We start from the raw sequence: 54,981 nt of genomic DNA on the forward strand, positions 1-54,981 counted from the left end.
ACAGGTGAATTCCTGTATTCATGGGATTTGTTTATATTTAAATGTGGAGTTAAATTTTGATTGAAATATTTTGCAATGATTATTATATTTTATACCCTCACAGTTTACTAATACACAAGCACATATTATACCATTGGGCTGTGGTTCAGCTGTCAGTCACTAATCGCAGGGTTGGCGGTTTGATTCCTGGCCAACATGACTCCACATGCCGAAGTGTCCTTGGGCAAGACACTGAACCCCAAGTTGCTCCCAATGGCAGGCTAGCGCCTTGCATGGCAGCTCTGCCGTCCCTGTTGTGTGTGTGTGTGTGTGGGTGGGTGAATGGGACACAGTGTAAAGTGCTTGGGTAACCACTAAGGTCAAATAACACAAATGTATATATGAAAATTATGTAGTGACCAAAAAGGTTTTTAACAAATCAGAATGATCATATATTTTAGATTCATTACAGTAGTCACCGTTTCTCTAGATTACATTCTACACAATCTCTCATTCTCTCAACCATCTTCATGACGAGCCACCTGAGATTTTATTTATGGATTTCTCATGTATGCTGGCCACATGTTGGCTGTTTTTCCTACACTATCTGGTCCGGCTTATTCCTTAAAAATAATTATATTCATAAATAAAATAATAAATTGGTAAAGAATCTGATTCATACAGTAGGCACAATTTATATGTGTCTGCAAAACGAATTACATGTATTTAAGCTTTTTTAATCAAAGGTTTTTAAGATAATGAGAAACATCTATTCAGTCAAGTGTGTCCAAATGTTGGACTGGTAGTGTGTTTGTGTTGTGGTCCCATTAACAGCAGTGAATTATACAGTTGAATTATACATAAACTTGTGTCAAAAATAATTGTTACAAATGTATGTTTTTTAAACACATTTTTAATCCATAAAGTGTTTATATAAATGCCAGATACATGATGTTTCAGTCGATTGATGAGTCATACTTTGCTTTTGCAATTTTAGCAAGTGTGTGAATGACTAAAGCTGTGTGTCAGATGTTACAATGCTGAGGCTTTACTTTGGCTGAGCTGCAGTTCTGGAAATGTGCAGCCATTTAGCACACCGGTAAAACGAGATGTGTCTTTTAAAACTGTGACAGGATGTGGCATGTTCACTGAGTCAGAAGAAAACGCCACAGGCCCCCCATTGCACTGTTGGTTATGAAGAAGCAGAGCCCATCTATCTCTGTATGTGAGCACTGCCTGAATCAACAACAACAACATGCAAAACATTTTGTTCTCTGTGTGGCACCAAGGCTCCACAGGATTATCTGTTATTCTGAAGTCTATCATTGAATGTGAATGAAAAAATCATGGGGCACAGCATGCAATGTGGACATGAACAGATGAACAAAAACTCACAGCGCTATCTACTGCATGTTGTCTTACTACTGTATTAAGTAGTCAACAAGGGATTTGATGTTCAAATGCCCTTCCCTTTCTCCCAACAACTTAATGACGACAAGAAACAGCATTCACAAGCATGTAACATCCATAGTGTGACATATTTCTGAGTAAAACCGAACATTGGATTTTGAAGTAAAGAGATATCATTGATTAATAATATTTATTTACTGGCCTGTGTAATCAGAATAAATAAGTTGGAAGCAGAGAAAGATTGATGGTTTTGGGTTTGAGAGTTTGTTTTCTTAGAAACCCTCATCCACCCCAGTCCCATATATTAAAAAAGTAGTTGGGGTCATTATTGATATCATGTTGTCTTTAGATCCTGCATTGGAACTTCTAAAGTGTTTACATGAGCACACAAGTTAAGGCTTCAAGTGCTGGTATAAACCCAATAAATTGAGCAATAGAGCATCATTCCTTTGTCTTTATTAGGAACAGATGGACATTCTGGAGGTAAAACTGTGAAAAAAAGAGGTATTTTTTCTTGGCAATGTTTTTCATCTTCAGGCTGGATGGAATAGGAGCAGCCTGCCATCAGTGTAGGGTCAAAGAAGTCATCCCTTGTGGCTCTCGGTGGTTGTGGGAAAAACTTTTCTCTCCATCATCAAATGAAAGAAGCTTAAAATAGTCTGTTGACTTACCCAGGCAAACCAATATCACAGCCACATGAACATGAGCCAGCAAGTGAAACAGTGGGGGGTATCAGAATAGTGCTTTCACTCTTATTACCCATTGCTAGCAGTTGTGTAGGTGTCATTACCCTGGATTTGATATTCTTGTGATTACATGATGTTTGCATTGTTTCTATTCAATGAGTGAACACTAGAGACCTTCATAGCCAGAATACATATTTATTTTATTTAGGCAGAGAAAATACATGTTCAGAGAAAAGGAAAAATACACCAAAAATAAACTGTTTTCGTACAATTGGCCCTCACAAGGCACAGAAATAAATATGGTCATCAGAGGAGAACCAATACTGGGAAAGTATATGGATATGTTCTGCTTAAAGTTCATCCATAATGCTAACAGGCTAGATGATTAGGATGATTGAGTGTGTAATTATTCCCAAGGTCATAGACAACCTTTTGGACATTGCTGAGACAAGCGCTTTTCTTGGAGCTATAAAGACTGTCATAGCTGTGCTTGTGACTGAACAAAATAAAATGAACAAAAAAACAACAATGAGCAAGGCATGGATGGTGGAGAAAAGCCTCCAGTTATAAAGACAAATTCAATCCAAGAGTAGAAAAAGAACATGGTTTGCACCTGGAAGTCTATGCTGCTAAGAATGATTTTCTTAATCAGTATTTTTGTCTCATTTTCTAGTAAAAACATCTAAAAACATCCTTAAAACAAGATTCATTAACTTGAGAACTGTGCAGTTATCTTAAATACTGTTTTTCTTGTTCTCGTTGATTTTATGCTTCAAACAAGAAAATAAATAACTTGTTCAAAAACTGTCTGACTTGCTTTCTTCAATGCAACACAAAAGGAGAATGTTAGGGAGTGACATACTCAATCACCATTCTCTTTCATTGCGGTAACGTATGTTATTTATTTAAAATGTTTAATGCGTACATTTTTCTTAATCACGATTATGACATGTACCGATTTGACATTAGATTCTGACATTCAACTCTTGCATTACACTTATATACATACTACAAACAAATACACAACAGAGAGTCTGTGCTTGAGAAGGACCTCTTATAAAACAAACGCTGATGGGACTTGTTACAAAAATTACGTTTGCATCTTTTGTAAGTCAACATTTTACCACATTAGCGTGTCAATTATTGCTAGCCTTCTACACAGCTTGTTCTCCCGCGGAGGGTCTGTTGACGCACCACTCAAAAATAACATAATTTCAACTTTGTACCTGTTGCTGCCGAGCTTCTGAAGTGTCAGCTGATGATTACCTGACAATTCGGATTATTTATATTTCTATTAGGAAGACTCGCAGACTTGAGTGAAATTTAAGATGACATTTATTTGATGAATATAAAACAGAAAAGTAATGTCTCTCTTTGGCGTAAACCTCATCTGGCGGTCCAAAGAAGTTGTACTCGGAACGTCATATCCTGCCGGAGATAGGAGGCTGGGGCGAGAGCCTACCCCCGTGCAGGACAGGACTCAACTGGTGGTGGTGGAGTGGTGGAGGTTGCCGTGTTAGCACACTGAAACCGCAATGTGACAGACTTATAAAGCAATGGCTTACATGTGATTGGCTGGGAATTGCCCAGCTTATGGTGCGATGATGTACAGCTGCTAGTCTTCCCGCTAGAACTATGCTGCGCTTACATTTCCATTGGCAGTGCCAGCACTAAAAGCAGAACAAGATATCAGAACATATGGAGTTCAATGCAGCGCTTGCTGCCCTTAAACAAATCATGTGCATTCCATTTTTAAAGGGAAAAGACAGCCTGATGACAATAAATATTGTGGAGGATGAGGGTTTAAGGATTTAATGTGCATTGCAATGAATAGTAGTTCTATCAATCAGCATCATCCCACTTAGACTTTGGCAAATGTTTAATGTTACTTGAATTGGCGCTATTTTAGTGAATTTCTGCCTTTGCACTGTGGAGATTGGAAAATGGTAATAAAGCATTATTGTTACATATTGCTTTGTTCTATTGTGTTGTTCTTTACAAATAAATAAATAAATAAATGCATTTAGACAGGAAATAAGTATATATAGAGTCAAATTTCAGCACTTTTAAAATATTAATTGCAATTAACTATGAAAAATCATGAGATTAATCGCAATTACAATTTTTAATCTAATGACAGCTCTCATTTTGTTTCCATACAGTGAATAGTGGCTGAGGATGTCAGACCCTAACCTTCTGCCTAACATCTCCTTTTGTGTTCCTCAGAAAAAATAAAGACATACAGGTTTGAAACAATGTGAGGGTGAGTAAATAATAACATAATTCTCATTTTTCGGAAACGGTCACTTTAATATCTTAATATCTTACCATTTTAGTTCAAATTCAATTAATTTTGCTTTACTGGATATAAGACATGCTGATTAAGAAAAATATGCTCTGCAGAATTGCTCTAGAAGAGGAGGAACTGATCGTTTATCTATTCTATTCATTCTTTCTAACAGCAATCACATGCAGGTGAACAACAGAAAAGCATTTCAGCTCATCTTACACACACTCTCATACTGATTTATGCAAAACACAGGAAAATACAAAGGGGAAAGTCTATAAAATCATGCAGATAGAATGTTTTGGTTGGTTTATGGGCTTTTCAGAACAGAAGCAGTGGGTCAATACCAGGGGCTCAATTAACATTTGATTGGACTGGCTGATTCGCCACTCTAAAGGGAAAAGAGGGCAGAAAACACAGTCTTTGTTAAGTGAAAGGCAGTTATGGAGTCCAGCTAAATTTGCAGTTTTGAGAAAGAATTTTAAAAGTTTAAAATTGAAATTCTGTGATTGTTTAGAAGCTCACGTGATCTTTTAAGTTTGCAGCCTTGGCAAACAAAGCAATTCTGTTCGAATCTTCCCATTAATTCTCAAGTGCATTAATGTACAAGGGAAATTACTAGTTTTGTAATTCAAATCACCAGTTAGGGAATATTATCAAATTGCAAACATTAACTCAATTCTTCACTGATTAACTTTACCCTTGTTTTAATTTCGATGAAGGCAATTTAATATGCCAGAACACAATCTTCCTCCTCATGAGCTTTATTACACTTAATCAAAACTAATTTAGCACTGCAGGAAAAAATAAATCATAGTTGGCAAAGATTAAAGAAGCAAAGATGATAGGGAAGGAAAGTAGAGGCCTGTCTATGTTGATCTGGCACGAGGGTAAACTACAGTCCAGGCACAGGCTCTTCCTTCCATGAACTTCCTCTCTGGTTACATGGGTATAGTCATGGCAGTTGTTGGGCACAGAGGTCTGAGGTCACATGTTTTTGTTGTTGTCATGGTGATGGCACTGGCTGCAAACTGGTGGATCCAGGAAGGGAAGCTCTTCCTTTGTGCTATAAAGATGGAGCACTCTGGAATTGAGATCCACACAGCACTGGGGATGGAGAATAGTTTATTGTGTCACATCAAGTTTAGACTTCCATTGAAATTTCGCTTTGAAGCTCCATCCACTACACTCGGCACAGTCCTTCAGGCTGTTCTGACTTAGTATACTTTTTGCTCCTGACTGATTGGACAAACTGAATGTTCAGAGTCTCACTTTGTAACATCCATCCATCCATCCATCCATCCATCCATCCATCCATCCATCCATCCATCCATCCATCCATCAACTTCCCTTTTCTATTTGCTTTGTGATATTGTAAGAAAAGTGAGCGCATTGCTTCATATGTGTTTTAGTGGCAATAACAGTCTTGGACTTTTTAAAATCATCTCTTCAGGTGAACAGAGAGGCTGAAAACATATACATCTCATTCAACTGTTTATTGCCTGCTCAGAAGCTCACGTTGGCTTCTGGGATCCTTTTTCCTGCATGCATTATAATCTTTTTCTCCTGACAAGAATGATAATTTACATATACTTATACGGCTACTGTCCTCTGCACTTTCCTTCTCTTGCTTTCTCTCCCCTTTTCTCACTCTCTCTATAGTACTTTAAAATGATTTTCTCTTTTAATGCAATCATGTAAACCATAAAAGGGGAACTGTTCACCTGGCACTTGAAATAATCTCAAACCATATTCACACTGTAAAAAAGTTCTATAATTTTAATGGTAAAAGACTAAAAATTTACAGAATTTTTTTTTAAATTGGTTATTAACTCAAAAATATAGTCATTTTTTATATATAGATATTTTTTAAAGACAATACAGTAGTTTTAAAATAAATATTGTAAAGATAAAATAATTTAGAGGTAAAAACCAAGGTATGATTTTCCTTTATAATTAATGGTAAAAATGTACATTATGTTTAAAAAGAGAGTAAATGTACTTTTTACAGTAAATAAATATAATTTAATGCGTTCCCACAATTCCATTATTTAAATGTCACATGTGTTACCCTAATGGTGTTTATTGTTTGTGTGCGTGAGACTGAGCACTGTCTCTACATGCTTATTGGTCATTGCTCCTAGCCGGTATTGATTAACTTCATGTCATCATGTGCCCTCTTGCAATTACTACGGTGATTAAAAATGCCTTTATAAAGTAAAAAGTGTTTTTACAGTTTCAGAAGGTTAATATAAAGTTTATAATGTTTTTTTTGTTTGTTTGTTTTTTCTTTTGCTGTAAATTAAACAGATTTTTTTACAGTGCTCTTGTGGTCATGGCAACAGAGTTGTTCTGAAAGTTGTTTCAATTATTACTGTATTTTTTACATAATTATTCTGGCAACCACAGCAGTTTTTTCACAGTACAGCTCTGATTCAATATTTAGATATATGCTGATAAGCTAACTCCCCCATCTTCATCATAGCCACTCAGTGTGAGAACTCATGTAATATGGCCTCAAACACAGTCATCTTGCTTCTTGGCTGTTTTAGATCAGTTTTGAAAGCAAATATTTGGAGTTCAGAGGTACTTCTTTTTACCAAGAAAGCCTTCTTGTTTTCCACAGTAAACATTTTTTATTATTATTTTATTTATTTATTTTAATCAGAATAAGATACATAGAATTGTTCAGTGACAAAAACACTTCCAAAGGTATTCCTTTTTTACTTTTTCTTCCCATCCCAACACAGCAATCCCAGATACCGGAAAAGAAGAAAAAGTGTAACTTGAAGTGTTACTTCAAGTTACCTCAATGAGGGAGGAGTACATTTTTCTCAGAATAAATTATTAAAGTATCTCCTATTCAATATAATTTTCTGGTTGACCCTCTAAGAAAATATATATTTTTTCTCCCATTTTTAGAAACATCATTAGGTCACTAAGCCATGATGATCATTTAGGTGGGTTGGGTGACATCCATTCTAGAAGAATTCTCCTTCTAGCTATTAAGGTAGCAAAAGCCATAGCATGCTCTTTATCTTTAGTTTTCATCATCTTCACTGGCACTAAACAAAGCCATTATTAGGATGAATACTTAATTTAAAAGCTGAATTTAAAATATCAAAAACTGAGAACCAAAATTGTCTCAGTTTGGAGCATAACCAGAACATATGGGTTATATCTGCTTTAAAAGCATTGCAACGATCAGATGTTTCATCTACATTTGGATACAGTTTAGCCAACGTGGTTTTACTATAATGAAAACGGTATAGCACTTTCATCTGAATCAGATTGAGTCGTGCACAAGATGAAGTCCCATTCACTCTTTCAATGGCTTTGTCCCAAGTGTCTTTGGATATATCAGTGCCTAGCTCTACTAGCCATGCTGCTTTGATATTTTCTATTGATGTATTTCAAAATTACAATTAAGTTGATTCAAGAGGTCTTTGATGGAACTCCGAGCACTGAGCTTGGATGAAGTGACAAACTTGATGCTAACAAAAAAAAAACAGGATTTTTCAACTTTACATTTTTCAACTATCAAAGCCTCTTTGAATTTCACAGCCTCTAACCCACACAGAAATTAAAATGAACAAGACTATACTGTGATGGAAAGGCAAAACACAGTAACTGTACACTTTTAAATTGAGTTTTGAGCACACTTAAGTCTCTTAGAATATGGGTTGTCCTGGGGCAGATGGGTTTGGCCAAAATATGCTACATTTCAGAGAAAACATATAGTATGAAAATTATAGTTAAAAGAAATCCACACCACATCCAAGTAACTTTAAAGCCATTTTCTCAGTTTCACTTTTGCATTTGAAGGAAAATATTAGATTGTTATTTCAAAAGTGTATAATATACTTTATTATATATATATATATATATATATATATATATATATATATATATATATATATATTTTACATGGATTTAATTTGGATATATGGACATTGTAAGATGTGATCGAAAAGACCAGCACAATTTGCAGTAGCAAGGTGAAGTAGTCGTAAGGCGAAGAGACTTGCAGATTATCCTTGAACACATACTGATGATACAAGACTCTGAAGAAACTTACTTTGATTTCCAGCAAAGTCTGTAGGCCCAGACACACCTCAAACGTGTCGTCCTCTGTGAACAGAGAACAAATGAGGCTCAACATGTGGGAGAAAGGGACAGAGAGAAAGAGATATCTATTGCCTGTAGGTGTCATATTGTTATTCCTCTAATTAGAAAAGCACATTATGGCATTTGATAAAACTGTCCTCATTAGTAGCTCTGTATTACATCTATATGCAAAGCATGCTTAAAACACCATGCCCAGGTCATGTACCCCTCTGTTATGGGACATATTGTAAATTATCCTGTGCTGCCTATAGTTCCCAGTCCGAGCTTTCCAGTAATGATGTCATGACCCTGCTACTTTAGTCTTGGCAGGATCATGACAGTCTCCTCCGCACACTGGTTATGTTTGTCCATGTCTTGTGTGTTGTGAGTGCACATGGCTGTGTTTGATTCTTCATCGCCATGTGCACTTGTGTCTATTTGGTCTTGTATGTTTGTACACGGCTGTGTGTTTGTCTTGCCATGTACATCCCCAACTCTGCCTCCTCATTTAGTCCTTGTTATATTAATTAGTTTAACCAGTTCCTCGTGTGGTTCCTTCTACATATTGTGCCCTCTTTCCTCATGACTCTGCCAGATTTTGTGATGTTTATGAATCTCGTGAAGTCAAGTCTGTTTTCCACTCAGTTCTTGAACCTCAGTCAGTCATGTACTTGTGCATCTTTTGTTGATCTTTGTTCTGATTTATCTTCTCTGTCCCTTGTGAGAGTTTTTGTTTGTGTTTTATTTTCAATAAATGCCCTTAAACTTGTCTCTGAGCATTTGGGTCCTTCCTCAAAATTCGTGACATGGTGTCTGAATTAGAAAAGGTCAATGGCTCACTCCGAAAGATGCATGAACAAAATGAAGAGTATTATATTTTCTCGCATCAATGCTAACTAACATTCCTCTGATTATATATGAGTGTTTTATGAAAGATTTGGATACTGATGGACTTATTTATCCTTCCTCTCTCTCTAGGAAGACGTTTATGTTTGCATAATCCACTTCTCTTAAGTAATCACTGGTTGAAACTGGTTCTGTGAGAGCTCAACTTAACAGTTTATATATGTTTACAAAGCTAATTTCAAGCATTTAAGCCTACACTGTAGATAAAAAGGTATTGCGATCATGAGATATATACATTCATTTACAGTAGGTGTATTCAAACATTTGACTGGTCGGCCTAACACTGTAAAACTGTCAAATATACAGCAAAACTCTGGTGTGTGCATGCACATTAATAACAGATATAGCTCAGTCTGGGAAGTATTAATGTGAAAGGCAGTGAAAAACCTAGAAACTGAACAAATTTGAGGTCTGACCTACGACCTGGGCAGTGCACTGCACTCTTTCTCTGCCCAGCTGCAGGTGCAGCGACTGCACTGTCTTCACTGTGGAATCAATGACAGGCAGCTTCCCACTGGACTTGTCTTCTTCGATAGTTTTCAATCTGCAAAAGACACACGCGAGAACATTTCTCTTTATGATGTTTAGATATATTAATGTGTGATTTTTATTTTCCATTAAAGTTTTTGGTTAAGGTTCATGCTTTTGATTCAAGTATTTGTATGTGTAGGATAGACTTACCCCAGTCTTCTGCAGCATGTTTTGGAGATGTGGTTGTGTTGGCACCCTGTGTTTATGGATAACATCACCTCTGATTCTCCGCACTGCAAAATAAACATTTGCCGATCACACAATTGAATTCCAAGTTGCATTCCTGCAATTATTCCCCTACTTTCCCTCTTGATACCCTTTACACATTTTATGTGGGAGGAATTTTAAATAGGACACATTATCATCCTGCCAAGAAGTTTCACATAGATGCCAAGCTGAGACGCACGCTGAAGAAAATAAATCAACTTCCTGGACTTTAAAAATGCTTTAGTTCTCCATTACATTGATTTATTTTGCTGTGTTTAACAGGTTTTTTTTTTTTTTCTGGCAGTATTGTTAATATTGAGAACTCAGTAAGCTTAATAATCTGCATATAATAGCTGTGGTTAATAATGTACCATGCTGTGGAAGCTCCTGTTGTCTCACTTCACTGAGCTGGTTTATTTTCAGTCTGTCCTTTAACCTGAGATTCCATCAGTGCTTGCAGAAATTCAGAGCCCGTCATATAAATTATGACCCTACTCTTTTGCAGTGCGTGCTCTTTGAAAGCCTTAGTGCCTGTTCATGATGTTTATTTGACATTTATGTGTAAATTATTTGTTCGATATTAGTTGACTCAGTGGATTGTTTTTTAACAGATTGGTCATCCATTAATTTCCTGATGGATCTTGTCATGTGTATTAATTGTCAAATTAGACACACACACACACAATAGAGACTGCTTATAATGTGTCATCATAATGATATTGACCTCTCCTTTTCATGCACTCTATTCCTTTGTGCAGTCAAATGCATAATAGCTTGTAATCATGCATTCATGAAGCTTCCTTTCCTGTCTTACTTTCTTCTCACTGCCAGCACCAAATCTGCAACACTTTACAATAAGGTTCCATTCGTTAACTGTAACTAACTAATTAACTTATGTTAATGGATGAAATAACAATGAACAATATATATTTTTACATCATTTATTCATCTTTGTTAATGTTAGTTGATAAAAAATGTACATAGTTAGTTTGATAGTTATGGGATTCCAATTGTATTGTGTATATTGTATTGTATTGTGTATATGGTACTGTAATTGGCATATTGTGAAGTCACTGTGTCTTCTGTTTGCATGTAGAACAGATGTCACCAAATCTTCTATTGTGAAAGATGAGCAGAGAGCTTCTTAAAGGAATAATTCACCCAAAAACAAAATGACATTTTGGCATCATATACTCACCCTCATGCTGTTCGAACCCCTATTGCTGTCTTTCTTCCATGGGACAGAAAAGGAAAAGAGTAACACTTTACAATTACATCAGTTAATACATTAGGTATCATGAACTAACCATAACAGTAGCTTTTTTACAGCATTTATTAATCTCGGTTAATGTTAATTTATGAAAATACAATTATGTATGTTAATTCATAATGCATTAACTAATGTTATATACTATACTCTTCATTAAAAAAATATTGATCTATTGAAATTAACAGTAACCATCATTAATAAGTTCTGTAAAAGTATTGTTTATTGTAACTAATGTAGTTACCTAATGTAAATGAATACAACCTTACTGTAAAGTGTTACCAGGAAAAGTTTTAATGGATGTCCTGGTTGCTCTTTTCCATACAATAAAAGTAAATGGGAACTGGTGTGTTAAAAAAGTAGAGTAATATGAAAGTAGTCCACACAACTATTGTGAGCTGTGGCATGGCCAAGGGTGGGCTGTGATGGGACACCCAGAATATTAGAGAATATTGAATGAGCAGCTTCTCTGCTGGAAAATTTTGGGAAAAAATGTTAGATGGCTAAAACTAGGCCCATCTGTCAGAGTTCATAGAGAAGGCTCAGGACCCAAAAGCAGAGTAAAAATAAATTGAATTTATTTTAATTACAAAAAATATTAAAAAAAACAACGTAAACTACCCCATAGGGGAAAAACACAAAGTAAAATCCAGGCTGGGGCAGAAGGCAGCGGGGAACAGGACAGACCAGACCAGACCAGGTAGGGATAAATAGGATAGGAAACTAGACCGACCGACAGACTGATTGGAATAAACAAACACACAAGATGGATTGGCACTGACCAGCAAACACGAGGAGACTAATAAATAGAGAAATCAACAGGTTAACAAGACAAGGCAGGTGTGACTAATAAACTTATAATGGGCAAACAAGGAGGCGGGGTTTGACATCAGCCGAGATGCACACGGCGATACAGAAACAAAACAAACCACGTGCTCTCACAAGACAACAAAACACCCGAATGGCATGAGCGAACATCGCCAATACAATAAGGCAATATACGCTCATGCCAACTGACAAAGAAGACGAGAGAATGCGTAGCAACGCCAAACAAAGCGAAGCCTCGCATTCTCACACTAAACAAAACCTGAGCATACATGCACGCAACAGCCAACAAAAACAAGACAGGACAACTGCGTGAGAGTTCGGCCACACACAAACCCAAAATCTCAGACCAAAGTGACTGAACCTCAGCACAACGTGAAGACAGCTCGTGACCCAGGCGTGCAGAGCAAAGTGACTGAAACTCACGTGCGCAGTCGCGAGAGACAATAGAGATATTTCGTAGGATTTGAAACCTGTTTGTGGCATATGGTCTCTCAGCATGCATAAGGACTTAAAGACAATATGGCTCAACCTACACATAGGCCCACACAGCTCAAAAATTGTGAGTTTGCGTTTTGCCTCTTTGCTATTTGCACATTTAATCAGTGAGATGAGGCTGCGTCAACTGTTCCATCGTTTAAGATAATAAGTGGATGAGAGCTTTTTTTGCAACCTCCTTGAGTTTCCTGTCACTCAAGTGAAAAGCCTGTGAGAGCAATCACCCCCACAAATTTCCTACCACATAAAGGATAGAGCATGAACCTATCTATGCTCACACAGAGGGGGCCGTTAAGCCTCTCACCTATTGTTCCATCACTACTAGTATGTTGCATATATACACAAACAGTGTTGCCAGATCTTGCAAGAGAAAGCAGCAGTCTGGTCTGACAAAACCCCTAATAAGTTGAATTTACGCAATTAATTAATTACCTTAAAATGTAATCTATATGTTTTACATTTCAGAAGTAATCTTCCTTGCCCTCTGTTTCAATTTACAGTATAATTATATAATGATCCATATATTCTATCTATAATTAATATAAATTAGGCCTATATCTAATTTAAAATGTTAGAAACCCAATAAAAAATTATGAATTCACTTTCAATGGCATTTTTGTCCTCAGCCTTACATTTCTGACATTAATAGACATGTAAAGTTTCATAAATTGTTTCACACTTCCGAGGCAAACATTTTTTTTGTCCTGCTTCCTCTAATGCACATGAGTGTATTTAAATTGAGTGTGCACAGACGAGAGACTGTGTGCAACCTGCCATATGGGGCAAACCGTGATTCTCAGTATAATATGTGTCAAGATCATTCATGCTGTGACTGTGTAAATCTTAATTTATTTATCTGTGTGTTTCCCTGCACCCTGTGGTGATGATATAATCCATGAAGTGAATGAATTTGTTTCTTTGATGTTTTTTTATTATTATTATTTGAATCACACAATCAAAAGGAAATAAGAATCATGAAAAGGAACAATACAGAGCTCGTAGGATGCTATAAAACATCTGAACTCAGTGAAATTGATTCCTCTGTGAGGTCTGTTATTGCTTTATTTGATTCCCTATACTACAAATGTGCATGTATTGAGTGGGGTTTAAAAGTCTTCTTTGAAAATCTGGGTTTCAAAATCCAATTTAAAGATGAAAATAAAAATATGAAAAAATAATGAAACAAATTAAGATTCAGAACCATTTCAAGGTCACTAATCAAAGAAGCAAATTTGTGACATTGACTATGTTAATTCATTTGTACAAAAAGTTTTTTCATTAAAGCAAAAGGGAGCCATAGCCTACAGAATAATAAGAAAATACAAAATAATTTATTTCAAATAAAGTACTTTTTTTAATGAAATTCATTGGAAAACTTTAAAAAGGATGCATTTTTTCACTAGTGGGCTTGGACTTTTGGGCCTCACTCTATATGCGTGCACTAAAACATGCAGTGTATTGATGACTTTCATAATAATGATATCTCTACATCAAACACAATCGTGCTTGACTTCCCTGCCTCAAAGTGAAATTAGATTTCCAGAAGAGGCTGCAGTGCCATAGAGTTACTATGTAAAACCCTGCCCCACTTAACTGGCCCTTCATTACTGAAGCTTTAATTAGATGCAGAGTGATTCACTGCGTGTATTCAGTTCATTCAAAATGCACATGCCATATGGAACATTAAGCACTGAAGAGAATTTTAATTCATATACTGTAACTTCAATACCATTATTATTAGAACATTACACATTGAGACCCCTAATAATTTGACGTTGCGCAATTGCTTGAGTAAACTTGGTCCCTCTATTGAACTGAGTAATGGCATCACCAAAACGTGTGTATATACATTTACTTAACTTGGTGTTTGTATAGAATTAACTTAACTATTTATGTAATTTAACTAGATGCAAGTAGACGTTACTCAGATTTGTTACTTAAATATTGTTGTTTCTAGTTAACAATTTTAGTTGAATTGACTCAAATTTAGATCATACAATAAAACAGCTGAAATAAACAAAATTAAAACTGATTTTTGGTCTGTCATTACATAAACTTTATTTTCTACAGAAATTAAAATATGCCTGTACTTTAGTTACACATGCACAAGGTGAACTGAAATATAGTTAACAGAGTCCAACACAGGTCACCCTAATGGTGTCATCACACAAAACAACTATTTACAACAAAACAATATAAATAATGCTACAAATCAGCTTAAACCTCTATAAATTCTTAATAACAACTATTTAAATGTCCCCCATAAGTTCCTTTTGACCAAGGAAACTTTGTACTCAATCGTTAGCATTATTAACACTTAAAATCTTAAACGATATATTTTTAAGATAAACTAGATATTTGAATTATGAGCCAATAACTTGACATTTTAATATTTTTATATATATATATAATTATATATTTTTTTAATAATTCTTTTTTATTTTTTATAAATGTTTAATAATTACAACTTGATTTATACAGTAATGACATCATTAGGGTTTACAGTGTAACAAAGCTCTCTTGGATACTTGTTTCTAATTGGTCAATCTCTGCATTCTGCTGTCGAATAGAATTGTATAGTGGCCGCTAAACTGTATAATTGACTGTTGTCCTTGGCAACTGATTTCCTAGTTGTGCAAGATTCATGTCTCTCTTATCACTTTGCAGTCTTTCTTGTCACATTATAAAATCATTTTTAACTCAAACCAATATTTCATGTACATTTATTAATTTATTTGTGAAGTAGCCATGCAATAAGTGAAATAAAGTACTTATTGTGCATTATCACTTACATGTGTTTTTAAACTTTCAGAACTGAAGCAAACTTTTATTAATATTTTACAAGGTAGCCTACAAGGTAACATCACCATGCTTTGATCACCTGATTTGACTAGATGCAGAATGTTTTTGTTGCCCTTGAACTCTTGAATCGCCAGTTGACTGTCAATCACTGGCTTGTAAACTCTCAGAAAATTAGCTGCTCTTGTGTAACACAGGCTCAGGTAAGTTGGGATCCATCAGCAGTTTCTTTATTGAACTCACAGAGATAAACAGGCAATGGTCAAGCAGTGGGTAAGCAGGGTAATCGTAGACAGGCTGAGTGCGTAGTGAGGCAGGCAGAACGTCAGGGCAGGCAGCAAGTGGCAATATGAAGAGGCAGGCAAGAGTTTCAGGTAGGTAGGTAGCAGTCAATCGTAGTCAGAGGGGTAAGCAAGGTCGGTAGGCAGAGAATGAATCAGGTTTAGTAGTTAGAACGCTCAGTAGTGTAGCTGGAACAAACAAGACTTTGCAATGTGAATGCCACTGCGCGTTGCTTATGTAGAGGGAGTTGGATGAGGAACAGCTGTACCTTAATCAGGCCCCGGTATGTGGGTAAGGAGGAGATTAGAACTCAGGTGAACCCGATCTCCGGTGGCCAATCGTGACATCTTGGTTCACTCTCAACACTGTGGTTTAATCTGCTTTAATTTAGGGTCTATTTTTACTGCGCTCAATCACTGCATTAATGCAGACTGATGGAGAGCGGGCCCTGCTAGATGTGATTTTGATGAGTTTCAGTCTGTTTTATGGTAAAACAGAACAATTTAATATAACGTAGCTGAATACAAATATTGGCATTGTTCCTAATGTGCAACGGTAACATTGATTTCAAGATCACATCTTTATTTCAGCTATTGTTCAGTCCCTTGTGTCTTGTCTTAACTAAAGATCTCTAGAGTTTTTGAAACTCTGAAAATTACAGGTCAAACAGATTTTATATCATACGCCGACTCACTTGCACTCCAGTTACATCATCTCAATTGTAAACTTGGCAAAATGTTGTATCGCAGATTTGGGCTTTGTAGACACATACTGGCCCTTACAAAAAGCTCTCAAACCCAACCGACCAGACTGTGAGGAAAATAAAACCATGAGTCTTAGAGAGCCAGAGCTCATGCTTTGTCATTACAGCAAGCTGTTATCACTTCTACTGTGGTCACATAAGAGATGAACTGACACATTGGCCCCCATAAAATATATGGACACCCAGATAATTTTTGGGGCCACCATAACCTTCTACCATCATGTGTTTTGTAGCATTACCTTACACTGGACCACGATAGCTGAGAGTGTGGATGCCTTCCCACCCTCTTTAAGGCCTTTCTTCCTCTCCACTTCCATTAGATCTCTTCCTCCCTTCTGTTTGGACTCTGTCTTTCCTCCAGCATCACTGCTGTCCCCATCTTCATCGTCCTCATCCTCATCAGACCTGAAGCTTTTTTCGCTCTCTTCTGGAGACTCCCTCTCTTCTGTGGAGTCATCAACCGTACTCTCACTCCTCTCCTCCGGCTCTCCGCCCTCTTTACTGTCTGCCAGGGGTGAGCGAACATGAGCGAGAGCATCTCGGGCTTCTCCACGCAGACGTGGAATGTTGCCCTCCAGGAGGCGTCGCTGTACAATGTTATGGGGCTGCTGCAGAGGCACACAGGGAGAGGAAGTGATGTTAGCAACACAGTCATTCCCATTGCCATGTTCCTAATGGCATACTACCATACTACACTTAATATTCACTTAGTATGCAATATGTGCTACTGTGCACTGCATGCCAGTTTTTTGTGTGCATGATATATGCATGATGTCCTACAATACAATGCGCTTGACGTCCATTTACAGTGTGGCATTATTTACAGCATTGATATAGTGTTAATATGGGTTCATAGCTGCATAATTCATACAGTTTCATTTTTTATTTTTTTTATTTTAGGAAGTATACAGTGGATAATGCTCTATATGCAGTAAGCAGCACACTAGTATTAAATAGGTCATGTCATTTCAGTTCAACTAAACTGCTGGGGAAAGTAAAACAGACAGTTTTCAACAGAACATCTGCATTTAAAAGCAATGTATAATGCAGCCCGCCTTACCAGTAGAATACTTAGATTATATCAGGTGAATTTAGAGTCAGGCACAGATTGTGAGCACCAGTGGAACTATTTTGCAGAATATTACATTAATGAGCACTTAAATGTAAATAAATGCAAAATGTGTTTCTCTTGTACTTTGCGGCAGTTTGGAAGCCTGTGGGGAATCAAGCAGTTTAAGCCAAACCAGGTTTAATCAGTGGATGTTTTTCTGTATCAGTCAGACAGTAAACAGGTGTGAAATAAACAGAGGCATTGAGTGCCGAAGATAACTCCAATAACACAGCTGACTGAGCCATTGTCATCAGAATGGCTCCCATCACTCTAATCACTGCTGAAATCTCTGCTTCTGTTTTGGCCATGAACACGTCTCTCTGCTCTCTTTCTGCTTCCCTAAAGACATCATTAACTTCCAGCATGTTTCTTGAAGTAAGAACTAATAAAATCGCTCCCGTCAACTTTTTGGAATGTGTAATTCAGTGTGTAATTTTAACAAATTGTTGCCATCCAAATCTCCTTAGGGGGCGGTTCACACCAAACATGTTTTTGTGTCCATCTGCAATGATTTTAAATTGTTTTTGTTTAGTTGTTTCTGTGTAAACAGACATCTTAACCGTTTTACCATCTCTCACTGTTTTTTCAGTGTCTCGCATTGGATCATTAGGGGCTGTTTAGTCCAAATGCGTTCTAGCACTGAAACAAGCTGGTGCAGTACAACAAAATTAACAGAATGCTGACATGGCATCAAAATATGCATTGCTCCTGTACGATACGCCAAAAAACTAAAAACTGTAAGACGTGGCACAACATTCAAAGACATCCGTCTAACGCATGTTTACAGAGGAATACAATTGAAAAACCACGCAGATGGACTTAAAAACACATTGGGTGTGAAGGACACTTAAGGCCTACACAAATATGTTTTCATTTTCATCAACACATTTACTTCGATTCGTTTACACCTTTTCATCCACACTAGAACACATGGAATGGAGTAAATGTGGCCTTAGACACAGTGTCAGGTTAAATAGAATGTAAACTTTTTATGTTCGTGGCATAGCTTCTTGCTTTTTGTATTTTTTGCACCAGAATGAGTGCAAGTACTTTACTTGTAAGAATTAAACTCAATTTTATGATGATACTCTGATACTAATGATACTCTGAGACTGTCTTAGAGTATCAAAATAAATACATATATTTGGGGAATTATACTCTAAGTAGGGCTCTTCAACTTCTTTCTTGCAGGGGCCAGATTATCCAGATGAAAACTCAATGGGTGCCAAACTTTTTTTCAATATTTATCTATGCTAACACTTTCATTGTAACATGTTAACATAAAAAAAAAAAAAAAAAAAAAATACTCTTTTAATAATATGTGTGTATTAACTTTAAAATAGTGGTATTTCATTTAACAAATTTAAGGTCTGGCCATACATTCCTTCTAAAGATCTGAAGAACAAACTTGACCTCACAATCTCAACTAACAAATAGGTTTTGATTAACTTTACTTTGAAAATAAAAACATACAATGTAGGGTTATTGTTTATGAAAACTGAAGAAGAACATTTAGATCTGCTCAAGTCTGTATCTTTGACAGTATCAACCCACATAAGAAAATAAAGGCAATCTAATGTAGTACATAAAATAAATGTAAAACTGAAAAAGAGTAATGTCTGTCCTTCATTTTTCTCTATCATCCTCACATTCAATGAGGGCAAAATTAGCCTTTCCTTGTCCTGCACATACCGGTATGTTGAATTTGTAAAGATAATGATTAGTTAATGGAGAATAAACTGATTTGATGATGTTGAGAACATTGACGCACATCCGTAACACAATTAGTATACATGCATGTATGCAGGTTCAGTGACACTTCACAATAGTCTTTCACTTACGAGAACAACAGACTCAAAACAGATGAGACGCTCGTTTAACACTTGAAGAAATGAGAATAAAAGCCAACCTTTCTGAGTATTTTCTTTTAAGGTACTGTTTTCATCATCGATTTATTCTTTGTTAAAAAAGTTTCTGCATATGAGCTGACAACACTTCTGTAACAGCTGTGACATATTTTTTTAGAGATATTTAGACTGTGACTCTGTATCAAAATCAGTCATAGGGTCAGAAGTGATTGGCAAAATGACATTGTACCGGCAGACTCTGAGAAGTCTTCAAGCACTGATAACATGATAACAATGAATACAGGTTTCAAATACATTTTTTAAATAAAATAATTTTCATTTCAAGTTTCTTGATCTCTTGATTTTAACAGTTTTGCTGGAACACATGGTGTTCTCTTACTCATAGCTAGAGATCGAAATATCCTTTAGAGTCCCGCAGGTTGTTGATTAACAAGGGCTTTATGTCCAGATTTGCTCTGATTAGATACAGAAGGTAGTCTGTGTGGTCTCTGTGTCCATTCTGGACATCAATACAAACAGAGAGTAGCATGCAGGTGTAACTTTAAGAACAGCTGTTATTTCCTCGACATGGAAAAGACCAGACAGCCTTCCATCTGCATTTAAACTTCCTCCACCACTCCAATAATGCAATTATCTGGACCACTTGAAAGTACCTCTCAAATATTCTCAAAGGGGGTGCTGAAAATACACAGCGAAAACCTAGATCTGAAAGGTCATATCTTTCCTTTCCCTTCCATCACTTTCATCTGCTATATGAAGCTTGTTTTTCAATAGTAACTCAATACATACATTCAATGCAGAACTAGAAAGGTAGTTCAGATGCTGTTATAGTACAACTCAAGCCAGCTGTATCCCATTGGCATGAACATCAAATCAAACTCTCAAATTACTCATCCTGAGCCTGTGTCAATATTTTTTCATCACTGTGCTTTAATTGTGTCATCTCACCAAAACATTATTACAAGGAATGTCCTCCAGCTATGCAACAGCACTATTGATCGGCAGCTGTGGATTAGAGGGTGTGTAATAGACTTTTGTATATTGACTGAAAAAGAGTGCACTGTTAATGTGTCCGACAGCTCAGTGAGAATTCTGTACCTGTTGAAAAGATCAGCACAAAATTTAAAGCATGTAGTGGCAGTTCATTTTCTCTATTGAACGTGTATTCAAGGTTTACAAATCAATAGATTTTAATCTGTCTCGCGTTCTCATTTTATACCAAAAAAAAAAAAAATACAAAATAACTCAGAGGTGCGAACTGTTTTCTGAATCTGCACTTTAAAATGGCAAAAACGTGCTTGTCTATTCCACCTATCAGGATTAATGTCCTGTTTGTATGCTCTTCTTTAAGATTTGAAATTCTGTTTACTGCCTACTTCCCGTGGGTATTAATAGCATTGCAACAGGCAAACAGAACAGCATTTTGTAAAAGCTCAATATATAATTAGACTAATTCAGGTTTTTGTGCAAAAGTGGCACAACTGTTTTGTACTGGTTTGACTTTGTGCTTTGAGCACAAATTCACAGCATGTAGTGGCAGTTATTTTTTCAATGAGAGTTAAAGGCAAACAAATTAATAGACTTTTGTCTGTGCTGGCTTCTCATTCATTGGGATTCATTCTAAAGAATACCCATTGTTATGATCAGATCCACTGTGATTTCTCCCATCATTTTGAGCCACATAAAACTGTCCTGACTTAGAAGTCATAGGCTGAGAAGCTAATTTTACCCCGACATAATGAGATGACCTTCACAAGAGCCCTTGTATTCCTGTTTACACTCGCTTAGGGAATTAGTTCATGCCTTGATAAATTTGAAAAGACATCCAGCTGTGACTTGACTTTTGACAGCGCAACAGATCAGGTTGAATTCTCTTTTCTGCAGTTATACTGTAGATCAAAAGGCAGGTATAGGATTTTTATAATAGATTTTTGTATATTGGGGTTTTTGATGCATGTCTATGGTCTTATTTTTAAATCAACATCAAGATTTTCAGATTAACAATTTTTATTGATTCATATATATGAACAAAGTAAAACAAAACATATATACACAGAATCAATCTAAAACCCCACTATTACCCCTCCCCCTCCCAATCCCACCCTGACCCATCAACATCACAGTGGTCTCAAATGATAGACACACACACACGCAAAACAAATCAAATAGATATATAAACAAACAAAAAATATTATAATAATAATCACATATCCATAAAAGACAAATACCCACCCCATTTCTCCACAAACATGTTGTACCTCCCCATTCTTCTAAATGCTCCTTCCTCAAAGGGAAGCTCCCTCTTCACCCTTCCCATCTCCAAGCACCACTCCTGAAAGAGGGTGCTCCAGCTAACCTCCAGCCCCTTAAAATAATCTGCCTGGCTATCATGACATTGATTTAGACACAACTTGTTATGTGTCTGCTTTCAATGTCGATGACAGCCCCATCACCCAAGATACAGAGTCTGGGACATTGAGACATAGACACTGATTTCAATCTTTACCATTTGTTGGAAATCAGAATTTTGCAAAAGAGATACATTAAAGCCCCAGCTGTATGATTTATTTTTCTCCATATGTGGCAACACCTCTAAACTCACCGGGGCATGATCTGAGAATAAAATGTTTCCAATTGAGCAGTCGACAACAGATGAAATGAGGGACTTAGATATAAAAAATAAAAATAATCTATTCTTGAAAAAATCTTATGAACTGATGACTGATGTCTCTACCAGATGGGTTCAAAAGTAGCCAAATATCTGCAGGACCAAAATTTCTACACATCCTGTGAAGCTTCAATGTTGCTCTTGGGGGCTTGCACACAAGTGCTTCTCTATGACACGTCAAGATTATAGATTTAAATGTATATGAATTCATAAAGGGATGTTGTATTCAATTTCCACTGGTGAGCATTTCTTATTCATTTTTCACCATTTTAAACACATTCTTGCCTTCTCTTCTCATTTTAAATGGTCTTTTGGTATGAAAAATTACTTTTAAAAGGACAAATGTTCTTTATAGTCTCTCTAATATAAGGTCATAAAAGTGACATTCAAAATAATTGTATATATACTATATATAAAATGAGAAGAGTAGGCAAGAATGTGTTTAAAATAGTGAAAAATGAATAAGAAATTGTCATATATGTATATATATACTGTATATAAAGCAAAATTTTGTTTAAAATTGTTTTACATGGAGCAGTTTACTGTAGTAGTTGCACTACTGGACATTTCAACCTCCCAACGTATTTCATATCAACTATCTATTTATTGCAAATAAATGCATTGCTCTTGTGTCTAACAGCTAGGCATCACATAGTCAGTTTGAGCTCTGTTTGACTTTTTGCTAAAATTGGCATGGGTACACAGGGTGGTTGGGTGTAAACAGAGAGAGTTAAAGGTAAATGCCACCGCTGGTATTTTTGCTTCCGCTGTTATCATTTAGCTATACTGCACTGTGCTTTGCTATTGGCTGGTTTCAGAACGGCATTGATTCTCTGCCAGTTAAACCTGCATTGAACAATAACATAGAATGAGAATGAGAAGGGGTATGAGATAGAGAGAGATTACACAGTGTATTATTGTACATGTAAGGCCATTACCATATAATAATGACTGGCTGACGATTCTGTGTTTGTTTGCTAGATAGATAGATGGCAACGCTCTCATTTTGAATGCATTATTTCTCTCCAAAGCTCAACATAGATATGCGGCTTAGGTATGACGCAAGCCCTATTGCTTGACCTACAAAAATATCCAACCTGTATATCACCCTCATCTGAATTGTGTCACAACAGCCATCACACACAGAATTCAATCTAAAAGAGTGAATGTCACAAAACCTGAAGAACATGTCCTAGTGATATTCCACCTCCAAAAGCAATTTTCATAACAATTAAGCACATTTTACCCTACAATTCTCATTATCATAATGTATAATAAAATCCTGTACTTATTCTTGTAATGTCCAAAAATTATGATCAGTTATTTAAATTTCCTTTCATTTATGCTGATTTAAATAAAAATAAAAAATGAATACCATAATAATGGAGAAATATGGGAATTGCCAAAAAATAAAGAATAGATCCGGCATATGGTCTTTTTGTGAATCAGAAGGTTAATGGAGAAGTGTGGATGGATGGAGCTCCACAAGTGCTTCTGGCCCCCAGGGCACCTATGACTCAACTTTACATCTGAGCATGAGGTACTGACACAAGGGGGCTAAGAGAAGAGCATTATGGAGAGGACACCTGTGACAGCTCTCTTTAGCTATTTATTTTAACAGCCTATGCTGGTTTGGTTGCCTCTTTGGGGTTTATCCCTGATGGACAAGCAAATACATCCAAAAACTATATATACAGTATAAATATGTATATACATGACTCAAATGTTTGTCTGTTCCTCAGACAAAGCTATTTTGTGACTTAAAAAGACTTGAAATATAATATCATATTGACCATTTATTGTGCTTTTATGGTGGGTTTATAGTATCTTTTTTGGAGCTCAGCAGACGTGGTCACCATGAACTTCCCTTTTAATTTGTTAAGACCGTCAAGAAGATTTGTCAAAAAGAAAAAGAAAAAAAAATAGCTTACAGAATTTTTTTAGGTGAACTCTGCCTTCAATTTACTGTAGATCTTGAAGTGAACAATCACAGGATGCTGGCTACTTATCTTTGATACAAAAGAGATCTCTCTCTCAGTGTGATTACAGACTAATAGCTAATTATCAGAGAGCGACAGGCTACTCTTTCTCATTCAGAGAGTCATGTGACCTGTTTAAAGGCTGATTGCCCCTCCTAATCTCCCACCCCAGCGCCAGACATCTTCTTACACAACATGCACATCCAGCTGTTAACCCTTTCCTTTGCCTTTCCTTTACTTAGCCCTTATTGCACAACCCCCCTCCTGTCAATCCCCCGTTGACAGAGAGAAAAGGATAGAGGTGAGACAAAGTGCTCAGTCATTCTTCAATTTACCTTGGTAATTAGCGGTGATGTTTCTCATTGGCTTTTTTTTTTTTTATAGCAAAACAAGATCAACGAGTATTGCTCATCTGCTCATTAGAATATGATGCTATATTGTTCTTGTGCTGATGGCAAGTAAGGGATAATGCTTCGTGTTGGGGTCCATCATGTAGTACATTTTAATTCCCTGACATTTGGAATATCCAGTCGAAAATTAATAGACCAGGTTTAGCAAACAAAATATTCAACCTCCTGTTGCCAGTTTTTTTTTGTGTTTGTGATCAGTCTGTTTATTTTGCCTCACGAACCATACATACAGTATGTCACGATTCAACATATCATAACACATCATGATATCAAAATTGGAATGCAGCTGCAACTGCATTAAATGCACAAGATAGACCCATTATGTCTGCAAGAGAATGGTGAATCATGAAGTTCTTTCGCCATCTGATTACACTGAGAAACGCTTCTCTGAGTTTGCGTTTATTCAGCTCACCTGGTTGTTATTTTTTGTATCATTGGACATGATATAAGTACACAAACAGATGAATAAAGATATTGATAAAGGATTGTATTTATACAAAATCGTAAGAAAACATATGACAGAGTGATATGTGCCATGTGCAGTCCCAGGCTATAAATCTTGTGCACACACACACACACACACACACACACACACACACACACACACACACACATAGTCACTGTCTGCCTACATCATCCCTTTAAATGATGAGAAATGCATGGCCTTCAATGAATTCATTGGAGGCTCCAACATAAACAGCACACATGTGTGTGCCGCATTGAGAAGCACAGTGTAAGAGATGTAAAACTATGTGCATTTCACTACTTTCACCCCATACACATCTCTTGTTTAGGAGTGCTGATCTGAATTCACCCTTATCTTGCTCACTGCTTTAGTCTGTGCATTCTAGCTCAGGGTAAAAAAGAGTGAAGCGAATGAGAGCGAGAGACAGCGAGAGGGATAGATCACAGAGGGCCTAGGGGCCAGAGAGAGATGCAAAACAAACCTAATGTTACATAACGAAAATAATTTCACATGACATTTGTAAGTTAATGAGAGCAGTAAACCAGGAAGCCTTGATAACACTTCCACTTACTACGGAAGTGAATGGGGCCAGTTGATAAACATTAAAATACACACTTTTTCAAAAGTATAGCCACAAAACGAAAACATAGTATGTGTTAGTATGGTTTTAGTGTGATAAAATTGTTTATAAAAAAATTTTGTGCAAAGTTTTATCCAATTGTAACCAGTACTTGGATGTTGTTTCACAGAGAGCCAGGCTGCACCACCTAAGAGATAAGACAACCCAGGAAAAATATTACATAACTCCAAAGTATGAGAATGAGTGATGGTGACGTGACTTCACATGGTTTGTAACTATTTTGGGGTTATCTAATATTTTTCCTGGGTTGTGATATCTCCCATGTGGTGTAGTCTGGCTCTCTAATGAAAAAAATGCCCAAGTACTGGTTACAATCTTGGCATAGTCGACAGGATTATTTGGATGTGTAGAGCGGAAAGTTAAACTGAACAATTTTTTGGGGAGAACAACTGGCATGAGTCTGTTAATTATTATTTCTTGAAACAGCAGTTAGCGTGCTAGTAATAGGGTGGCATATTTCAAGTTCTCTTGTACTCTCCCTTTGTTTTTGTTAAGGCCATCATTATGGAGGAAGAGATGCAGCCGTTGCAATCTATATTCTAAGAGATCTAATGTACTCCTGAATTATGTCGAAGGGAGTTTTTAGAGGCCACAATGGCATTCCTTTGGCAGAATGGTTAGAGGAGGTTAAGTGCAGTATGCATATTCTCCATTTATCTATTACTGAAAAAGCGCACTTCTATGATCATTTAGAAGGGGAAGCCAGGAACGAGATAAAATATAGGCAAAGGGAGGACAGGGTAGACCCAGAGAAAGTAATTTCGATACTTAACGAATTGTACGGTTGTCCTGACTCGTACACTGTCTTGATGGAAAAACATTTTTCTAGATGCCAGCAAGAGGTGGAGCGATTGCAGGAGTTTTCACATGCTCTTCTTCGTTTAATGAAAAAGTGGTCAGAAGTGCACAAAATGGAATGCCTAACTCAGGTTCTTTTATGTGACCAATTTTTGAGTATGTGCAGGATCTGTCCCTACGCAGGGAATTAAAACAGCTGGTATGCAGAAAACCTAATGCAACTTTACTGGATGTTAGAGGGGAAGCAATTATATAAGATTGGAAGGGCATGTTAAGGGGTAGTCGGGACCGTAGTTATTCCACTTCCTCTACCCATGGGATGCAGTATGTGATTTATGGGTCTGCCATTATTTGAGCTAAAAGAATTGCTCAAGAAGCAACAAGAGCAGCTTGATCAATTAACTCGTAATGTCACTTTGCTTTAGAATGCCCCTAAAAGGTTTCATTCCACTACAAGTTACTAATAGGAGTCCAGTTGTTTGTAGGAGGTGCCAACAACCTGGCCATTTTGCCCATGAATGTAATAGCCAGTGTGTGTTATCCAGGATACATCCATGCTCACATTCCCCTCAGTCTTCTATTTCAAGGCCCCAGCCCTCTGTCACCTTTCAGGAAAACCACAGTTCAGAAGGGTATGTATTTGGCTCAGATGCTGTTCTTCAGAGTGTAGAAAATATGCCCCACGTTATCTCCCTGCCCCCATGTGAATGTCAGTGTAGGGAGTGTGTTAGTTCCTTGCCTTATATACATTGCTTCAATGGTGTCTACCATAACTGAAAGTTTCTTCCTGCAGAACTTTGAGTCTTGGGGTCTAGAAAAACATAACTTGTGTTGTTGGTTGCAGCTTAAGGCTGCCAATGGCCTAGATATCATGTACATAGAGTATCTAGAGCTGGATGTAGAGGTTTTTGGTAAAGTGATACCTAAACAAGGAGTGCTTATAGTTAAAGATCCCCCAGGGACATCCTCTCAGGTTTCAGGTGTTTTGGGCATAAACGTTATTCAAGAATGTTTCAACAAACTGTTTGAGCAGAATCACCCAGACTTCTTTGAAGCAGCTTTAGTTCAGCACACCCCTAAACTTTGGCAACAAGCTCTACAGAAATGCCATTGAGTTCAAGATCAAGCCCAGGTGAAAAAGAACTTCCATCAATCCTTCAATCTTTCAATCTCTGTGCAGGACAAGGTAAATTCAGTTGACTTGTCCTCATTGTCCCCTGAGGAGTAAGGTGAGGGCTTTGCTTTGTATTCAGAAGTATTCTTCTGTTTTCTCAGCACATGAAGGTGACCTGGGCTGTACCAGTCTGATTTCACATGATATTCCTTAGATTGATTAGGTTCCAGTCAGGCAGCATTACAGGCACATCCCTACCTCATAAAATTAGGCAGGTAAGGCTCATATTAATCAGCTGTTAGAAACTCAGTTCATACGAGAAAGTAGCAGTCCTTATGCTTCTCCAATTGTCCAGGTGAAGAAATGGATTGTAGCCTGTGTATTTATGTTGATTAACTTCAATTAAACAGTAAGATTAAAAGGTGCATTCCCCTTGCCAAGAATTTAGGTGTCCTTGGATGCTCTCTCTGGTGCTAAGTGGTTTACAACGATGGACCTTGCTAGAGGCTAAAATCAATTGCAAGTAACTGAGAAAGACAAGATAAAGACTGCCTTCTGCTTTTGGGTTATTTGAGTGGAATAGGATGGCCTTTGGTTTGTGAAATGCCCCTATCACGTTTCAGAAATTGATGGAGCGTATATTTGGCTCTCAGCACTGTCAATCATTGTTGCTTTATCTGGATAATGTTATAGTGTTCTCGTCTACAATGACTGAGCACCTGGAGAGACTGGAGGTGGTCCTGAAGCAATTACAGCAGGAAGGCTTAAAGGCCAAATTGGAAAAGTGTTCATTCTTACAGCCTGAGTTGAGCTATTTGGGGCACATCATTTCTAACTAGGGTGTGGCTACTGATCTGAATAAGATTGATGCAGTTAATAATTGTCAGCCCCCTCAGCAGGTCTCAGAACTTAGGTCCTTTTTGGGATTTGCTAGTTATTACAGGCAATTTGTGGAGGGGTTTACCAAGCTGGCTGCCCCTGTGCACCACTTGGTGGCTGACTTGACTGGTGTAAATAGGAAGAGTGCAGCAAGATCATATAAGGAGGCCTGGACAGAGGAGTGCCAGCAGAGTTTGCATCTCTGCGTTTTGCATCTCAGTTTGTTTTAAGCCTTGAAGCATCAGTTGGTGAGTGCCCCCTTTTTGGCCTGTACTAATTTCTCTTTGCACTTCATCTTAGAAGTTGATCCCAGCTATAACGGGTTGGGGCAATTCTCTCGTGGAGCAGGAGGGCAAGGTGAGACCTATAGCCTATGCTAGTCATGGTGTGAGGCCTTCGGAGAGAAACATGTCAAACTACAGTTCCGTGAAATTTGAGTTTTTGGCCCTTAAATGGGCCATGACAGAGAAATTTAATGAATATCTAATAGAATAGTGTGTGGTGTACACTGTTTACAACCCATAAGCTACCTCAACACAGCTTAACTTGGTGCTTTAGAACAGCGATGGGCTGCCAAACTTGCTGCTTTTCATTTCAGCTTAAAGAATCATTCTGGCTGCAGTAATAGGAATGTTGATGCACTCTCACTACAGTGAGTCGGATCCCTGGAAGCTCCCTGCCAGAGCCTCTTCACCAAGTTGCCCTTACAAGACCACAGTGTGAAGTTATGCAAGTATCCATTACTGCCCTCCCTGGTCATACTTCTGCAGATTTAAATGTGTTGCAGGAAGCTGATGCTGTGTTGGGAACACAGTGTTTAGGCCTAATTAGATTTTGGGCATTGATTTCACCTTGCTGGAGCCATCTCAGAATGGAATGGAGAATGTTCTGAATTTGCCAGATGTGTTCTCCAAGTACACCCAAGAAGTGCCTACCCATGACCAGAGAGCTTCTACAGTAGCAAAGGTGCTAGTTAATGAGTGGTTTTACAAGTTTGGTGTTCCAGGTTGGATCCGCTCAGACCAGTGGAGAAACCTTGAGAGTACCCTCATCCAGCAATTGTGCTAGTTGTATGGTATTGCAAGTAGTCGGACCACCCCAGCCCACCCTAGAGGAAATTGTCAATGTGTAAGCGATTTAACCACACATTGCACAATTTGCTGCACACTCTACCTTCTCATAAGAAGAGGGATTGGACCACATACCTTCCTCCAGTTGTCTTCTCTTACAATACCATTCTGCATCAGACTACAGATGAATCTCCATATTTTTGCATGTTTGGCCAAGAACCCAAAATTGCCAGTTGACATTCTCTTGGGCAGGATTGAGAACCCACCGAGGGTAGTGTCCATGACTGGGTCCGTGATCATCAAGCCAGGCTTCAAGTGGCATTGATGGAGCCCAAAGTCATTTGAAAGCTGCTGCTGAGTGCAGGAAAGAGCCGCATGACCAGTGGGTACAGGATGATCCTTTGCTGGAAGCTCAGTTGGTGTACTTACAGGACCTTGGTCCACAAGGCATGGCAAAGATTCAAGATTGCTGGAGCTCAGTTGTTTACAAAGTTCTGTGAGCACTTAAGGGCGGTGGGTCAGTATATACCATTGCTCATGTTGAACATTTGGAGAGAGTCAAACATGAGTATGGAACTTCGTTAAGAGCCCAGCCACCTAAGCAGAATTCTGTGAATCCGTCCAGCTCTTCTCTTTCTGAATCTGACCAAGCATCTCTAGAATCTGGAGAGGATTATCCATCAGACGATGAAATGTGGTTGTTGGTGCTGTCGGAGCAAGAGGTTCATCCTCAGGGGATGTCGTATGTTGGTGTTCAATTGGTGCCTCCAAGCCTTGATCAGCCCAAAGTCCTGAAGATGCATCCATGTCACTCTGTAGACCTCATATTCCTGATTGCCTTTCTGTCCAGACTTGTTCTCTACCCATTGTTCCATCTGAGGCACAGGAGAGCACTGTTACTACTGTAGAAGTACCCCTGTGTCGAACCACCCAAGCCACTGCAGGCTACCATTCCAATGTCCATCATCTGCCAGAGACAGTGGGAGGTAGGGTGAGGGGTCTTGTTTATTCTGAAATACCTGTAACTAACAATTTTTCTGCTCTTTTCAGACCCTGGAAATAATTACATCGTTGGGTTGACAAATTCAAAACAGGGTGAAGATTGTGACTGGTAGGATGGTTTTAATATTTTCTTTGGATTGTGACCAGTAGGATGGTTTTAATGTTTTCTTGTTATTATTGTGGCCTGTCAGGGTCTAAGCACTTTCCTTATTGAGTGCGCTGGGTGTGTGCACCTGTTAGTAAATGTGCTCTTTAGTATTAAGTCTAGGTCCTCGTTATTGAGCGTTCGTGCGCCTCTTCTTCTTGATTGAGGCGCGTTAAGAATTTGATCGGCTGTGGGGGCTTTATAAGAGAATGTTCGACACTATTGTGTGTTTTGTATTTTCCCTGTAAGCTGTTCAGTGCTTTTCTTAAAGTTAATCTGTCTTTGTAAAGGGAAGCAGGGTCAGCACAGCAGCTTTGCTTTCTCTTTCTACCCTGGTGAGTTGCGAATTTTATATTTTTGTTCTCACATTTGTAACCAACAGTTCAGATAATAATTTTGTGTATATTATTAGGGAAGTGCTTTGACGTGGCGAGTTCAATAGCATAGGGAACAGCCTGTTTCATAGAAGGTAAGGGATTTTATTATTAGCTGGCATAGTGGGGTGGTTTTTAAGGGATTTCCCAAATTTTATACTTCAAGTGTTCTCATAATAAATTTGCATTTCAGGTGCGTTGCGGCCTGACATAACGCTAGCTGCTGTTTTGTACAGTTGTTTCATGCATATGAAATTGGTTGTTTTGTACACTCCTCTGTAGTGTTGTTCACCTCCATTTCAGCTTTCTGTTAGATCAGGTGTGTCATTGTATCTATTCCACTACATTGGTTGCACCATATTTGCCTTGATCCTGGCTGTGACCACTTAGTGCTTTTGTAGGTACTGTTCTTTTCTATTTTTGTTGAATACAATTATTTACTTGTGTGTTTTGAAATAATGGCTTAGTTTCATTTTTTTCCTAGTTTGCCAATGGGTCCCTTTTTATATTTTACTGTGGATGTCTGCATTATATGAATGATTCCAGTTTCCACAATAACAAGCTATTGTGCTGTAGAATTGACAAGTAATAGAAGAGAATTTGCCTCATAATTTTGTTTGCATGCTTTGAATCACTTTGTTTGTCTGAAAAATTGACCACATAGATGGTGTGAAGTGGTGTTCATACTGGAGTTTAAAGCCCACTATACACGGTAGGATTTTTACAGTCCTTAAAGATTGTTGCTTGTCAGACTGTACAGTATGAACGCATTGATATTGCCATGGGATACTGGTGAAACATTATGTCAGACTGTACAATACACATCGTAGCCTACTGTGGTCCCAATCGTTTCAATCAGTGAACGTGACTCACGTTACAGGAGCATTGTGGAATAGAAGCATTTTTTTTTTTTACTGAAAGTCAGGACATCAGCATTTCCTTTACTATAATACCACTCCATCAGGAGCACAGGCTAAAATATATAAAAAGAAAGATGGATTTTGTCAAATAGGCCAATAATAAGCCTGATCCCTATTACAAAAAATTACAGATGTTGAGAAGGATTGCGAGTGCAGGAGGTAGCCTGTAGTAATAATTAGCTACCAGAAGCAAATATTCATTGTGGAAATAAAAAGACTTATGGCCCAAAAAATGACAGTCTTCTCCATTCAAATAGGGAAAAACAAAAATGGTGTGTTATAGTAGGTCTTTCTCCTCTTTTATATTATTAACCTATCGGCCACCGAAAATTCATATAGGCTGATATAGGCAAATTCCCGATGGATAATACACAAACTTGACATAGATTTCTATAATTGTATTAAATTGTATCTGCTGATGTGGATTCAAACGTTCCATAAATACTTACCAATATAAATTGTTCAAACTTCTGCTTATTTATTTATTTATTTGTTTTTATTTAAAATGAAAAGAAGAAAAAACTTCGAAAGAGCTTGAGTAGAGTGATAACTGGTCACAAATGTTGCATTGGTTGTGCAAACATGTAGTAGGTTTCTTTCCAAGTGAATTGGGGTGCGAGAGAGGAGCGGACTTTCTCATCTGGCCATCGTAAAAGCAGTCGCACTATACGGCTGCGATGCTACATTTCTGACACCTTTCTGACAACTTCGTCAGAGGCTAAAGATCATGCGAAGTCTATTAATCCCAACAATCAAAACAAGTAAGAACACCCTTAATTAATGGAAACATATGCTTCACACTGCAACCCCCCACCCCAATGTTCAAGCCAAATCTATGGCCTTGCCTCTGTTCAATTAACTGAGATATTGTGATTAAATAAAACAAAAATTTTCATCATAATAAATGTAACATATTAAGAAATACAGTATATGGATGACATAAAAATTACTGCATGTTAGGAATGACCAGGACATTCTAATTTACCTTTTGCCCTTAAGAAGAAAAAAAATTCCTACTAAACCCACTGTAGAGGTTGAGAGTACAGACACACAGTTTCATCTGTCTGACTGTCAGTATATCTGCCTGTCCCTCTCTGAATTGCCATGCTGGGACAAGCATGACATATCTGTGCTATCTGTGAGTGTCAAGTCCGAATCCAGTGAAAAATTGGTTATGACAGCCTTCCCAAATCAGGCAGGAGAGAGAGAAAGAGAGAGAGAGAGAGAAAAAAGACTTTCTTCAAGCCAGATGGTGATTTTCAAAATAGCTGCACAAACAAAACACCATTTGGCATTCCTTGAGACACACTGAAGGTGGAAATTGGGAAGTTAGAGAAACAACTTCACTGCCTTTGACAACCAGTTATCTTTAGCCTCCATGTTTTTTCTGCCAGTGTCTGTTTCAGAGTGGCTGTTTTCACAGAGCCTGTCATAAGCTGCACAAACCAGCTCTGGCTCTTCCCTGCTGAGCACAGAGATCATTTAAATGCACTCTATAATAAGCACAAACATGCATTAATGCATGCAAGCCTGCACACACTCACTCTCGAATGTTCTGAGGGTTTCTTGGAGTGTGCACTGGGAGTTTGGGCATGTGCCATCTAATCAAAGTAGTGTCAAGAGATGACAACAGGACAGTTAGTATGCAATTACTACTGAAAGACTTATAGCCCCAGAGATAGAGAGACAGAAAAAGATAGAGAAAGACACAGAAATTATTATAATTGAATGACAGGAAAGAACAGGCTCTTGGTTTATTGGCCGATTGCTGTGTTTGGGGTCTTGTTGGTTTCTTTATGGGGACCAAAGGTCCACACAATGCTAGTAAAACTGTATATATTATATGGACCTAACTCATAGTCTATTCAAGCAAGAGAGTTCTTGCCCTTATATATGCCCTTGCTTGTATGTTACAAATGCGCATAAAGATTAGGATTAGGAGTCAGGCTATGGCTAGGTTATATCAACATACAACTGTAGTCCCATACCTACTTGTAATAATTCACATGAGATGGCAAGATTGTAAGGTATTGTACAAATTTGCTTATATGAAAAGGTACGGTTTTTATTCCCACATAGACTAACCGATCAACAAGACGAATTTCAAACCGAGTACATTACATGCATCAAATTATTTTAAGAAAGGAAATGTCTGTAAACAAATTTGATTACTCATTCCATATTTATTTAAATAATACAAATGACTGATGTATGTCAATAACCAGCAATTAAATGCTTCCCTCATCTCATTCCAAACTCCAATGTTTTTGGTGTTTGGAGGCGTTAAACTTAAAAAAAAAGTTGTAACAACACTCATTCAAAACCCCAATGTTCTCTTTATTCAGTGGTACGAAACTGTGATTTACCGAAATGTAATTTAACTAAATGAATTAGTAAAATTGAAATGACATCTTTCATTATTTTGTTTATTTTACTGTATAGCCAGGGGTTCAACAGACAAAAAAGTTTGTGAACCCCAGATATTAAATATGACATGTAAGTGTCTCCTCACAATGACAGTTAAACCTGAGAAATATACAGTACATTGTGTGGATGTTATATGACAAGCAGCCTCAAAAAGGGACTAATTAATCCCTTATTTCATATTATAGTACCAAAAGGTGTTTCAAAGGAGTAGGGTTAGGATGTGTTACTAATTATTAGCTTAATTGAAGAACAATAGAAGTCAATAGGAAGTCCCTACCGTAATAAACATAACATGTGTGTGCATGGGTGTGTGTGTGTGTGTGTGTGTGTCATCTGCCAGCATGGAGGGGATTCTGAATACCGGATCTACTGATGTGTCAGAAATATTCACTGCTGCGCTAAATAATGCATTGTGTCAGCATTGCTTGATGGGATGGAGACACATCTGAAACTGCATGTACCTGTGCGTATATGAAATGCAGCATATAAGGATATGAATTCATAAATTCACACATCGTATTTACATATACAGAAATCCATAGCTGTCAGGATCATCACACGGAAGACAAAAATAGCCACTCACCAGGTCTTTGGAGGTTCCCATCCTCTTCAGCCCATCCAGTGGCAGCAGATCCGCAGAGTCCTTGTGGCTGAACTGGGTGGCCTGTTTCAGCCTCCTCTGCTGGTGCATGATGGCTTTGTCTCTCATCTCTAACTCTTTCTTGCCCTCACTCATGATCTTTATAGACAGGAGGTCTAAATAAACACTAACTTAACCCTGGCACGGGTTCTACTGAAGCTTATTATGCCGGCAAGACCGTGAACCTGATACAGAGCAAGTCAACCTTGCACACGCTCCCCCTAAAGCACACACATGTGCAAGCCTTCAGACGTGCAGCTCAAAATCTTTCCTTTTCTCCTCGAAATTGAAAGATAAAAATCGCCAATTTACCCTATGGATAATGACGTCTTTGAAAGTTTGGAATTATTCCCCTTTAGTCACCCAGGATGTAATCTCTCTTGTGGCAGGTGATCCTGATAATCTAGTCCTGTTGATTGACAGCCGTCAGTCCAGTGCAGTGACTGACAGGTTTGTCATTGTGAAGAAAGTGTGATTGTAGAGAGCTTCAGTGTGTCTGTGTCCTTGCAGTGAAGTGACTGTGTCCTCCCCTCTTTCTCTCTGGTTCTCCTCTCTTTTGCTCCACCTCCCTCTTTCTTTCTCCACCTACCTCATATCTCAAACCTCTCTTCTCTCTCCCTTCCATGTGTCACCCTCCTTTCTACTAATTGTTAATTTGCTTGGAATGATGAACTCTCATTTGCAATACTGTGCATTCATATACTTCCTCTCACATCTACTCACCTGCACATGTAGACAATATATCAATAACAATCCAACATATAATATCATCAACTGTATACTGATGTGTGGCTAATCTATAATAGGCTTTCTTATGTTGTTGTGTAGACTGATTAATCCAGGACACTGTGCCAGTGGTCACTGACATCTTGCCATTCCTAGCGTGTAAAAGAGATACAGAAGTGAGCCCTGACGTAAAACAGATCTAATCTGAAACTTTTCTCATCTTTGGCTTCACTGTCTTTTTAAACTGTTGTTCAAATAGTATGAAAATAATAATAAAATAAATAGTTCACCCAGAAATGAAAATTATTTCTTAATTTAGTCTCAGTCACATTTAGGTTCAAGCTTTTTGTATTCCGTGGAGCACAAAAGGAGATGTTTAGCAGAATATCTGAGCTGTTCTTTTCCAAACAACATAGGTGGATAGTGACTGGTGTTATCGCAATCCAAAATTACAAAAATAAACAAACAATAAAAAACACAACAAAAAGCTTAATACAATAATTGAAATATAGCTTCAATTTTAGTCCCACAAAGCAGTTGTATGAGTTTGGAAGACTTTTGCACATGTGTCATATGAACTAGCTTTGGAGCATCACAGCTCCATTCAGCATCCACTTTTATAGCATGGATCAGCTTTTATTGAGCATTTGGAACAAGATGAGAGTAAGTAAATAATGACCGATTTTTCATTTTGGGGTGAACTATCCCTTTAAGATCTTCCAGCTACTGTGTTAAAAGGATGTACCACTTTCTATGATTAACTGGTGGTGGTATAAGTGCATTCAAAACAGCTACATGATTTTGAAAACTGCATTGAGAGTTATGAGGGCCACAATATTAAAATCAAACAGATGTGAGATGTTAAATCCATGCAGCTGAGGTATAATAAGCTGAGTTTATTTCTGCTTCTTTAAACCTGAGACCTCTTTCAGCTGGATCCATCAGAGAGTCAACTTACTACAGCAGCAGTGAGACATTAAACAGACATCCAAGGGCTTGTTTCATCCCAGCTCTGATTTGCTAGAGATGTTATCATCAGGCCACATGGTGCACAAGAGAAAATCAGTAAAAGCGACACTCCCCTACTGCTCAACCCCCAATTCCCAACCAGTACAAATCATGCTTCTGGCTATTTTAAAAGAGGTCACCATAATACAGATGAATCACTGCACTTTGCTGCTTGTTCTATGTCATTGAAATGCTTCATGTCTTGGCTTTTGTTGGGTTGTAATTAGTATTTATAATGTTATTTTTTGTTTCAATGATGAAATAATCTATTAAATTGCATTTACATTCTATGCCATTCCAGTGATAGGCAGAACTGAGTGTGTGTGGAGGGGACATTATAATTACATTCTGAAGTTCTAGCACCACCAAGTGCCTATTTTATTACAACAAGGCAAACCAGGACCAAAGTAAGATAGATGGTGCTAGCAATGCCAAGGTCATGGGTTCAATTCCCATGGACCAGCCTGAATGCACTTGGATGAAATCCACCTTTAAAAAAAAAGCATCTGCCATATTCAAAAACGTAAATGTAATAACAACAGACAAATAAAAAAAAGAGAGAAAACTCAAAGAAATCAGTAAAACAAAGCTTTTTGTTTGCTTCCCTGAACATTTTTATTTAACTTACAAATGTACATTTTCAAGGCATCTCTGGGAATGCTTAACAACTATTGTCCATTTTGGCTTGGCATATGAAAATAAATCATGTTACTAAACAAAGAGTTTAAGCAAGCTGAAATATAAAGAACTTAACTGTCAAAATAGAGGCTGGCTCCTTTTATTTCAAGATCATTTCAGCTTGTCTCAACAGATCATCTCACTCCTTAACTCAATGGAAAAATACATCACAGCGGTTTAGGTCTTATGGCTTATGTAGTTGTGCTTCATTTGTGCAGTACATTTTAAGACACTTCCCCAGATATATTCGGGATGACATAATTCAAAAAAGACTATTAACAGTGTAATTAAGTCAAGATCAAAAATCAAAGACTTTCCAGGCACAGATTGCACTTAGTCTTGGACTAAAATGATTTTCAGTGATTTATCACTGAAAATCATTTTAGTCCAAGACTAAGTGCAATCTGTGCCTTAATTACACTGTTAATAGTCTTTTTTGAATTATGTCATCCCGAATATATCTGGGGAAGTGTCTTGAAATGTGCTGCACAAATGGTGCAATTTACTTTTGCACACTTGACAATAAAGGGATAGTTCACCCAAAAATGAAAATCCAGTCCAAACCTGAATGACTTTCTTCCTTCTGTGGAAGAGGAGAATTTTTGAAGAAAGTTGCCACTGCTCTTTCCCATAATATGAAGGTAAATTGGGACTGAGGCTTTTAGTCCTTAACATTCTGCCTTTTATCTTCTTTTGTGTTCCACAGAAGAAAGGAAGACATTCAGGATTGAAACAGCATCTGGGCGAGAATATTAATTTTTTGAGCACACTATCCCTTTAATGTCTCATTTGGGGCCTTAATTACCTGTAAAGCCTTCACATTAAAAGGACAGTTCACCCAAAAATGAAAATTCTCTCATCATTTACTCACCCTCATGCTATCCCAGATGTGTATGACTATGTTTGTTCTGCTGAACACAAACATTTTTAGAAAAATATCTCAGCTCTGTTGGTCCTCACAATTGAAGTGAATGGTGACCAGAATGTTGAATCTATAAAAAGCGCATAAAGTTATCATAAATTGATAACTTTATGCGGCTTAAGCAACGAAATGATAGGTGTGGGTGAGAAACAGATCAACATTTATGTAATTTTGTTTACGATAAATGTCCACTTTCATCAGCCCTCCTAAGTGCTCTCTTCTCTCCTAAGAGTTCTTCTTTTGTTTTTTGTGATTTGCATTCTTTGTGATGCATTTATTATTTTCCTGTGCTTTATCCCTGCTTTTTTTGTCTTTCTTCTCCCTGCCCAGTAGGTGGCGATACACACGAAAAATGCAAATCACTAAAAACAGAGGAAGAAAAACTCGGTCCTCTTGCGAATGCACAGAAAAGGGCTGGTGAAAGTGTACATTTATAGTAAAAAAGGACATAAATATTGATTTGTTTCTTACCCACACCCATCATAGCGCTTCTGAAGACATTGATTAAACCACTGGTGTCATATAAATTACTTTTATGCCGACTTTGTGCTTTTTGAAGCTTCAAAGTTCTGATCACTATTCACTTGCATTGTATGTACCAACAGAGCTGAAATACTGTTCTAAAAATCTTCATTTGTGTTCAGCAGATGAAAGAAAGTCAAACATCTGGGATGGCATAAGGGCGAGTAAATGAGAGAATTACCAATTGTGGGTGTGCTATTCCTTGAAGTTGTTTATTTAGCTTAAGTAGCTGTTTTATAGTGTTCTCGTTTCACTTTTGATGCCCTTTTGCCAGCCCTATAAATCCCTTTGCTGCCAGCCGTCACTCATGCATCTGCAATGATATACAGCAATATGAAGTATATTCATGTTAGTTATCATTTAGGTTCTGTACACACATTGCCATTAATATATCCGGTGCAGGTTGTAAATGTTTGGTGCAACTCTCTGTGTTCTATCTCTCCAATGTAAGTTAAAAATATGCTAAAACTGCTTTTGAATACAGTGGTACCTAATAACTAATTATTGAGGCCTTCTTTATCAAATTATTTCACTGATCAAGGTCAAGATGTTGACCTTTATTTTTGAGTACTCATTTAATGTCTGCTGCTGTGAGCCTCTTTGTGCTGGCTGGTCATTCTGACAGAAGAATCTGTGTTTCCAGCAGTCTGCAGTCTTCACCAGATGGCGAGTATGAGCTCAGCTCAGCTCATAGAACATTGGGCAGGTAGAGAGAGCAAAGCAGCATGTTCTGTCCCAAGGTGGGGAAACGTCTAAAACCCTCCCAGGCATCTGAGAAGATGTTGTATTTGAGGAAGACACGATGCTCTATACTGGTGGGCATGATGACGTCTCTGCTCGTGATGTAGATGCCATCATTGTGCAATGTGCAGGTAAGGTTCAGGCCTGACTTGGATGTTTTCTTCTTCAGTTGCAACCATTCACCCGTCTGTACATTGTAGGACTGTATGGTCAGCATGTCCTCTGTCTGGTTCGTCCTCTGCCGACCCATTTCGGCAGGATCTAGCTTATGCGTGTAGCCACCCACCAGAAAGATAGTGTCCTCCACTGAGAGCATCTGCTGTTTGCGCACATGGGCCGAGCAGGAATGGTAGACAGACCATGTGTCCGAAGCAGGGCAGTAGCGCAGCAAGCTGGTGTTCCTATCTTTCAAGTATTGAAAGAGAGAGAAAGACTGAGAGGAAGGAATCTGTTTCTTACAAGAGTAGTATATCATTTAATCAATACTGTATCAATATGAACCCAATTTACTTTCATAATACACAACCCTGCTCTTATTGTGCACTATTGTGAAAAAAAAAAAATGTGTAAATCAAAATATAAGAACTTGCTTAGGGGGGCCCTGGGTAGCTCAGTGAGTAAAGATGCTGACTACCACACCTAGTGTCACAAGTTCGAATTCCAGGGCGTGCTGAGTGACTCCAGCCAGGTCTCCCAAGCAACCAAATTGGCCTGGTTGCTAGGGAGGTTAGAGTTACATGGGGTAACCTTCCTGTGGTCGCTATAATGTGGTTCACTCTCGGTGGGGCGCATGGTGAGTTGTGTGTGGATGCTGTGGAGAATAGCGTGAAGCCTACACACACGCTAGGTCTCCGCTGTAACATGCTCAACAAGCCACGTGATAAGATGCGCGGGTTGACGGTCTCAGATGCGGAAGCAACTGAGATTCGTCCTCCACCACCCGTATTGAGGCGAGTCACTACGCCACCATGAGGACTTAGAGAGAATTGGGAATTGGGTATTCCAAATTGGGGAGAAAAAGAATATATACTTGCTTAGGCTCTGAAATGACTTTCCTTTTCAGGTGACCACTAAAGGCACAGAAATTGTTCACTTCACCTTTTAAGGAATAGATCACCCAAAAATGAAAATTCTCTCACCGTTTACTCACCCTCATGATATCCCAGATGTGTATGACTTTCTTTCATCTGATGAACTCAAATTAAGATTTTATAAAAATTTCTCAGCTCTTTTGGTCCATACAATGCAAGTGAATGGGTGCCAAAATTTTGATTAAAAAATCACATTAGTCAGTATTAAAACTCCAGTGGTTAAATCAATGTCTTCAGAAGTGATATGATTGGTGTGGGTGAGAAACAGATTGATATTTAAGTCCTTTTGTTAATATAAATTCTTCACCATGCTCTGTCAAGCTCCACTTTAACTTTCACATTATTCTTCTTGTGTATTTGGTTATTCATAATCTTCATGCATATCGCCCCCTACTGGGCAATGAGAAGAATTTCTAGCAAAAAAAAGTCTTAAAAATGTATCTATTTCTCACCCACACCTATAATAACACTTCTGAAGACACTGATTAAACCACTCGAGTCATATGGATTATTTTTATGATTTTATTTTGGAGCGTAGAAATTTTGGCACCCGTTCACTTGCATTGTATGGAACAACAGAGCTGAAATAATAATTTTTGGGTAAACTACCCCTTTAAAGTTGTGGTTATTATGTCTTATGCAACACTGGCCTGCGTGTTGTGTATTAACCTATCTCTTGGTGTTTATAGAGACGGTTTGAAAAACACACCTCTGGAGGTATAACCACCCATGACGTAGATCATGCCCTGGCACTCACAGGCAGAGAATTCAGCCAGAGGGTCAGGCAGAGAGGCCACACATGTCCAACAGTCCTGCTCTGGACTGTAGCACTCCACTGTACCCAGACAATGGCCTCCAACCGCATACAGTTTTCCACTTACGGCCAAGAGCTTGAAGTTGGATCTGGGCTCAAAACAAAAAACACTTACAGTATTGGCTGAATCCTATTAAACCTGCAAGAAAATATCCTGGTCATTATTAACTCCAAATCAATAATAAACAAATACATTAATGGTCCTAAAATTAGTCTTCATCTTCTTATATTTATATACAGTATATATTCCATACCTTTCCCCCAATTTTTATTACTGCAACACATCCATATATTTTACTTTTACTATTCCCATTGTTTTCAATGATAATTCTCATTACCATAACGCACCCATTTTTTTAACTGTATTTTTACTGTATTAGAGTAAAACATAAGAAATCATATAAATATAATAGGCCTAGCTTTTTAGTTTTTGGCTTTTTTGTTCAGTGCAAGGGAATACCAAAAGGGTAATATACCCAGTGTTGGGGAGTAACGGAATACATGTAACAAGATTGCATATTTAAAATACAAAATATAAGTAACTGTATTTCACTATAGTTACAGTTGAAATCATTGGTAATTAGAATACAGTTACATTCAAAAAGTATTTGATTAACTGAAGAGATTAATTAGAATTTTATTTTCATTTGTTTCATTTAATATTTAGTCCTTTCAGATGGAAAACATTTATACATATAAATGATGCGATCTAAAGTGAATTTGAACAGCGGTGAAACACTTTCTTATGATGTGTTACATTCATACGAGCAGACAGAGAAGTACATTTGAAGTAAGTTTGGAGCAGAAGAAATAGAAAAAACTGTCAGCTTTACGCTAAGCTAAAATGCTAATTCTAGCCATTTTACATGCACATGTCAACAGCACAATCTTATTTTTATCAAGAAAATTCATGTTTTTTATTGTTTTCCTGTAAAAATATCTAAAAATCCTTAAAACAAGATCAGTTTGATTTATCTTTAGAAACAGCACTGCATAAGATATTTAGGTTTTTCAGAGAATGTATATTTAACATGCATTTTGCATTACTGTACTGGCAGAGTTTTTATAATAAAAACAAGTGAAAATTATATTTACTATACTATATTTAGAATACGTTACTAACCTTGAGTAATCTAAAAGAATATGTTATATTTTACAGAATGTATTCTGTAATCTGTAGTGGAATACAGTTCAAATGTAACCTTCCCAACCCTGAATATACCGTAACATTCCAGACGTTTTGCTTTTACCATTTCCATTGTTTTCATTGATGGCAAATATAGATACAGCAAAAAAAGAAAAAATGTGCTGTTGTACATTTCTTTTTTTATTATTAATGGAAAAGCATTATGACATTTTCAGTTGAAATAATATATAATTTATTAATGTTGCTGACAGTCGGTAATGAGAATATTATAATTTACCTTTTTTTTTCTCTTCACATTGTGGACATGAGAATTGGGGTGTAAAAGTTGCATAACTGTCATCTTTGTCGTCACTTTTGTAATATATCTTTTATACTGATTGTGTTATGGTTATGAGAATCATCATTGAAAACAATGTGAATTGTAAAAGCAAAACGTCAGGACGTGTTACGGTAATTACAATTGTTGGATTAGATGTAAAAAAAAATCGTAATGCTCCTAAAGGGCCTTCATTTCTGTATCCATAATATAATTTATAATTTGTTGCTTTTGATTTTGGAGTAAAGTAGGACCAGGGCATTTTTTAATAGGGTTCGTGAGAATTACACTATTGGTATTCCCTTGCACTGGGGAAAAAAAGAAAAGAAAACAAGCCCAAAGTTGGCCTATAGCTTAATACACAACCCCTACCTCTTCTGGTTCAAGGGTGCCACATTATTCCACTCATTCTTGCAGGGGTTGTAGCAATGGGCAACAGATATCTCTTGACTTGCCATTCTGTACCCACCAACAACGAACAGGTAGTTGTCCAGAACAGCAGATCCATAACCTCTGACATTGGTCATGTCTGGAGGAAGACTGTTGGCCAGAGGTTTCCAGCGTTGCTCTAGTTCATCATACCTCAACATGGACCACGGTTCATCCTGATTGGCCAGATCTAGACAGGTATAAGTGAAGTCCCCTAATGCAACTAAAGTGGCCGTGCCTTTCATGCGCATGTCTCTGATTTGATCCCGGAGAGGAGCTGGCAACATCCAAAACTCTGGCCTGCGCAGTATCGGATGGTAATAGCAGCACATGAATTTTAAGCACGCATTTCTCAAATCATGCGTCCCGTACAGTTCCGAGAGTTTGAAGAGGTCCACGCAGTTGTCTTGTCTGATTTCCAACAGGAGCAGTTTTAAAATCGACGTGACTTGCAGAAACGATGCTGTTTCGATGAGGTCCTCCAGTGTTTCGTTGGTCACCTGAACTTTGGAGGTGTTGATGAACTCCAGCACGAGCTCGAGTCCCGGTCCGCTCAGTCCCTGTAGCTGCACCGAATCCTCCGCGGACTCGCGCATGCCTGAGCTGTACAGCGCGCGGAAGTAATCGCTCTTCTCGATCAGTTTGCTTTTACTCACATTAAACGTTTTGTCATCCGTGACAATCTCTATAATCTGCTCCGGCGATGTCATATCTGCTGTTCTGTGATCAGTGACGCTGCGGCAGTAGATATTCTGCTGATGTTTCTCCAGAGAGGAGTTTCATCCACCGACGCCTAAGTCTAAATATGGAAATGCTCAGCGCGTAGATTCAAACGCATTTGACTTGCAGCTCATGTGCATGTTTATATGCGTTCATAAACAACGATGTCCTTTGAAAACAAGGTCTGCACTGCAGACGTAAACAAACGGAAGGTCGGGTACCTATCCTGAAATTAATAAATAGTGCTTTACAAACTCATCTGCTTGTTTGCATTTGTAGAATTTGTCTGGTTTGTACAATCCACCAAGTCACTTCGTGCATCTGTCACTGATCGATTGCCATTATTGTATGCAGAGATCACGATTATGGTTAGAAAGATGACGTTTTGTTTTCGTTTAGAAAAATTGTGCAAGTCAAGTTTTCACATGTAAATCGGTCCCTGTTCTGGCCTTGCGTCACGCTGTGTCATGTTCGCACAACTTTTGCGCAGAGGTTTTTGTATGTACGTATAAAAACTTTACCATAAATCATATGCATACACAATTTTATGTACTTTAAACAAATACATTTTAGCTTACAAATAATACAGAGTTTGTACAACTTAGAAACCTACCGCTTGAGGAAACATTGCGAATAACATGCGCATACTTGAAGCGCTTGATACATTTTTACTGCGTCACCCTTGTTTTGCTTCCTGAGAGAAGAAAAGTATCGTTTCAGTTTTGTCATTTATGTTCTCGTGTTTAAAAATCCCATTTTGTATCTGGCATTTTGTGTGCAACGTATTTGATATTGTATGACTCCAAAAGCATAATCATCGTTTCACCTAGACGGATATATTTTTATTTTAAAGGGCGGCCGAAATTATCTGCTCCCTGTTTCCTCACACGAGACAGTAAGGCAATCGTGCATCAGTGCAGCAACATTTTTGAGATGCACACCCTTAGAAACCAATCACAGTACTTTTATTTTATTATGTTCATAATGTCGTGTTAAAGGCTCGTCGTGCTTATTATATTGTATAGTGTATTGTTATTATAGTTTTTATTTAATTTTTTTAATTACCTTGCACCTTATTTTAATTCTATTTTTATTGTTATTTGCTACTATTTTATTATTATTATTTGTCTTGTCATTATCTGTTTTGTGTATTAATGCTTTGGCAATATTGTATGTAAACAATCATGCCAATAAATTACTTTAAATTTAATAGAGAGAGAGAGAGAGAGAGAGAGAGAGAGAGAGAGAGAGAGAGAGTGTGTGTGAGAGAGAGAGAGAGTGTGTGTGTGTGTGATTGTGTTAGTTGTCTCCTGACATCAATACATTTGTAATATGTAATAACAGGCAATTCATGTGAGTGTTTGTATCACCCTCTTCTTTTAAATCCCGGATCAGATGACAGAGTAGAAGATTTAACTGGTTTGCTATTGGTTTTCAGTTGTTACTTTGGGTTGATGAGCCTTTTTTTGTATTATTATTTCACCTGAGGCAGGTGCAGAATGGGAGGCATACAAATCTTTTTTTTTCATGGGGTTTAAATTGCATTTCTTTTATCATGCCATCACGATTATGCGTTTTGTTTACACAACGTAAATATTTACATGTTACGATGGTTTTTATTGTTATAAAGTCAGGTTTTTTATATTTTGCCGTTATGGCATGTACCACTACAGGATTTATCGACGTTACATGTTCATGACAATGCGGTGTAATATTGGCTATAAATTTAATCAGATAAGGTTTGTAAGTAATTTTATCACACTAAAATCATTTTAACAATGTTTACATCTTTTATAGGGATGTTAATGATTAACCATAAATCGATTAATCCTTGTAAATAATTTGATCGATTAAGCTTATCGATCGTCAATTAGTTTCAGCACAAATTTGTTCAGTAATCATGCAATCAGACGTTGAGATAAGTCTGTCTATACAGTCATCCGCCGCTAGAGGGCACTTGGCACTGCATGTCACTTCTTATCCAAAACAAGTGCACACCCATGATCAGAGATGAAGCGGGCTCAATGTAGGAGCGTTTAATGTTTTCTGCACACACCATGATAGTGTGTTAAATACAACATAACAGCAAGCACTGTAATTATCCTTCTTTCATCCTATATTTTAGGGATTTGTTCCCGATGTTTACCAAAAACATGATTTCCCATTTTAGTCCTTATGAGAAAGTAATGCGTAACAAGTTTCCAGGAAAGCTCTCTTGTCATCCTCAAGTAGTTCTGGTTCCCATGGAGAAGTGTAGTACAGAGGACTTCAAGGAGACTTTCATGACACAAGCTCAAGAGTAGTAGATGGAACTGGTGGAGATTCCAGCTCACACAGAACTCAAGCAGGTACAGCGGCTGCTGCCTCCAACTATCTCTTAGTTCAGATAAATTGTCCTGTTGAGACTACAAGGGTATGCTGAATGCCTAAAGATGCATTGTAAGTAACCGTAATCCCTCAAATCTAGATTGCTCCTCCAGAAACGCACTACATTTTTGTGGAGCTGGATACAGACGAGAAGCTGTTTTATCGATTGAAGAAACAATTCCCTCTACAGTTTGGCAGGTATTTGTTACTCCTGTACAGTTTGTCAATAGGGGCTGGTGGCCATTCTTAAATAGTGTTTCAATAGTGCTTACATTAGTTAAGGTATAATTATCAGAGTGCTGAAACATTTTGCATACCTGTCTGATAATGCTTTGTGTCCACATGCCATAAATAATTTGTGTGCTTGTGTGTGCACCCTCAGGGAAGTGTTAGCAATTGAAGCAGTGTTGAACATCCCCATGCGTGCTGACTGGAGAGAGTGTAAATGCGCAAGGGAAGAGGAAGAGGATCTGACCAAACACATCCATTCTGACTTCAGCCCTTCGACCTTGTCATCGATGTTTAAGTACATTTCAGGTACATCCAACTTAAACCCTTCATGTTCATGTGCAAAACCTTCATGAACCTTCTTAATAAGGTCATTATGATGTCTGAGTAAAGTGTCCATAATGTTTTTGTTTTTTTAATTTAATATTGTTTACTTTTTATGCTTTTAAAATATTGCGCAATGGACACTTTTCCTCATTTTTTTGCACAGTGTTCAAGAGATGTGCTTTGTTTTTAAATTGAGGATTGGCAATGTATGAATTATGTGTGAAATGTGTTTTGTGATTAATTAAAGTGATTTGTTCAAGTTTGTAATCTCAACTTTTTTTCTTGTGGTATAATATACAGTGTGGTGTAAGTGCTCTGCTGATATGGTTGTTCTTTTTTTCTTTTCTTTTTTGGTCTATGGTAGGAATGGGCAGGTTAATCTGCTTTGTTGCTAAAATCTAAGCTAACGTTTCCAGATGTTTGCATTTAGAGCATCTGCACTCTCTTAAACCAAAGGATTACCATAGAAATCATATGCTCAGACCGCTTATGAAGACTATGAATCTACTGCTTCTAGTCTAGTTACATGGTATGTTGAATATGTGGTTTTGTACATAATGCAATACATATTATTTAAATGTTTAAAAAGGAATAGAAATAAACACGTGCGTGTCATACGATTATTTATATAAAAAAACTAATATTCCGGGTTCAAATTAAATGATGCTCAATGAACAACATTTGTGGCACAATGTTGTGTACCACACAAATAATTTCAGCATGTCCCTTTAAAAAAAAAAAAAAAAAAAAAGGTTACAGTGAGGCAATTAATGGTAGTGAATGGGGCCAATTTGTAAACATTAAACTACTCACTGTTTCAAAAGTATAGCTACAAGACCTAAACATTATGCATTTTAGTGTGATAAAATCACTTGCTAACATTTTCTGTATAAAGTTATATATAATTTAAAACTTTGTTGCCATGACAATGTAAATGCCTAAAACTGCTGCAAAACACGATTTAAGCGATTTTACAGCTCAAATAATACGCAAGTTTTAACAAAATAATTGTGTTTTTATAAAACTGTATAAGCTTTAGATTTCTGCCTTTGAACCCTCCAAACATTGGCCCCATTCACTTTTATTGTAAATGTCTCACTGTATCCACAAATGATCACTTCAAAAAATATTCATTAGTTTTTTGCTGAGGAAAGAAAGTCATACACATCTGGGATGGCATGAGGGTGAGTGAATGATGTAAGAATTTTTTATTTATTTTGTGAACTATCTCTTTAAAACACTTTTTTTTTGTATCTCACCGGATAAGGACTTTTATTATTTTACAGTTTTGCACTGAAGTCACGTGAGGAGTTATTTTCACATTTAAAGTGGTGCATTTGTTGCACTGTGCCGATTAATTATACGGTTAAAGCGTAAAAAAATCATCGTGCCTGGGGAAATTTAATAACAGCAGTGTGGTTGACATGGACGAGGACGGGTTACCCATAGTGGGATCTGGAATAGATCTTACTAAGGTGAGTTTGATGTCGCAATATCAGCTGCAGCTCACATGATTGTTTCCCTCTTGAGTTTCACAGATAGGCATTAAACAAATTATATTTAATAGTAAAAAAAATTACTTATGTTTAAGGTTCCAGCCATTCAACAGCGCCGAATTGTGGCTTTCCTCAACCAGTTCATCGTTCACACGGTCAGATTCTTGAACCGGTTTTCTACTGTCTGTGAGGAGGTATACTCATATGTCATCACATCACTCCTGAGCAGAACGCGTCCTCCGGGAATTCCAGGACATATGTCCCTCTTTACCATATAAGGCATTTCCTGGAGCCAAATTCTGTACAAATACAATATGTACACTGCTGGCCAAAAGTTTGGAATAATGTACATATTTTGCTGTTTTGGAAGGAAATTGGTACTTTAATTCACCAAAGTGACATTCAGCTGATCACAAAGTATAGTCATGACATTACTGATGTTAAAAAGTTATTTTTGATCAAATCTAGACAGGCCCCATTTCCAGCAGCCATCACTCCAACACCTTATCCTTGGGTAATCATGCTAAATTGCTAATTTGGTACTAGAAAATCACTTGCCATTATATCAAACACAGTTCAAAGCTATTTGGTTCATTAAATGAAGCTTAACGTTGTCTTTGTGTTTGTTTTTGAGTTGCTAAAGTATGTAATAGACTGACATGTCTTAAGGTCCATATTAGGTCAAAAATGGCAGAAAAGAAACAGCTTTCTCTAGAAACTCATCAGTCAATCGTTGTTTTGAGGAATGAAGGCTGTACAATGCTTGAAATTGCCAAAAACAAAACTGAAGAACTGAAGACAAATATGTACACTACAGTCTTCAAAGACAAATGACAACTGGCTCTAACAAGGACAGAAAGAGATGTACAACTAAACAAGAGGATAAGTACATCAGAGTCTCTAGTTTGAGAAATAGACGCCTCACATGTCCTCAGCTGACAGCTTCATTGAATTCTACCCGCTCAACACCAGTTTCATGTACAACAGTAAAGAGAAGACTCAGGAGGCCTTATGGGAAGAATTGCAAAGAAAAAGCCACTTTTGAAACACAAAAAGAAAAGGTTAGAGTGGGCAAAGAAACACAGACATTGGACAACAGATAATTGGAAAAGAGTGTTATGGATCTTAACCCCATTGAGTTTTGTGGGATCAGCTAGACTGTAAGGTGTGTGAGAAGTGCCCGACAAGACAGACACATCTATAGCAAGTGCTACAGGAAGTGTGGGGTGAAATGTCATCTGAGTATCTGGACAAACTGACAGCTAGAATGCCAAAGATCTGCAAAGCTGTCATTGCTGCATCTGGAGGACTTTTTATATCGGACTATGCATTTGACAGAATGCCACTTTGGTGAATAAAAGTACCAATTTCTTTCCATAAGAGCAAAATCTGTACATTATTCCAAACTTTTGGCCACCAGTGTGTGTGTGTGTGTGTGTGTGTGTGTATGTATATGTATATATATATTTACACACATATATTCACATATATAAATATACAAAATTATTTATTTTCTAATTTAACATACCGGTAGTCATTTTTCATTTCATACAGTAATTTTGCTAGTCTGTCAAAAAGAAATAAATACAATTCAGTACTAATGACACGATGGAGTCTGTTTTGACAGAAACTGGCTTCATTATCGCTACGAATCCAGCAAATTGAGACCACACTCAGCATTTTGGAAGCAAAGGTAACTCCATACCAGCATTGCCTCATAAACTCACACTCATTTTAGATTATTTCTGTTGATCACATAAAAAATTGGTATATGAACTTGCAGTTGGCCTCTATCCCCGGTTTGGAAGAAGTGACAGTGGATGGAGTGAGACCATCTGCAGAAACTAATGGTCCCAGAGTGGATGGCAGTCATGGCGTAGTCTCCACGGCTCCTTCTCGAGAAGTAACATCTTTATTAAAATTTGTACTGGGATCATTTATAGTCAGCATCATCGTAAAATAAACCCTGACTGTAAAAAAATAAAAAGAAATAGTCATTAAATATTTATTTTAGTTTAAATGAATCGATTTACTTGTCGTGAAGGAAATTATTTGCCTGGTACAGTTTAGTGGTCATTATTCAACAATATTTGACTGCAGAAATGAGAGTTGCATGCAGAACAATGATACAATTTAAATGTATTACACATACTGATATGGAAGTCATTAACACTCAATCTTTCGTTATCAATGCAGATTATTGTTTGACATAAAATCAACCTTTGTAATTTCAGGCAACTCAGGAAGTACAGGGGGTCCCTCTGGAGCCAAAAGCAGAGGCACTGGCGGAAAATGTGATGACTGTAGCCAAAGACCCGCGATATGCTAGATATCTGAAAATGGTGCACGTGGTATGTGTTTCTCCTGTGATTATTCTTCTAAAGAGGAGACCTATTGCCATGGTGCTTATGTCTAATGCCATGTGAAAATGGACTAGAAAATGTAATATTTTGCTTTGTTACACAGGGTGTTCCAGTCATGGCTATTAAAAATAAGATGGTATTGGATGGTTTGGACCCCAGTTTGCTTGAGTAAGTGTTTTCTGCATTTGCATGATTTGTGTGACTACTGCAAGTTGTGTTGTAGCTCATATAGTTATTTATTTTTGTATATTCTTCTCTAGTACTCCTGATGCACCTGTTCCAGATGATGTCAAAAAAGGGGCAGATGAGCAAGATGATGACAGCTCAGGCAGTGAATCATCATTCAGCGACTGATTGGTCCCTCCCCCAGGCTAACGAACTTTGTATTGGACCGGCCTGGAAAGGCCGTCATGTACATTGCTCTTGTCAAAGCGGGGTAAATGCACTTTAATGTTCCTTACATGGGACAGACAAGCTGCCATCATTAGACTGTGTGTGTGTATTTGGGTTAGATAATGCTGTGACACTCTAGTGAGGGTTCTATGGTTGTTACATCTCAGAGAGAGCATACCAGACATACTGCCCCTGATAGTGGTGGCTTCTGAAAGCAGCTGCATACTGGGTGGGATTTATTTTATAATTAGTCTTAAATTTACTTAAGTGCTACTCTTATTCAAGTAGCATGCCTAAAATGTATATCTAATAACAATAAATGATACCAGTGACTGTATTTTATTAAATAGACACAAGCTGCCTTGAAACTATGTTCGGAAGTTGATATGAAAACTGTAATTCAGTGTTCAATGTTCATATCGGATTGATTGAGTTTTGATTTTTGTAAATTAATCTTCCATTGCTATTGGAGCACATTTTAGAAATGAGACAAAAATAATTTTTACAAATTACCTAATTTTCTTTAAAAATAAAGCAAAACTCTGGGTTACAGTGAAGCACTTCCAATGGAAGTGGATGTGGCCAATCTGTAAACGTTAAAATACTCACTGTTTCAAAAGTATAGCCATAAGATGTAAACAACATGTGTGTTAAAATGAGTTATGTGTGATAAAATTGCTTGCAAACCTTTTCTGTGTAAACAAAGCCAATTTTAAAACTTCGTTGCCATGATGGCGTAACGACGTAAACCATAAAACAACCGTAAAATGACAATTTAAACAACTTTACAGCTTATAAAATAGTTCTTATATAAAAGTGCTTATATAAAATTATATTCTTCACATTTCCTTTTAAACCCTACAAAAATCAGCCCCCATTCACTTCCATTGTAAGTGCCTCACTGTAACCTCCATTTTTCTTTTTTTTTCAAAGAAAAGGATGGACAAGTTGAAATATTACATAGAATAATTATGCCACATATACTGTTCAAAAAGGTGCATTCAGGCTTTTTTCCCCATTAAAAGGTTTTACTCCTAAAGAAATTAATTGTAATTTTGAAATGTATGTTTAAAATCTTGACCACTCACATGAGATGAAGACTCCAGTCATGTCAGTAACCTTATAAAAGCTGATTTATTATACATGGGGCGCCCTCATTGAAGCTTCCATTTTAGAATCACATGACCAGCTGAATACATTTACATTTATGCATTTGGCAGACGCTTTGGATAAAAGCGACTTACAGTGCAATTATTACAGGGACAATCCCCCCTGGAGCTAAGTGTCTTGCTCAAGGACACAATGGTGGTGGCCGTGGGGTTAGAACCAGCAACCTTCTGATTAACACCCTGTGCTTTAGCCACAGCAACAACTTACATTTATATAGCGCTTTTCTCAAACTCAAAGCGCTTTACATAGTATAGGAGGGAATCTCCTCAACCACCACCATTGTGCAGCATCCACCTGGATGATGTGACGGCAGCCATAGTGCGCCAGAACGCCCACCACACACCAGCTATTGGTGGAGAGGAGATGGTAGAGTGATGTAGCCAATTCAGGGATGGAGATTATTTGGAGGCCATGATAGATAGGGGCCAATGGGGGAATTTGGCCAGGACACCGGGGTTAAACCCCTACTCTTTACGAGAAAGTGTCCTAGGGATTTTTAATGACCCCAGAGAGTCAGGACCTCGGTTTAACGTCCCATCCAAAAGACGGTGCTTTTTTTACAGTATAGTGTCCCCGTCACTATACTGGGGCATTAGGACCCACACAGACCATAGGGTGAGCACCCCCTGCTGGCCTCCCTAATACCTCTTCCAGCAGCAACCTTGGTTTTCCCCAGGAGGTCTCCCATCCAGGTACTGGCCAGGCTCAACCCTGCTTAGCTTTAGTGGGCAACCAGGCAATAGCTGCAGGGTGATATGGCAGCAGCACTGAGTACTACTTGTTTTCAGTAACCGTCTTATTATTGGACACATTCACTCTTGGATTAAATTAATCTTGACTGATTGTGAATAGTGAATTTCTACAATGGCATCTGTAACTGAAAACTATTAGTTTTGAATGATGCTGCATCCACACCACTAGGTGCCACTGTAAGTCCAAGATGACACGAAAAAAAAGATACTGAGTGCACCTTTAACTTGTGTTGAACCCGAAAACTTTCCTTTAAATATACACCACAATTACAGTCAATGAAAGCAATTGCCATTCCCCTTCACTTGTGTCTATTACACTTCAAATTTGGCATCATCATCATCATGTGCTTTTATTTCACAATTACAAAATCAGAGCACACTGAAGCAACTGACATACATTCAGATTGCATTGAATAAAGTGGGAGGGTAAAACACACCTGTGGTTCACTCTCAGCTTCATTTAATTATCACTTCGAATAATTATAGGGCAAAAGAAAAATAATCAACAGAGCATGATATTAAAAATATGCAATGATTGATTTACACAGTAATAAATGCAAACATATGTGAGGCATTTTAAATGTCCTTAATTTTATTTTTTTTGTCTTGATCGTTTATTAAATGCTTTTATAAAATGAAAATAATTATCAAGCAGCTTTCTAAATTTCTTGCCCTTAAATGGTTAGAGTACAGTATATTACAGTTCAAGTACATGATTTATACCTCTTTACAAAACCATGAATTCATCTCTAAAATCGACTAATTAAAGAACAAGCTTTAAAAATAAACACCACAAGTGACTACAAGGTACATTGTAAGACCTTTCAAAGTTTGAAAAGGTAATATGTTGTATAAAAATATAATTCTGTTAAAATGCACCAAATCAGTAGAGCATAATTCATTCTGTAACACAGTATGATGTTGGTAATGAAATATCTATTAAATTAACGGTCAGTCTCAAAGTGAATTGCTGCAGGAAGAAGTAAAATAAAGATTCATGTGAGACGTTGCACTAATACAAATTTCAGCATAACCAATGTAATTGTGATTAGAAATAAATGAAAAAACAATGACACCAAAAAACAATGTTTGATGTACACACCTGGAACTCTTGGATGTACGTTAAGAAGAAGAAAACGAAACTGAAGGTAGTGATCCATTCGCACGCAGCACTTACAATATGAAGTGTGTAACACTTCAGGAGTAGGGAAAAAAATAAAAAACCCAGCAAGTTTAAACATACCTCAGCACTGCTCTTATAGTTGCATCCTCTGGTTTTGGTGTTTAAAAGTTTGGTTAATGGCAAATGCAATTAAAACAAATTTGAAATAAATGGTCTACCTTATTGCCACTGTTCCAATGAAGTTTGACAGTAACTGCACAGAAAATGGCTGGAAAGAGATGTTCAATTAAATCTACTTTATCTATAATAAAAGTGATTGTTCACAGGAATTTGTAATTTTTTTCCCCCTTTTTCTCCCAATTTGGCATGCCCAATTCCCAATGTGCTTTAAAATCCTTGTGGTGGCGTAGTGACAAATCCCAGCTGCCTCTGCGTCCGAGAATGTCAACCCGCCCATCTTATCACTCGGCTTGTTGAGTGCGGTGCCATGGAGACATATTATAGATTAATCGGTTTTATCAATTAATCGTGGCGAAAGTTGCTTATTAGAACTATCATTATCTGCAAAAATCTAGCCTATGCGATTATCA

General features: G+C 37.5%; 4 protein-coding genes across 4 annotated transcripts; 2 read left to right on the forward strand and 2 right to left on the reverse strand.

Moving 5' to 3' along the window:
• Positions 1-2,261: 2,261 nt before the first annotated feature.
• On the reverse strand, positions 2,262-35,562 carry LOC127638668 (nuclear receptor-interacting protein 2-like). The gene is made up of 6 exons (XM_052120283.1): positions 35,002-35,562; positions 16,787-17,155; positions 10,057-10,139; positions 9,792-9,919; positions 8,441-8,493; positions 2,262-5,469 (listed from the first exon to the last, which is right to left on the reverse strand). The coding sequence occupies exons 1-6, from the start codon at positions 35,152-35,154 to the stop codon at positions 5,350-5,352; spliced, it is 906 nt and encodes a 301-aa protein (XP_051976243.1). The 5' UTR covers positions 35,155-35,562; the 3' UTR covers positions 2,262-5,349.
• Positions 35,563-37,914: 2,352 nt separating this feature from the next.
• LOC127638676 (kelch-like protein 42) lies at positions 37,915-44,692 on the reverse strand. Its single transcript, XM_052120303.1, has 3 exons — positions 43,396-44,692; positions 41,456-41,649; positions 37,915-40,060 (listed from the first exon to the last, which is right to left on the reverse strand). Exons 1-3 carry the CDS (start codon positions 44,160-44,162, stop codon positions 39,603-39,605), a joined length of 1,419 nt encoding a protein of 472 aa, XP_051976263.1. The 5' UTR covers positions 44,163-44,692; the 3' UTR covers positions 37,915-39,602.
• Positions 44,693-44,770: 78 nt separating this feature from the next.
• On the forward strand, positions 44,771-47,291 carry LOC127638677 (CWF19-like protein 1). Its single transcript, XM_052120304.1, has 3 exons — positions 44,771-46,520; positions 46,640-46,737; positions 46,922-47,291. The coding sequence occupies exons 1-3, from the start codon at positions 46,479-46,481 to the stop codon at positions 47,121-47,123; spliced, it is 342 nt and encodes a 113-aa protein (XP_051976264.1). The 5' UTR covers positions 44,771-46,478; the 3' UTR covers positions 47,124-47,291.
• An 805-nt stretch (positions 47,292-48,096) lies between these two features.
• Positions 48,097-54,720, forward strand: LOC127638722 (WASH complex subunit 3-like). Its single transcript, XM_052120375.1, has 7 exons — positions 48,097-48,569; positions 48,686-48,784; positions 50,218-50,283; positions 50,374-50,493; positions 50,825-50,941; positions 51,057-51,121; positions 51,214-54,720. The coding sequence occupies exons 1-7, from the start codon at positions 48,519-48,521 to the stop codon at positions 51,305-51,307; spliced, it is 612 nt and encodes a 203-aa protein (XP_051976335.1). The 5' UTR covers positions 48,097-48,518; the 3' UTR covers positions 51,308-54,720.
• The last annotated feature ends 261 nt before the right edge of the window (positions 54,721-54,981 follow it).

This window comes from Xyrauchen texanus, chromosome 47 (genome assembly GCF_025860055.1).
Source record: "Xyrauchen texanus isolate HMW12.3.18 chromosome 47, RBS_HiC_50CHRs, whole genome shotgun sequence".
NCBI lineage: Eukaryota > Metazoa > Chordata > Actinopteri > Cypriniformes > Catostomidae > Xyrauchen > Xyrauchen texanus.

Coding starts and splice junctions, on each gene's coding strand:
- LOC127638676 (XM_052120303.1), bottom strand. CDS start 44,162: ATGACATCGCCGGAGCAGATTATAGAGATTGTCACGGATGACAAAACG. Junction 41,650..43,395: donor GCACCCTTGAACCAGAAGAG/GTAGGGGTTGTG, acceptor TTTTGAGCCCAG/ATCCAACTTCAAGCTCTTGG. Junction 40,061..41,455: donor GGGTGGTTATACCTCCAGAG/GTGTGTTTTTCA, acceptor AATACTTGAAAG/ATAGGAACACCAGCTTGCTG.
- LOC127638668 (XM_052120283.1), bottom strand. CDS start 35,154: ATGAGTGAGGGCAAGAAAGAGTTAGAGATGAGAGACAAAGCCATCATG. Junction 9,920..10,056: donor ACATGCTGCAGAAGACTGGG/GTAAGTCTATCC, acceptor TGTCTTTTGCAG/ATTGAAAACTATCGAAGAAG. Junction 5,470..8,440: donor AGACTTTGCTGGAAATCAAA/GTAAGTTTCTTC, acceptor CTCCATCCCCAG/TGCTGTGTGGATCTCAATTC.
- LOC127638677 (XM_052120304.1), top strand. CDS start 46,479: ATGGAACTGGTGGAGATTCCAGCTCACACAGAACTCAAGCAG. Junction 46,521..46,639: donor CTCACACAGAACTCAAGCAG/GTACAGCGGCTG, acceptor CCTCAAATCTAG/ATTGCTCCTCCAGAAACGCA. Junction 46,738..46,921: donor TTCCCTCTACAGTTTGGCAG/GTATTTGTTACT, acceptor GTGCACCCTCAG/GGAAGTGTTAGCAATTGAAG.
- LOC127638722 (XM_052120375.1), top strand. CDS start 48,519: ATGGACGAGGACGGGTTACCCATAGTGGGATCTGGAATAGATCTTACT. Junction 48,570..48,685: donor CTGGAATAGATCTTACTAAG/GTGAGTTTGATG, acceptor CTTATGTTTAAG/GTTCCAGCCATTCAACAGCG. Junction 50,494..50,824: donor CCACGGCTCCTTCTCGAGAA/GTAACATCTTTA, acceptor TTGTAATTTCAG/GCAACTCAGGAAGTACAGGG.